Genomic DNA, 72,089 nt, shown 5'->3' on the forward strand with positions numbered 1-72,089 from the left:
CCCTCAACAGTGGGCCAACAGGTCATACATGAAACACTTATTACATTTCCAATTTTGATAAAACATATTGAGAAATTGTATTATTATAAAATCATGGCAACATAAATTAACTATTTTAATCAGCGTGATAGAAACATGAAATAATAATGTCGCACGCATACTCGTCATTACTGAGTATAGTACAACAATTTTACGAGTACTCGATTATGTTTTTTAAATGTCAGTACATAGTTTTGCTTCAACATTAGCGGTATAACAAATATACAAATGCTTTGCTTTACCCATTCGTTTAACTGCGCTTAATTATTTTAATATATTATATATAATTATACATTTTACTTTCATATATTTATATGTCATTGCTTTCTTGAATTAAAACAGCATAATTGCGGTTTTTACTACACATACATATGTATACATGCAATGCCAACATACCGGCTGCATGTCATGATGTATGTACAACATTCAAAATATCAACAACGCATGGCAAATGGTTTAAGCAAACGTGTTAGAATGGTTTCAATAGAATATCGGCATCGAGTTAAAAACCGGCCACCTTAACACTTGTGTATCAGAATAACTGGAGAAAAACGTAATTAAATTAATTATAAAAGTATATTCAAACATTCAATGAATCAAATAGTAAAGGCATTTTACAATATTTAACCCATTTATGCCTAGCGTCCTGAAAAAATGCCTTGCCCAACGGCGTAGACCCAGATGAGACGCCGCATGATGCGGCGTCTCATCAGGGTCTGCGCTGTTTGCCTGAAGGAATTTCTGCAAGAAATATTCTAAATATAGAAATAAATATGCTAGACATCCCTAATTTTGGAAATCAATTGATCTAATTTAGAAGGATGGGAGAGTCCACTAGGCATAAATGGGATAATTAACACGTATTCTCTTTACAGATGACACCTATGGGTAAACGTATTCGTCTATTAGACATTGCCGAGCGTCGTTTGCGGTCTGACGCTCTAGCGGTTACTGATATTGAACCACAGCAGCAGTTTTCGATACGTACGAAGGGAGATACATCTTATGTTGCTTGCACGAGCTATCAGAATAGATATCAGTGGAGAGCAAAACGGGAAAACGGGAGGACATGCTTGTGAACACTGGTGATTGGCAGAACTGTTATGGTATCAAGTTGAAGCAGATCAAACGTGTTGTTGGGATATAACATGACCATTTTTTAACGTAGATCGGTTAATATGTATTATTTCATGACGTTTATTATTGCAAAAGCCAGCAAAAAACAATTCTAAGAATGGATACGCATTTTGTGCAGTGGAATACCGCCTAACTAATAGAAAATGTTTTATCATGCATTATTTTTACTAGCAATTTGGATGTTAAATTGTTGTATCCGCAAATTTGAAAATTAATAATCAAATTGGAAAACAATGTGTTATTTATTTGGATCTTTCCAGTTAACGAGATCCACTATAATTTCCGGTCTTAATACACTGATACATTTGTTTTTGTTTTCATACAAGCATGGAAACGGCACAGTTGTGATGTCAAAGGAATCAAACGGATATTGATGTAATTTTAGGCGATCACAACGTAATGAAACCCATCGAAGCAATTGCTTTCGATAATCACTTTTCTTGTAAAGGATTACATCCACTTTTGTTTTTACAATTTCCTCGATACGCTACGTATTTGGAGATTTGTCTAGATTGCGCCAGGAACAAACGAAGCACTTGAAGGTATTCTTAAAGATTAACATGTACTACACAAGTCATTGTCGATATGATCCGCCAGGGATTACAGCGAATCATCGAATCTGATGCCGCGTTTGATGACAATGGCCAACATACTAAACACAGCGTCATGTTTAGATTAACATTTATCAGCGTGGTATACCCTGTGTGAAATTCGGTTTCAAGATATGGTCACAGTTTGTCTTTAATGGCTATGACAACGTTGAATCGAAAGACACTTAACACTTTAGTTCATAAGGAAAGGGTAAGGTTATCTAGGAGCAGTGGGAAAGGGCCGGTGTTCGATTACCTCTTGTCTACAACAGTGGATACAATCACATCGACGGTTCCGAAAATGACGCCATTGTCAGGCCTTGTACCTGTTGACGCTACCAGTGTGAAGTACGGTAACAGAATAGGTGGGTTTGATGTAAATCGCAATGGGACTACACACAACGACTCAATCAGTGCGGTGTCTGGTGTGGGTTTTGGCTTGCTATCGGATACAACGAACACTAGTTTTAGATTCCCGGGTGACACAACGGACCCAAATTTCAATTTAAGTTCATTTTTTGATTGTGATCCTGCAAATGAAAGTTGGTGTAGCTTTGACAACAATTCAACAATGAACTCAACAGACGTCGGTGGTTTCAATGAAGTGCAGCCACAGGCTTACTGGAACTTATGTCTTCTCCTTTTTCCTGTGTTCACCGTTTTTGGAAATATACTTGTTGTGATGAGTGTGTATAGGGAACGAAGTTTAAGACATGTGACTAATTATTTTATATGTTCACTCGCGGTCGCCGACATACTGGTAGCAGTGATTGTTATGCCTCCGGCAGTATTTGTTGAGGTAAGTTTGTTTTCAATTTAGGTGGTCTACGAATACCGTTTATAATGCGACCATTGATTTACCGATTGCGTATTGCATTTATATAATATATGCCATATCGTTCAACTGATACAATATGATATACAGACAAGACATATCAGACACGCGGACATTATGTTTTTATACAAATAACGTAAATCATATTCACCCCAGAAAATCCACGCAAGAATATCATTTGGAACACATATAATAAATCATTTGTAACGGATCATTACATTGCTTGTTTTAACTTTATATTATCTTAAATGCGCAATATTTTTCGATTTGTCATTTGTATAAATACAGTCAATGAGGAAACAGCATCTACAGGATAGTAACAATCGAACCTATAGTAAAAGATATGTAAATCCAATCATTTGTTTTTGACGTGAGACTTAATGAACATTTTGTCCACTAATTTGTATAGTTGATATATTCTAAAATGTATACTATATACATTATTTGAAGTAATATTTCTTAATACGCACTCATTAAATTAAATTGCGTTGTTCATTTGTTTCTTGTATTCTACCTTTTGTATGACAGCAGTTTGATCCATCTTTAAACCGTATTTCGCTAGAATCGTGTGTATCCATTAATCGATGTTTTCCATTAACGAAGGCAATTTGTGTGAACTACTTGTCGTTCAAGTGCAACTTGATTATGTCAAGTTTCCGTCTGTGTAACACGAAGTTTGCATATTTTTTTTATCAGTAAGACTTTAGTTGATTTTATGCATCAGGTAAATGTAAAAACACTTGAATAATTAGACGAATATGTTTGAACATTACTTCCTCACCAAACTCTAGTTTACCATATACAAAATAAAAACAGCATGTATAAAAAATGTTCCGCTTTGAATATCATGTGTATCAAATATATACTGTAAAAATTCGTTTATGACAATCATACCTTTCGAGGATTTTGTATCACAATTTAAATATAAACATACGATATATTTATAATAATTTGTGTGTATTGTTATCAAAAGGCAAAACGTTAAGTATATTAATATATAATTGAAATGATCAAAGGTAAAAAAGAGAAACTTCAGCGGTCCTAACTGAACAAAGTGTCCTATCAGAATTTGATCCCTTTTTAAAGGAACCCATTTGCATAATTTTCGTTGCACAACGAATAAACTCTTAAATTGGAATATATGCAAACAAACAAAAGACAATTATTAATTAAGGCGGGTTCACCGCCGAAGAACAGTAAATGCAAACTACTGGGGTTTATAACGGCTTGATGGGTCTCCACACTACTGGGGTTTATAACGGCTTGATGGGTCTCCACACTACTGGGGTTTATAACGGCTTGATGGGTCTCCACACTACTGGGGTTTATAACGGCTTGATGGGTCTCCACACTACTGGGGTTTATAACGGCTTGATGGGTCTCCACACTACTGGGGTTTATAACGGCTTGATGGGTCTCCACACTACTGGGGTTTATAACGGCTTGATGGGTCTCCAAACTACTGGGGTTTATAACGGCTTGATGGGTCTCCACACTTGGTCTAAGACTATTCACACATCATTTAAGTGTAAATCCGAATAAACCTCATACGACCACAATTAAAATGTTTTAGCATTTAAAAAAAAACACATTCAATTTAATAACAACTCAACTTCTCCAAATTAAACATTATTATAAATCACGTATTTATAGTAAAGAAAATTCATTGCATGCATTTTTCAGGAAATATATATTTTTATGTTTTGCTTTGAAGATTTGCGCAGTTTAATACAGTAGTTCAGTCAAATCATTCGATCGGTTCTAATTGCACGTTTTAACACGCTTTGCCTCCGAATAATGACCCGAACTCACATTAACCGGAATAACAGTAGAGCATTCTACTAACTGAGCAACTTAAAAAAAAAAGTTCATTACCGCAAAAATCATGTTATGAGCCTGATTGATGCCGATATCATACATCGAACTATCGTTCTACAGCAGCCGTTATTGTGATAATTGTGAGAAAATTACGTCAATAATCCAGCTATAAATTACCGTCCAGTTTGTGATAATTATTAACACATCGGAGTGAACATATATAACGGTGATTATTGCCGTCATTATGCCTCTATGTCCATTCTGCGGGAAAAGTTGTGCTCGTAAAACCATAATTAGATGCAAAGTAAATCTTCCCTTTCTTTCTTAACGATTTGCAGATTTTATTTTATTAGTGTAATTATTTCTACTAAACGCTAGGAGTATACACATACTGATATTTTCGATCAGTTTACATTTTATTAATTACAGAAACAAACAAAATTGACATAAAGCCGGTAATTGCGTGGATTTATGTAAACGTTGTTTCTTTATAAAAATGAAAAGTCGAATTATTTAACGGAAAATTAGTTAGATAACTTTTTGTTATAAAAACAATAAACGCGTATTCGTATTCTGAAAAACAATATTCTTATGCAGATTTTAAACTTGAACATTGCTGCGCTGCACAATGAGTGTGTGGATATTTCTACATTTACATGGAAACGTGAACGATTCTCGTTGAATTGAGTGTTATTAATATACAACTGGCGTTTGTCATTTTAGAAACTAATGTTTGTTATTTCTTCGCAATTTAGTATGTAAATCAATCGCGTTATAGTTAACATGTACTTGTCTATGCTGTCACCGTCCGCATAATGTTCATTCCTTGACACATTATAAGTATGTTTTTGAAAATGGTGCGCTTTTACATATTCTTGCTTCTGTCTGGATAAAACAAATGACCAGTTTACTTCGTGATATGTCCGTGGGCATCCGAGGCTGAGTTGTAACGCATTCCCTGTGTCAAACGGTCGATCGCTGCCACGTCTTACTTTCTACATCGTTATTAAATGAGACATCGGACAGTGATGCACTGTACTGTATGCTTAACAACATGAAACATCAGACACGTTTTGCATCAGGAAACCACTGATATCAGGTTATCCTACACAAGCCCCTTATCACGTGTCTGGTGTTTAAGATGCATACATGAGTAAAACTCGCTTAATATTACAATTATTTAGGTCTAAAACACGCATAATATTCGTTTGCAAATAAAGCTATCATATCATTTCTTCTATGTGCTTCTATGAACCTGAAAACAACAATATACTTTATGTTTTTTTCTTACAAGCCGATTTCTATCTTAGTTATCTTTTTTTTAAGTCCATGTTGTTCGAAGCACAAAGATGAAAAGTTTTTACGTATTTTTCAAAGTAGTTGTATAGTTTACAAGAAACGAAAGTAACTAAAGTTAAACGAACATTTAACTGTGAATCGGCAAAGGCAGATATAGAGAGAAAAATACGGAAAAACTTGCAAGTATGTGATACCCTTAAGAACGAAACACGAAACAACTTGAGTTAAATGACAAAAAGGATTTTCTTGATATCCCTCATCATCGACATCTGAATGTTTTCAAATGCGGTCATCCTCTCGAAATCCAATTTGGGGATGTATATCCTCTAGGAACTTCACCGATAATAGTATTAGTGAGGTGTAAAGTAAGATTTCTTAGGATTACTCTGATACTTCTTACGACCGAGTGCTCAGCTGCAATCTAAATTGAATTTTGTCGTCTCAAACATATCGAATAACAAGCGGCAAGAGGAGCCTTATCGAAGCTTAAGTATTGTATTAAAACACTTCTGAGAACAGTTAAGTCGTCTGCAATTGAACTTTAAATATAAATGTTACAACAATGTGTCCAATGACTTAGTGTTTCAAAATAATTCGAAAATGAATAAAAAGTATTGTGTCTGTGTACGACATGGATTGAATTAAATCAAGTTAAGACGTTTCTAATATACTAATATTTTTTTTCAAATAAATGTGTTTAGCTGGGAATATTTTGACAATACTAAATTGTATACACTTGTCATCTTAATACATGTCATAGTATAAATTGTCTGAACATTATAAAATTTTATTTAGTCCATTTTGTCTGGGTGTATACGGACATGCCATGTATAATTGTTTGAATTGGTCCGCATGTGCAATAGGTTATCGCGTTAAGTTTGAAGCGTATTGTCTTAAAATATATATAAACATCGATTTGATAATTATCTACATGTCACCAATCTCGCTTTTCAAAGTGTTTTTCCTTGCACACATTTTCCATATAAAATATATATAAATATGTTGATGTTTTGTCCTAAAATAGAGATTCTTACAAGTATGTTTTATATTAGTTCAAGGACCATTGTTAATTTCATTAAAATGTGCATGGTACCTTGTAAAAAATATTAATCCTAATTAAACAACGACTTTGAAATATATGTTAACCAATTTAGTTTTGCGTATCTTTCTCACTATATGACATGCAATATTGCATGTCGTACACACTCGATAATTTCTTGGATGTTGTGAACAACGCGATAATGACTAACGAAAACAAACTTAACGATAAGATCATTAAAATTCTCGTAGGCCATATATTGCCATCGATTTCTTGTAGTCGTCTATAGAAGTTTCCCAGAACATCTTTGAAGCAGTCAAAGGGCAGATTGTAATTCGAATGACATTAGAACCAACAAAAGAAATAGGCAATTATATGTTAGATGATTGTGCAATGCTTGCAAGATCAGAACATACTTGGTAGTAAAACATCAACTTACAGAAACACAACCAATTGCACGGATGCCAACTATCCTAAGTTTCAGGTCTCCATTAAAACGTATGTGTGTGAATTTGTTAAATTACTAAAGGAAATCGCCTTTACTCGTGTATTCGATACTTAAGCTTTCTTAAATTACTTTACGTTTGCACGTAACACTTAACATTTGCTGAACGTGTCTTTTATTAATTTATCGATTGTAATGCAACGATAGTGTTTAAACGGCCGTATTAAACGCGTGCTCATCAGATAATTTCATTAAACATGTAATCGGAATTATATTATTCTACTGTATAGGTCCTTCAAATTGTCGTGTCTATTTTTGATAATTCGAGATGTTTCGTGTTATGCTCGTTAAGTTTTAGATATGTTTAAGTATATTTTTTACGATTCATGTAATGATAACATATAAAATAATATCTTATTTTTAATAGCTTATGCTAATAATTAATTTTAGAAATACGTGTAAGTACTCATTTGTAACGTAACACCTAGCATCAGTGTGAATGATTCAACGTGTCCGTCTCGGGTGTACACGCTGTTGTCTCAGAAGCTTTTCTCGAGTTTCACAGGCTCACTCGGTATCAATTTCTTACAAATTACACGAGCCCTTGATCCTGATACTAAATATTAGGCGCAATATTCAATTCAAGGTTACCCATTATGCCTAACGTCTAGAAAAAGGCATTGGAAAACTGCATAGACCCAGATGAGACGCCGCATGTTGCGGCGTCTCATCAGGGTCTGTGCTGTTTGCTTAGTGGAATTTCTGTAAGAAATATTATAAATATAGAAATAGAAATAAATATACTAGACATCCCTAATTTTGGAAATAAATTGATACAATTTAGAAGGATTGGAGAGTCAAGTAGGCATAAATGGGTTAATACGGAAGGTAGCTGACTCCGGATATAAACACATTTTAAAATTGGTGAAAAGGATCTTTATGCATTATTGGTAATTTTTATCAAATAAGAGACCAAACGAGTTTGGTGTTTTTAAAACATTAAATTCAATAAATATCGCAGTTTGGAAATAATTATTTGCCAACGGACCATATGAAAGACGATCTTATTAGCAGTATTCGAACATACCGAATAACGAACGCATATATCAAATATATAATATAAATACTTTTCGTATACAGTATATCAATTTATAGCTGGTGTAATTTTATTTCATTGTCTTGATAAGTATGCATCCATGAATTACATCGAGTACTTGAATTAAGTTTTATTTCTAACAATTTGTGTAATCTGATTTGATACTTAAAATTAAAATGTGATGTCATTATCAAATTTGACTGTAAAGTGTTAACAATGTATTTCGAAATGCATCACACCTTTTTTCACAATTAATTATTGAATTCAAATATTTGGTATCTAAATGTGTCGAAATGCATCAATATTATATTCGCTAGTAATAGTATGCACACACAAGCACACATATATATATATATTTATTTACAACGCCCTTCTCCATAGCTATGGTTAAAAAGGCGAAATTTTAAAATAAATATTTTCCAGCGGACCATATGAACGGCTATCTCATTAACATTACGCGAAAATACCGAATTATTCAGTTAACAGTTTTTAAATTAAGATTTTGTGGAAGTGATTTCACTTTCATTAAGGCGTATGTGTAGATTTATTACAACAAGCGCGTCGATTAAGTTTCAAGTATTATACCATATGAAATTGAACTCTGATTTGATACTTGAACCTACATGTTGTGCCATAGTCAATGTTTACTGCGAAGTGTTTCAAATGGACTTTGGATTGCAACAACACTTGTCCTAAATAATAAAAAAATTATATTATTCCAATTTAATGTTTATCTAAATTAGCCAACTATTCATGTTCTATTATATTCGCAATTTATGCATACATATACTGTTACAGCGCCTTTTAAATAACAATGTGATTTCAATTCAAACGATACGATATATTCTAGTCATATTCATAAACGCATATCTATTCAATCAGACAGAAGAAGTTGTTTCTGTTAATACGGATGATTATAAAACTATAGTATAATTTGCTTATTAATGTTTCCCTGCAGAGTGCTTGACATATAGAATATGAGCTTTCTGCTGACAATAACGACCGAGAAAACTCGTATTCAATCTAATAGGCAAATGTGTTTCACTCTGTTAGCCGATTTGTTGTATCCATATTGAACATACTTTAAAACGTTGATTAAGCTATTGCTAGTTTACCATGTGTAATTGAAATTGAAAAAATAACGAAAAAATAACGTTAAAGAATCTACTTAACCAGTTTACTTTAATGTGTTGTGCTCACCAAAGAGATTTAAGGTATTCCAGGTTTGATTTTATTTTTGATAAATGTTTTAAAATTCACTAAAATAAATATTACTGTTTCACAAATACTGATGCATTCGACCAAAGTTGTTACATGTATTGAAGTTAACGAAAAATAAATACAAAATATATCTTTTATATAGTTTGTGATGATGTGTTCATGCACTTGCTTATTCTTATTTATGTTGGAAATATTAAAAAGGTATAACCAGTTTAGCTTACCTACTTCCATTTTGCTAATTTTAGTGGCAACCACTGATTTTAAGCTCTAAATACATATTTCTAACGGATACAGTTTCTTAACAAACGCGTACACTTGTCAAAGGTCAGACAAATTGTATAGGATTACAAGATCAAATAAACACATGTGTGGAACTTATTCAACATAACCTTCCAGCAGTAAAATATTTGGATAAAAATACTGTGGCTATCTTTTAATATATCTGCAATATATTTGCCGGATATCACTTACTAGTATGTCGATCGCTTTATTTATGTCTTTCTTGGTCGGTGCATTTCATGTCTTGTCACAACTGTGTTCAGCTCTTTGTTTATACCCTTCTTAAATCATCGCTTCGTTCCGCGGTTCCCTAATGGAATTTATATTTATTGCTGTTGCTTTATGTATAGCGTTTCTTGAATAACCGACGATATTGCATTGTTTAGTCAGCTTCGTTCACGGACAGCTCATTGTTCTGAATAAAAGATGTATCTTCCCATGTAGAATGCTTTAACACAATGATGCTGCTGTTGCAGTACTTTCCATTAGAAAACTCACTGATAATATCATTTTATGGACTGAAGAAAGATTGTCCGTGAACAACATAATCACTTTGAAAACGAGCACACCTGTTACGTTTTACCATACTTAACACTAAATACCCATAACAATTGTTGGGAATGCGTTGTTGTATAATTGTTATTTTAATAAATAATAGTTAGAAATAGTGTTATATTTTCATATATAATTCTATTAACACTAGTTTTTAGATTTTACATATTAATCGTTACTATATAAAACAAACAATCTTGTACTTACATATGTCGCTTGTGAATACATATTGGAAGAGAATATCAGTATCGAAGGGAATATGCTATCAATGTTATTCACTTAGATAATCTGTGATACCTTACTTCAAATTTGTTACCCGAACCTTGGAGGTACATATACTTTTATTGAGATTTTGTTTGTTCGTAAATTATCTTTCATAAACGATATATTTCCTGTGTGGTTGAAGTTCATGAACATGAAATACATTTTGAATTTAAATCTCAAAACACGATAACGGATGGAACACACATGGACGCATTCTGATTATGTTTTATTCAGAAATCCGCTTTTTGTATTTTACATAGCATAGCAATCGTCTTTAAATAATTACAAAGTATATGTCATTTCTCATGCAACTATTTCACGATTAATATAAAATGTAGATGACATCTATCCGTAATCCCTTAGAAGAAGTGTAATGCTACTTCGGATTTCCACCATCTCAAATTCTCTGAAACCCAGATACTTTACACGCTATTTGCAGTCTTGTTCGCAAGGACGTAGGTTACATTTTAAGTAATATAATATTTAATAAAATTTCACTTTGTTTGTACCACTGTTCTTTTTTTTAAGAGGATATATGTTTCGACGTCAATGCGTCAAATAATATTAATTGTAATTGTATTACAAAGATCGAGTACTCGCATGTTTTGTTTTCTCAACTGTTTATCTATTACCACTCACATGGTTTCCATTTGTTGATGAAATTAGTGTAAACAGAGGTCATCCGTTACATCGATTTAGTCGACTTAGATTTGCAGAAAACGTTGTTTATTTAAGAAAAACATCATGGAGCATCTTGATTTATAAATCATTTGATACAATATTTAACTCAATTGAAGGTGCACCTAAACGCGGCTGAACAAATGTGTCCATACTACTTTAAAAGTGTTATATCCACGTAACAGTTTCCAATTAAAGTAAGACTACGTATATTTTACAAACGTTTACAATCTTCAATATCATATTCATTGACAGACATTGCAAAAAGTATATAATGAATGTTTACGGTAGACGATATGTTTTAATTTTTCTTTAAGCAATTACTATTTCTTTATTATGCTATACAACCAGGATATATCATTACCTGTTTTTGCACAATATTTACGAAATTAACATAAGTAACCGATAACAAACATTTGTAGATAAATATTGTCTCTTGAAAATAGCATTTAAGAAGAAAATGTATTGTTATGAACGAAAGCATACATGTTGTTTTACTTCTATGAAAAGATTTTGTTTTACCATCATAATAACTTACATAAAAAGCTAGCATTCAATCGAGATTTGTAAAAGTACTTAACATTAGCTCAAATGCTACGATTAATGTTTCAGGAACTAGATGGAATGAGCTATCATCAAATATGAGAATCACAATATTCTATTGAAACTGTATTAAGCAAGTGATTGCTAGATGAGAACTAGAATATATTATCTACCCATATCACCGCATGTTTCGTGTCAAATGCGACACCAATAGTCGTCAAATTGATCGCGAAAGAGGGATATTTAATGGAAATGTATCAGACAGAATCCCATTCAAAATCAATGCCTTTCTAAGGCGTTTCCTGAGGATAGCTCTTAAGAAAGGAACTGTGGAATACTCGGGATGACAGAATGACGTGGTACAATCGCTTGGAAAAACGATTTTGCTCGTTTTCATATTGTGTACATTTGTCATTTGTTTATCCTCTCTAATTAAATCTGCCCGTTAGCGTGACGGGTCTTTAAGTGTCCCAGAAAGTATCAGTATCTTTTGTAGATGCTTTGAACCCGTAATAATTTGTGTGCAGCGTAATCAGTTAATATAACAGAAGAATTCAATTGACAACATAATACCCAACTACATCAGCAGTAACAATTCATTAGTATTGTTGCTCAGTGTGAATCTAAATCATTTTTGTTTTGATTGATATTTGTGCATTGTCCTTATTTGAAGCATATTTATATTCTTCATTTATTATATAATAACACCATGACCACGAGGGTGCATATTTTTCTTGAAAGGGTATAATTAATCATTAAATAGTAAAAAAACATATGTCGAAACAGTTTTTTTATAGCACAAGTTGTTTTTTTACTAATAATTGAAACGCAGCACGTAAACCACTAACCTTTAATATTCCAATTTCGATTTGTTTCACAAACGTGGAAAATAGTGCTATATTTCGTATTGTAAATTCGATCTCCATAAGAGTCGCGCATAGACACATTTATATACATGCATTTTCGAGTCGCATAGCTTGCAATTAAATGTTCATAGAAATGAAAAAACACGTGTATTAATATGAAAAAAAAACATGATTGCAAAACACCCTTAATACTATACTGTTCAGTAGAAATGTCTCCTCTCTATAGGTCAAGATAACAATTTACTTCGCACCGAATCTAACTGGAGTAACCCCACTATAACCATCACTAATACTTTATTACGGTAGTAGCAGCACTCAAGTCTTAGCTTAAGGCAAAAAGACACCCACTACACGGTCGGATCGATACTGTCTTCAACATGCAACATTAAACAGAGTAAACAGAACAAAGTTGTGCATGATATCTCCTATTTAAGGTAATGACTTAATATTCCTATTTATATGACATTTTACGTAACATAAATAAAATTTACTATCAGTCATGTACACAGGGTTATATAGTAAAGTTTAAAACGGAAGTTTAAATATATCTGTGTATTTCATTGGTAATTGTATAAGTCCGCAAACTCGCTCCTAAAATCCTAATTATTTTAAAGTTATTTTGAATATTTAATAATAATCACTAGTTTGATCTTAATTCGCCTTAAATAAAGAATTAAGCTTTTAATTAACAGTTCGATGGTGTACATTACTGTAATTATATCCGCTATGTAACACGCAGTTGCTTAAACAAATAACAAATAAATAAAAACTGGTTCGAAACTTTTTATCATATAAATCGGGTTTTATTCTTTAAACATTGTTTGTAAGAAATTCCACAGGGACGTTTAAATCTGTATTTACCGGAAAGCTTAATTAACTACTGTACTGAATGTTCCTTACTGCAAATGAAGTGATATGCAATAATGCATGTCGCGTAAATGAAATTGTTCCTTGGCTCCTGAATAATGCGATTTTTAAAAATATGTAAATACAAAACTATAGTAAATAACACTACTTTTAATTTAATACGTGTTTATGAATACAATGTTATTACCGGTATCTGCCATGTTTGTTGGTATAACAACTGAAAAATAGTTATAACTTTAAACTGTCATTTGATGCAATGTGGTCACATCCACAAACTGAACTATACACACTTGAGTTATTACAATGTGATTTCACGGAAAAAGATATAACCATATTATCCTATTCACAAACGTAAGTTTTGTTCGAGGCTAACGTTATATGCTACTGTAGATTGTATTAATGTAATGATAAAAACTGAAAATATGACATTTGCTAATGCAGCCGTTCCATAATATATTCCACTAATTATAATCTGCGTTCCACCAGACCACACATCCCGACAGAAACGACACCCGTTAGACTTCGCCGACTACCAGTTAATGGCTGTCGGCAAAGGCTACTGGATTACTGAGGGTCTGGCTCAAAACCCCTAGAGACATCCATCAACGCATCTAGATGTTTCAAAAGTACATCAAACGGTCAAAGGTTGCAATTTAGTCCTTTTTAAAAATAAGAGATGTGCTCTTATTAAAAGAAATCATTGGGTTATCTCGGAATATATATCCGAAATATGTTCCGCATATCAAGTATGTCGATCGCTTTATTGCTGTCTTCCGTGTGCGGTGTATTTATGACCTGTCACAAATGCGTTCACTTCTTGTGTATACCAATCTTAAATCTTTGCTTCATTCAGTATTTTTCTTATACAATTAATATTTATTGCTCTTCTTTTATTATATATAATATCTTGTTTTTCATCGCCGACATGGCTTGGTATCAGACAGCTTTATTTGATTTATTGCTACTGATTTCTTTAAGTTTTGTATAGATGATAGGTACCGATGCAAATTAATTTAATGGGTTTAAAACTTATCATTGTATTATTTTATTTAGATACGAATGGTCATCTTTTAAGAATTCATCGTAATAAAAAAGCACAAGTGATACAAAATTTCGCTAAGTCTTTGAGTGTTTTCATCGACACTGCTTAGTTTAACTAGGGAGGTAAAACATTATTATTTCAACGCATGTTTTATATAGTTTTTCCTAAATTACCTTTTATTAACGAAACTGTGTGTTATTGAAGATGGTAAACACAGTATTAATGTCCAATAATAATCTTCAAACACGATTATGAATTTAGTAAATATGGACACAGAGTGATCATTCTTTATTGAATAATCCGAGAACTGTATTTACCAGAACCTCCTTAAGGGAATTTCACATCACATTTTATTTTTCAATTCAAGTAAACAATGATGTCATCTATAACTATTAAATGTATTTGATTAAGGGTAATTTCATATGTTTGTTCAATAAAATTATTTCAATCTGATAATGGTTAGTGATGGTTTAGTTAATACAATCGAATTTTAATTGGGGTCTTTTTTTAAACGGTTCCCCTTACGGAGTGTTTGTGTTTAGGCGCCAATGTATTTATACATATAAATATGTATTGTATTACGGAGGTCGATTATTCGAGCAATGTGTGTATTCAACTTTATATCTGTTACCTTTTAGATGTTCGCCTAACTGATGATATTAATGTTAACATGATTTGTGTAGGTAATCCCCTACCTTATTCAACTTCGCTAAGCATTCAATAACGTTTATTATACGCAAGTAAATGATTACAATATTGTTTTATAAATGATCTACCTATATTAAAGGCAGATCAATAATCTGCTTAAACAGAAATGGGATGGTGACTGTAACTTTTACTTTTAATATATATGTTTACGTTCCAAATGACCAAGTCATAATTTAAAAAAATACATATTTAACAAGGAGGGTATTAAACGTATATATTGTTTTATCTCCGAGGAAAGATTTGCTTAAGCAACATAAATACATTTTGTGCCAACATTCATTGGAATAGTTATTTACGATTTTATTAGCTCGAATATCGAGGGTCATATATCAGGGACATGATGTTATATGACAGTCGTCGAATCCAGAAAAGTTAAAATATGTATAGAATATGCATTAGCAAGTAAATCGCTAGATGAGACACGGGTATATTACATATACCAATCGCTGCAAAAGGCGTCGACTTGATCGCGAACAAATAATATTCAATGGAAATCTATCAGACAGAATCCCATTCAAAATCAACTGTGACATAATCGGGACGATAATATGCTATCATACAATCGCATACAAATATTGTTTTCTCGTTTTCCTGCCATGTGTATTGTGCACTTTAATTGAATGGTACCGTAGTTAAGATTACCTTGCAGTATAATTATTTGATCAGTATTGCTGCGAATTCGCACAAATTGGTTTGCAACGCATTCATTTAAAAATCAAAGTACTGACAGTACTGGTGTGACGATGCTTTTGAAAAGGATGGATATAAAAGCATCAATTTAAGCTTATCTACATCACCACAAGTGTGTATGTGGGTACAACAAAGTTGGGTAAGAAAAAAAATGTGTACGAAAATTGTGGGTACAAAAATTATGTCAAACAAAAATTGGGTACGAACAAAAATTTGGGTACGAAAAAACATTTGGGGGTACGGGAAAGTAGTACCCGTGGGGAACTTGACCCATTCAACGAATCTGGGAGGCAGATTACATTCTTGATCAAATATAACAAGAAATATATTTAAAAAAATATTTGACGTGTATTTTCTGTACCACTTATCCTAAAAAACGTTCTGTTACAGTAAAAGATTTGTGGGTTATAACATTACGTTTCAGCAGATATATTCAAAACTTGACATGCTCTTTAATTACACCATGCTCTTTAATTTCACAAGTATATCATACCAAACTTTATATTTCGTTGTTTCCTTTCCTAAGTTAATGATAATTGTGTACGGATGGGATTTCACATGCCCATGTGTATGAACATATAATCTTTTCTCTTTTGATTATTGTTTTTTCTCTAATTCAATAAGCTTAGGCATGTTTGTTCGTTAAGTACGACAATACTTTTATGATGATTCCCGAAAGTAGGTATGAGCACATAGTCGTAAGAGCACTTGAATACGTGAGTTCGCCCATGAACACATGGTATGGTTAACTAAATCTCCGCGATATGACCTAATATGTGTTTAAAACAGCAAACAATATCCAACAAACGAATGAATTATCAAACATAGTATGTGCACTGATGTGGCTCTGTAATTTCTGTTTGAAAAGTTTATTAAATATGCAAAATATCGTACGGCTATTATGCTGTTTATATACCATATTCGCTATTTCGTTTACAAATGGCAGGTTCGAAATAATTCTTAATACAAAATCACGACAAATGCCAAATACAATACAGAAAATGCAAAGTGAATGCATTGATCTATAAACATATCATGGATTGAATATAACTGATTAAAAATTAATGTTTTCAAACAATTATTAAATGTTTTTCCCAGAATATGCTGTCGTTTTTATAGCTGAGCTTCCTTTACCTTTATCAATGATAATCAGCGAGGTATGCCGATTAGAACAATCGAGCTATCTCAATCAGACTGGCTCGGTCTTTTACATGGGTCGCCATTGTGAAGAATGTTTTTCATGGTATGATAACTTAGACGAGCTGCTTCGCAGCATCGTCAAAAACTGTACGACTTAATCAATGTTCACATGCGATATATCTATATGTCTTGAAAGCTTTAGTTTATTTAAGATGTTTATGCTCTCATATCACGTACTTTGAAAAATAGACATTTGTATAAACATCAAACGTGTAAGTCGTCTCATAGAAAGAAACTAGTAATAAATATCGTGCTGGATATTGTTCTCTCAATATGCCCATATTTATATATTTATCATGGTCGGTGTTTTATTTTATGTACCAGATTGAGACATTTGTCTCTAGGATACATTTTTTTCGCAAATAAAGAAAAAGTAACAAACGCTGTCGTTGCTTATATAATACAGGCCTTTAAGAGTGCATTTCAAACAATTAGAGACTTGGATATTGTATGATGTGTGCAAAGACTATCTTTCAGAAGTGAATAAGGAAGTATTAACTAGCTTTCAAATGTGCCTACAATAATATTCAATTATAGAACTAACAAGCAAATGATTCTAAATTATACTAAGTGTAGACAATATGTAGGGGAGTTTGCATCACGATTTTATTGCTTTGAATTTTATTCGATGAACGCACAAGTAATGTTAGAACAACCGCAGAACAATGTTCTTCTTTGTATTGCAAAAATGAGACTTGAACATTGTGTCATGTGTGCAAAAACTGCCCAACAGAAATGAGTAAAGCAGTGTCAACAAGCTTCCTAGTGTGGCTATAATTATATTAAATAGTATGACGGTAATTGTTTGATATCCTTGAATTAAATCAATCACTTAACACTTTTCGGTCACCTGGAGAGCACTTTAAGAACTCTGTAATAAACTGAGCACTAATTAAAACTAGTAAGAGATTCATCAATATTTTCCGAGAGAGTTTAATTTCATCTTTCTTTGTGAATCAATATGATCCACGAAGGTTCTAAGTGCTTCTCTCACAGCTACATTGTCTTTCGTTTTTCTTCGAGAATGTAAAAGATAAATATAAAGCAATGATCAAAAGACGCAAATAATCATTTCTAATAATCCGTATTTTTCCAATAGGGTTAATCCCAGTGCTTTGCTATGAAATGACAGTTGTACACTTCTGGTATAAAATACGCATGAACGCAGGGCACAAATGAATGTCTTTCTGACATATTTAATTGATGAAAAACAACACATATCCCCATGGAAATATTGACCGAGTGTATGTTGTCTTCCAGTACTCTTATTAGTTATTCTTGGAAGTCCATCCATGAAACAAATGCTTGCAAACTATGGTATTCGCATAGGAATTCTTTACTAACACAGCTTTGCTTACACCGAGACTAAGAGTTCCACAAAAGAAATGTTCGCAAAATATCATTGCAATATTACAACCAACTATATAAGAATCAGACAATATCTGCGTCATGCATATCATGTTCCAATATTCAGAACATGATATATATTGTATTATTTCTGTGACATGAAATGCTATGAAATAGTTTACAGCATGTAGATCTGCGTAATACTAGTTGTGTGCAACGTTTCATGCTTTTTTATATTCCTCTTTTTGAAAGATTGTTCGCTGTGTTAAATTAAACGCGAATGTTGCAGATTTGTATGTGTTCATGCATAACAAATAACTACCCATTGATCCAGGATTCCCACATGTTAAAACCGAAAAGATATATTCTAACAAGAACGCGTTTTGTTATTCAATATAACACTTGTCGCATTCTCCACAAACAACGACAGTATGTAATCGATTAGGATTGTACAACACCAAATATTTGCCTTAAGATGTCACCCGTCGGATAACAGACGTGTTGGTAAATTGACAATTAATTGCTAGGCAACACGACGTTGTCCGTTGATGATCGGAAGTCCTCGTTAATTATTACAAATGATGCCAATCGCTGTTTGAAACGAATATGCAGGGTAAGCAATTACATGGCCGAGATATCAGAATGTTTGCCTACGTTGTTATCACACGTGAACACTATAACAAAATTATATTGTGCACCTGTAGGTAACCATACACTTGACCAGACCATTTTGCATGATTTATACATGTATAAGTATAATGTAGTTAAACTGTTTGTTCTCTGTTCAGTTGTGCCCCCAGTTGCATAGGGGGGGGGGGGCATGTAGTTTGCCCTTGGCCGTCCGTTCATCCATCTGTAACGGATGAATGTGTCGCGCGTAACTCGCAAAGTAATATGTACTTATTGATTAAACTTGAAAAACATATTTACTAGCACGGTTACTTGCCCATATTTGAGAGTGGACTGTGCGGACATGCGTGCTTTACGTACAGGTACCTGCAATTAAATAGAATGAACATGTTGTTCAAAGAGTAATTATAAATGTTGATATCAGGTGATAAATAATATTTATTTCACCAAACAACACATCATGTCATTTTGCGACCTATAAAATAGTGGTTGCTGCTTCTGATCGGATCGAGTGTTTCTCATCTGTGCAGAAGTTCTTTAAGGAAAGGCACAATAAGAAGGGTTATTCTAGGAATTATATCATTCTCCATGTTAAATGCTAGGTAAATCCTTCGTGACTTTTGTTATATTAAAAAAACTATTCCAAAAATCAGCGTTTTTTTTGCGATTTGAACTATATGTTAAGTATAATTATTTGATTGTGTAAACCACCACTGCTGATAGGCATTACATCATCTACGTTTAAGAAAACATAAACCACGTATGACCAAATCATGAAACTACCTTAAATATGAAATATAACGTCAAACATGTCCCTTACGGTGAATCATTTTGCCGTTGCTTGTTAATGCGTATTCAATGTACCTGACAATATAAATGCGCCGATAACATGCATGTGAGGTTGCTTCATTCCAGGGTGTTACTTCTAAAGCAATACAACATAAGTGATATTCATGTTGAGGGCAATACAAATTAGTTTCAAGTGGAATGTGTTATTGTCGTCTAGAGAAGAATTGTTTCCCTGAATAAAATAGTGTGTTTTGTTATCGTTTGTTATTTTTTATGTTACAAATGTGAATTGTTTCCATTAAATAGTAATGCAATTTCATGATTATTTTTTTTATCATACATGTACAACATCAACTCGTTTTGGGATGTCTTATGATTTTAGTGCACATTACTTAACTCGATTTAGCCATATAATTACTATAAATTACTATTAATATAATTGCTGTATTGAAATACGACTTACAGCAGTGACAAACCTATCGGAATATTACAATTTCACTTATGAGCTTAAGAATTGTATCACAGTGGTTTCAAGTTCACATTATTAAAAATTAGCTGCACAGATTGAAAATACATTTCATGTTATTCAATATTATAATGTATTCAAATAATGTGATGACTTAAACAAGTCCTTTCACTGTTAGTGTTGAATGCCCACGAATTACTTGTTTAACCCAAACCCATATTGACCCACAAAATATAAATATCTGACAGGTTTTTGTTATTTTTTTTTTAAACTGAGCATTAACAAAGAAAAACAGTTATGAAAACCTGTGTACTTTATGTCAATGTTCTTAAACGTATTTTGAAACTTTTTAAAGATTTCCTGCAATACTTAAAGAGTAATGCTCTTACGGAAAGTTTATAAGTTATATGTTCACACCTTTAACCCCAAGAACGATAGGTTCCGCAAAAGATATTGTTGTAAGGGTAATAGACATGTTATCCTTAATTGAGCGTTATTGTCTTTGTACTCTGCACTACATCGAAAAGCCCTCTATAACAGCACACTTTTATTTATATGACATACATGCTCCCACAGTTATACTCAGCACAAGAAGCGGGTTAAACTAAAGGACGGAAGGAAGAACGATGTGATGACTGTATACCTCCTAATTGGGCATAGAAAAAGACGCGTTATCTCGAAACTACTTTGATCTCCTTTTAAAATGTTCTTTCACTCAGTATGTCACAAGCACCATACGGTCTCAAATGACATTACCGGTTCATCAACACAGTTTTATGTTGACATACTCTTTCAGTACATTTTGCTCGTTTTAATCTAACACCATCAGCGTTTTGTCGTCTTGAATTTAATTAAGGATTTCTTTACTCTGTTCGCCGTGACAAAACTACGAACATTGACAACTTTTCATCCGCAAACGTGAGGATGCAAACTGGTATGCATTTTACATAACTTTGCATAATTTTGAGAATTTTCTCTGATATAGGAACATTTGTATGCAGATCATTTATTGAATTAATGAAAACTGCGAGACTTAAGTTACAAGGATTGGTATGATATTGCTACTGATTGTTTTAAGACCTAACACGTCCACCGATAGAGAACACATACATTTAGCAAACGTTTGTATTGTGTTAATTATTAAAGAAATAGGAAACCCTAATAAGGGCCCTATGCCGAAAAAGTGACCAGCAAGGCAGCCCCAATTTTATTTGAAAGGTATCTGAAGGCTGCGGTCCTCACACACTTAAGGGTTTACTTGTTAGTTACTATTATGTCATATTATGCCATTTGGCCCGACTTTGACTTTCTCTTTCTTTTATTTTTCCGAATATTATCATTGTGATCATCATTGTGAATAGTGATTTTAACAGCACTGTTAAATAGTGAAATAATGTATAACACTCTAAGTAAGTTATAATCCTGAAAAAGTGTACATTTCGAAATATATTTCATATGAAATGCCTGACTTAAGAAATGTTTTTAAATTGTAATTGATAACAAATGATTGTTTTAATCGATATCTACGACTAATACATCGCGTTTTGCATATAAGCCGAGTAAAACCCGGGTTGTGACGCCTTACGTTAGTGTTTTGCACACGTGGTCCATATTAAGTACGCGCTGTCAATTAAATAAAATAGTAACCATTTAATCTTGACTGCATCTATCGTTTCTTACAGACAGTAACAGGTCAGAGATAAAGAATGGCACATTTTATCTAAAGAACCACGTACTTGTTTATATTTTAATATAAGATTAAGAAACCGTTGATACAACTGTCATTGTTTGCGTAATGATCTCTCACAATTGATTCATTTATTTTGTTAGTGTTATGTAAGAGTTAATGGCTTCATATTATTTTTTGTGTGATGTTTTGTTTTCTCATGGGAATACAAAACCCACATGCGTATAAAAAGCACACCATTAACTAATATCCAACGTATGACGACCGTGATAGTGACCAGTTGCCGTCTGTTCACATCATTTAATGGTCGGCTCGGTCTATAGTTAAATTCTGAAAAACCAAATCTGACCGTAAACAATCGTATTATATAGCCCAAGTTAAAATGTTATGTATGGAATGAATAATAAACGTGAATAGTTATGCAAATAAACGTCAGAACTTGCTTGCCATTTATAGAGAAAACAAACAAAATTTAAGAGGAATTAAAACGCAATATCAACTAATAATATTTGTAGTTCAACAGTTTGACTTGTCTTTCTGTAAGTTATCTGTTTGCGTTTCCTCAAACCGTGAATATTATAATTTTGATATGCGGGACCACAAGGCAAATGCAAAACGTTTAAAATATGTGCACGGGATCGGATGCATACAATGTCACACAAGTGTGCATTTGTTAAAATTGAATTGATTTCGTTTTTATTCTAAGATTGAAATGAATAATACACTGACGACAAAGTAGCATCATGAATTATATAAAGTATAAGAAGGCATTATGACATAGCAGCAAATTTTGCACGCACCTATGATGCAATTTGGTTGTATAAGTGTTAAATAAAATACCTTTAACAAGGCATTCAATCTCTATCCAAAAATACGATTATAAGACAAATCTGTTTTCTTCAGAAAGATCGTATATATATATATATTGTATTCAGACCAGAAAAATGTGCTTTACTGCTTTCATCCTTTCGATACTAAAATATGACAACAATCACGGTAAGCAGTGTCTAAACCTGGTGTTGTTTTTAATTGCGATTTAGATATTTTGTATTTATGAAATCAAATATTTGCACTACGCTTACTTGTGTTTCTTGAAGTCCTAGTCATCATTGCTATATCATTTATCACGAGCAATAATTTGCATTCTCAAGTTGTACATTGAACGCAATAACATTTAATAAGCAACACGTAGAAGTAACCTAGTCTGATTATTTGTATATATCACTTTCCTATTGATACATTCAGATTGCCTCAGTTTGTAAGATTATGTAATTTTTAAACGGTATAAAACGGTGAAATGTGTAACAACTCTTTATAATAACATGATTATTTGCATTATATGCGCGATATTCATTATTGTGAACCTTTTAACACGGCATTTTAATTGTATGTTCCTTGAGTTTCTTCATTAAGTATTTGATACGTTTGTAACTCCACGGATGGCTTTTCTCTTTTCCCAGTACGAACTAATCATGAAGCCGTTTGACATTCTTTATCAAATTGCCTATGGCATTCATATTTAGTCTGAACGTCTTGTTATCGTTAGTATTCTCATTTATCGGTTCATTTTGGTTAAAATTACACGTGTAATTAATTAGCAAACGAACTCAGAGATCGCACATTTGATTCAGATGTTCACGTTGTGCAATAGATGAATTTGTACTTGCAGCGCATCCTACTTCTTAAACGATATCCGCAATGTTCATACAATCGGTATGCCGCTGGAATATAAATTTGTTTAGAGACATTCAATACATTTTTCGAGAATGTGATAAGGATATTCGATTATTGTGTTTATTTGCCGCTGAAAATTGCCGCTCATGTCGACCCACATGAATCTAATTTGGCTTCAATGCTACATTCAATTTGTGAATCGTATTCCCACTATAATGAATGAGCTGTCCAAACTATTCAAAAACATCATTAGAATCGTCTTCCAATACACGTTGTGATAGATTTGACGATTGAAGAAAATTGGGCCCAAGGCGCACATTTCTATGGTTTCGTCGCCCATGAATCAGCCGAAGACAACACTGGCATTTTGAGAAAGACGTCTTTAGAATCTTGATGTTCTATTGTCGCAAATGGCATGCGCAAGCCAAATACAAACGTGCTAGAACGCTGCCGACAGCATTAAATTCGAGTTTATAAAAAAAAGACAATTATACGTGTTTAATTATGTTTGAAGGTTTACTTAAAATGATCAATGTTCATAAGATATCATGGTTCAACGCAATTAAATTTATTTGTATTCACGTACATTTTGTATGTTCTTTTATTATTCATTAACATTGAGTAATTCCTTTTTAAAACCTGAGAATGTGGCTATTAATCAACTTGTTCGTAGAACCTGCAATTGCGTATAAGTTGAAAATCAAGAGGGCGCTGCATGCACATGATAAACCGTCTTCATTATCAGCGCATCTGTTCTTTGGAAATATTAACAAGCAGCTTTGTATTGTGATTGTATCTTAAAAACATATCATTGCGTATTCGCCCAAGGCGTAACATACTGCGTTGAATCGACATTAAAAATAATCTTGTATGCGCCACAGCGGGCTAAGGCTTTCAAGGCAGTTAAGTTGGGTTTGTGTAATTTTTTATTCAAACTCTTATATAAAATGGTATATTTGTTTATATATATAATATATAAAACGGCATGATACTAAATATGTATATCGTCTATACAAAACTGAATTTGAGAGATTTTTAAAGTAAATTAATACTTTGTGTGCAATTTTGTGTTTTAATTTTGTTTTCCAGACAAAACATGTGTATTGCGGCGTTTTACTGAAGTTGTAAGAATAAAGTCATTTAATTTAAATAGAAAGTGTTCGTTGTGTTCACTCTACAATATTTAAAGTAAATTTGAGTTCCAAATGTATCGAATATAACGATGTGATTTTGATATTTAAAATTCAAAATAGAAAAGCATGATGTTACTGGAGTTGATTATAAAAGACGTGGACGTGACATTGTGTGTATTGCATTGTGTGATTGAATGCAATGACCATGGCTAATATATCAATATTGCATGCGTATAAAATCCAGGTAATGCAATTCAAGATAAACATTTCTGATCAGACATACTATCAGGATATTGGTTTAGAGCTGAGCGAAATAAAATAAAAGACGTCCATCTTAATCTGACAACATGGTTTTTACTTTCAATTATGTAATTGTGTTATGGAATTGTCTATTATGTCTGGAATAGCTATGTGTGCCCTAGCCGTATGGTAATGGTATCATGACATTACTATAAATAAATGACCGTATGTTATGGCAGGTTATTCTGACCGTATGTTATGGCAGGTTATTCTGACCGTATGTTATGGCAGGTTATTCTGACCGTATGTTATGGCAGGTTATTCTGACCGTATGTTATGGCAGGTTATTCTGACCGTATGTTATGGCAGGTTATTCTGACCGTATGTTATGGCAGGTTATTCTGACCGTATGTTATGGCAGGTTATTCTGACCGTATGTTATGGCAGGTTATTCTGACCGTATGTTATGGCAGGTTATTCTGACCGTATGTTATGGCAGGTTATTCTGACCGTATGTTATGGCAGGTTATTCCGACCGTATGTTATGGCAGGTTATTCTCCTGATAGTGCTACTGACTATATATTCAAATGTTAACATACTGTCTTAATTAAAAAGGATTTAAATGATGACATCGGCACTTATCGGGGTAAACGTTTTAATAATTATGATCTTGATAATTTCTATTTATGAGTATATATCTGGCTTTACAAACAAACTTTCATGTTAACAAAGGCTTAATAAAATCGTAACGATGAATTTATTTACGTCCTATGTAAAGTGAGACACAGTCTCAAAAATACAAATCTTTCCCTTTATCATATTGTTCTTTTCTATCTTTATTTAGGTGCTAATATATGCGGTATAGTTGCTTTTTGCATTAATATTCTTCAAATCTAACAGTAAATGCAGTATTATTGATAGTAAGGCATTAGATTGAAATGACGAACATTTGTCGAGAGACTTTTTTAGTGTATATAAAACAATCCGTGTGTTTGCTATATTTTTGTTGCCCTCATAAATTCGGCAACCGAATTGTTGATGTCAGTCTGAGATTTACCCAGTGTTTGATGTCAGTCTGAGATTTACCCAGTGTTTGATGTCAGTCTGAGATTTACCCAGTGTTTGATGTCATTCTGAGATTTCCCCAGTGTTTGATGTCAGTCTGAGATTTACCCAGTGTTTGATGTCAGTCTGAGATTTACCCAGTGTTTGATGTCAGTCTGAGATTTACCCAGTGTTTGATGTCAGTCTGAGATTTACCCAGTGTTTGAGTTATGAATATGATAGAAGACTCATGTGCGTTTTTTTATTTGCTTGTTTAATATTCTCGAAGATAAATCCATGTTTTTAAATCAATATACGATATGCATGACTTGCATCAACGTACGAATATAAACAATAATTTTGACACACATATTCTCGATATAAACGTCAAAACATGTATGATGTGTTTCGTAAACACTTAATTTAAAGCGAAAGTGTTTGCGCTTGGGCGCCGAAAGTAAAACTGACGAAGGATAGTATTTCTATATGAACACCGTTTACTGACTTCCGGTAGACTGGTTTCTGAATTAGGGTTGATTTTAATTAACCCAAAGAAAATGAGGGCGAGTTGTAGCAAATAAACCGAAAGTATCCAAAATGTATGTCAAGAAAGTAATGAAATGAAATTATAGTGTAATACTAATTTTCTTCAGACGCTTCTAGCAGTTGTAATTATCATAACTACTCCAAACCGTTTATTTTACAATTGATACTTTCCTTAAAAAATTAATTGCATATATGTGTCATTTATTGGTAATTATAATCAGATGTAAACGAAATTGTGACTATGACCGTCAATTTAGCGCATATGTACTTTTGGGCAAAAATTGGAAAGCATTATATTCCGACGAATCATTGGTTAAAACTGTTCTTCAAGGCAAATATCCGCGTGAGGTTAATTAAAGTAAACGCTGCGAGGGATCTCTGAAATGGCCTCTTTTAATAAGTGTCGGTAGTGTGGAAGAACTTTTTGTAACTAGTTTAAGAGCATTCAATTTGTGAAATTTCTAAGACATGCAATTTACATGCGAAATAGCTCGTTTAAACGTTCCTTTAAGAATACGTATATGGAAACCTAGATGACATGAGCTGTGCTCTGTGTAAAGGGGGTTTAATACATGTGCGTAAAGCGTCATTCCAGATTAGCATGTGCAGTCCGCACAGGCTAATAAGGGTGACCCCTCCGCCTAAACTGAGTTTTAGCTAAGAAGAAACATTCTTCAAACCCCCTTTATATACCATAATATGCTAGACATGTGTAAATTAGTATAGTGTGTTAATTGTTTTAACACTTAGCCTCATTTAACGTATTAGACACAACAAAATGCATTCTCAACTAAACGTCAATTTAGCATCCAGCAGCGGAACATAATTTGTTTAACGTTCAAGATTTCGTTAAGCCGCAGGTTGAAACAAAATGCAAAGTCCAATAAAAATTCGTTCCCGTTTGTTAAATGACTTTTGCTTTGTTGTGGTAAATATTGAGGCACATCTTACTGTTTAAAGAATACAGAAATATAGTTTAGTGAAATAGTGGCCATCTACATGTAATAACTATTACAACGTAATATTATGCAATGCGTTTCGGCGTATTGACAAATAAATTAACATTACATTGACAATTTGGTCACACATTTCCGATTGATAAAAGGCAGTCTGCTTCGGCAACAGTCGAAATATGTGATCAGCTTATCATGGTTATTAGTAATCTGTTAATATCTAAACTGACTGATGTTCACGTATAACTCTTTCATTTTGTCCGCATTCTCGGCGTCTCTTGACTGACTTCTAATGTGATAGGAACGAGGAAGTGTTATCTCATCAGTATTGGTACAAGTCTTATTCGAGACCTGATTCAGCCAATAATCCGGCCTCTCCATTAGCGTGGGTCACTTTATGTTGATATATAAGTTAGCATCGTCTCTTGTTATTCATGCGGACATAAATGAAAAAAAAAATTGGAATTCCAATACAACGACATTGGTTGCCCTATCATGACTTGTGTGTCATTTGATACACAAGAGCCGCAGTAGGGTTGTTTAATAAATAATTGTAAACGTTTGTCCATTTATGATAAGACATACTATCAAGGTAAAGGTAATTGGTATTTTCTATCAAGCATAGAACATCAATTCGCTGAACACAACTTCTAAAGGTCAGCTTTTCGATTTGTCTTATCGTGGGACCGACAATGGGTTTGTTAAATTCAACTTATAGTTGGTGTGCACAGCAATTTATCAATTTGACTTCCTAGTATGAAATACAACTTTGTTTCAGCCATGGTATTTAAGCGGAACGTCGGGCCCCCTTTTCATGTTTTGGCTCGCAAACCACTTGGTGTGCGTATTTAGTTTTTGAATCCGGAACAGTGTATCGACAAAAAATATTGTATAGTAATTGTAAGTAAACTGGAATGTGTTTGAGTTGTCGAGGGTTTATTTTGCAATAAATAAATAAAAAGTCGCAATAAACTTCCGTTTATTCATCATAAAGCGCTAAAATTCGGTCATCTCATCAAATTTATAATCGAAGACCTAAAACAGATCTATGCTGTTTTAGCAATTCACCGCTTTTGTGTTTCACTTTACATTTGTTTTAATTTCTAGACATGTATTCCGGAATTTAACATTCATATATGCATTTCATCTTTCACGAAAATATGCATGTTGTTACGAATGCGAAACAAGGTCAACGTGAACTGTAAATATTGTCTAAACCATGTCTAATTAGCGTGCTCATTTGTTTAAGAATTATTATGTTAAAGTGCCCCTGATAAAATGAACAACTTGTTTGACTTGATTCAGAAATATTAACACTCGTCTTACTTTAATGTAACCTATGCTATGCTTAATATAAACTCAATATAAATAGCCTATTTTGCAAAATATAAAGTGGACGTTTTGCAGGGTTTTTGTTCAATGTAGAAGTTAAACAGTACATCACTCACAGACAATTGTATAACAAAAAATCAGGTAAAATCTACCAGAGGATCATACAATCAATCAACCTTAACGTATCATTGCTTTGAATAGACTTATTATTTAAAACAAAACACAAACCACATTAACCGACTGATTCTTTTATGAAAATCTTCTTTTTTTTTCCGAAACCCACCATTGACTTTTAATCTGATTGGCACGAGAACGTGTTGTTTAATTAGTGTCGGTACCGATCTGACTCGAGACATTTTATACCCGATACATCGTCGTGTAATGCAATAATCCGGTCGCTTTATTGGTCCGGTTCAATCTATTTTGTCAGAAAATTCATCCTTGTCTTTCATAATTTGTGCTGTCTGGAAACACTTGGATTGACATTTAAATGCTAGTGTGTTTTCTATCATAACGGGTGTGTCTCAGTTAACTACTTACCGCATTGGAACTGTTTTAAAGGGGCCTTTTCACAGATTTTGGCATTTTTTTAACTTATTCATTAAATGCTATATATTGATAAATGTAAACATTGGATCATAAAAGCTCCAGTAAAAAATCAAGAAAAAAATTAAAAACGGGAAGAGAACATTGCCCGGAGCAGGTTTCGAACCAGTGACCCCTGGAGTCCTGCCAGAGTCCTGAAGTAAAAACGCTTTGCCTACTGAGCTATTCCGCCGAGTACACATTCGTGACGTATTTTATACCTTATATAAGCAATCTTCGTAGTTTCACAAAATTTAACGACAAAAACAGAACTCTCCAAATTATTCAATCGTTTCGCGTTGCAACGCTTTATAATTTTTAGGTTTTAAAATCGTCAAAAGATGCATATAATGGCTATATTAGAGCATGGTTAATGTTCAGTATTACTGTTTCCTCACAAATATCATAACTAAAACGAAAACTTACGGATCTGAAACAACTTTTTTCAATTTTGTCAATTTACCAAAGCGTGAAAAGATCCCTTTAATATCGCTTGGTCAATATAATTTTTCTGAGAAAGTTTTCCGTAAAGTTAGGTCAAGCTAATTAAGTGACAAACAATATGAAATGCAAAAACAAACACATCGTCTAAAAAGCTGATTGTTTACTTAATATAAAAGAGTGTACTGTGAAACCATTTATTTTCGTCGGCACAAAAGTTCGCCCTTTTCATAAAAATGACTATTTCGTCCGCTCTTATATTCGCCCATTTCTGGTTTTGAAAAAAACACACAAAAACGTCCGATTTGTTTGTAATACATGTAATACGCGGTTGCGAAAAAATTGTGTTGGGGAAAGAGAGGTGACACTTGGTAGTCACTTGCAGGAGGTGGGCCTTGTTTGGCATATGCCAATTAACAAGTCTGTTATTTTAGGTGATAGTAACTGTCCCTTATTATTTTATGTCATTGACACGTTCTTTGTTATGATTAGCGGATAAGTGGGACTAAATAATCGTTAACGAGGGTTTTAAACAACGAAGCCAATTGCCAATTAGTCTTTTTCCATTACTATCACGGTCAAACTGATAACAATCTTACCTTTTAGACAATCCCGGTGCACTCGATAAAAAATAATGAAGAAGAAGAAGAACCTTTATCGGCGCCAATTAGAGAAGGTGCGAAAATTATGGGTTATAATTAGCGTAAGCAAATCATTTAGGTCATATTTCAATAAAGTTTCAAGCGTTTTGCATCGTAAATATTTGATCATTTTAAGTACAGTAATTTGTCTGCAGTTAAAACCAAACAACCAAACACAGATCAAAATGTTCTTTATTAATTTGTAACAAAGCGCAGAATATATTTCAGTCAGGTGTTGATCACACATCGTCATATTTTAATTGCGTTTAATAGTATTGTCTTTAATCCGGATTCGCCGCGTGTAGGCTGTTTAATCTGCAACACCCCTGAAAAACACAATACACACAATGGGTAATAAAGTTGTAAACAATTAGCGCTAATCAACATTATTATACCTAAACGAAGTCGACGCATTCGATACAGCCTTATTGCATTCGCGTTTTACAGGAAATGTCAGTTGTCAGTACACTGTATAATGAACACCCCTTTGTGTCAAAACCGGATTTAACTTGAGTGTGAATAGTCGACTGTTTCATGTTCTTTGTATCAATACCATCTGTGTATCTGTATTATAAGTATACCAGTCAACAAACAAGGTGCGCGCTTCCGCATATGGGTATACGGACGTTCAAAAAATTGACCTACGGTTAGCGTTCACGCCGTCGAACGCATTAAGCAATATAACTCTTTTTTTTTCACTATTTCTTTATTTGCAAAAAATACTAGTGGCTTATAACTTACCTTGCAATCTTTTTTTCTCGCATTTTGCGAGTGTGCGAGTGTTAATTTCGAGCCCTGTGTATATGCGTGGATTTCGCTGGATTTAAATGCCTCTTGCCTACGGTAATTCAGTCTTATTTGTTTCAAATATGGGACATGATTGTTCGTTAGGATCTTGAATTCGTCCATCGGTCGAAGGACGAAAAAGGCGAAAATTAATGTCGGACGAATAATAATGGTTTCACAGTATTTCATTAACTATAAAATGTGCTTTCAAAAGTATTTCCTGGTAACTTTGATCAGAGGGGACAACTGACAAAACTATTAATATGGAACGTATTTTTCTTACCATATCTAGTATATTACTTATAAAAACGAGCACCATACAGTTTTGTTCAGTGTCACCTGTGTCATATCTTTTTGAATTAGCCTATACGAGGTCATAAAACTGCAGCAAAAATTAATACATGTTAACGAGTATAATACTTTGCATATATTAACCGGGCGATGATATCCCTTTCAAAATGTATCGAGATGGAATGTTAAATGTTTTAGAAGTAAATATACATAAAAATAATAACTAAATGTACATAGAAATAATTACAAATTGCATGTGAATCAATTTTAATATGGTCATAAAGTAACATGGTTATTTTCAAACTGTGCATGATTTCTTGAAATGATAATATTTAAGTGCAATAAATACGTTCAGGGCGGAAAGCCAAAAATCGTTGGAAATAGCCATGAATTGTCTTGATATACGTTCTTTGTGGTAACCTAAGAGTAAACAAATCAGATGAAAACATAAATTTCGGGATTCATTTCTTGATGCTTTCTAGCACAAACGAAGCGAATGTCTCTCTATAAATGAGACCTTTTCATGTAGCATCAGATTCCTCGATTTTCATCCAAGCTTGACGTGATGTCGATCCATTGGGTTGATGTGAAAAGATAATAAACAACTTTATTTGTAAATTTCTTAATGTATTGTGAAATGTGTAGATCGTGTTAAAACTATTATCATTAAGATCTAAGCTCCGAAAGTGGACTTAAAATGAATGCGGTACTTCGGCATATAACACCAACTGCATTTAAAAAACGCACGATAATCCCATTCATACAGAAATTAATGAAGGGAACTTGCATGTGAGCATGTTTGTCTCTGTTTAAAGGTCCACGTGTATTTTCCATTGTTCTATTTTGCTAAAATAAATACAGCGATGTATGTGTGTGTTAGTTTGAATACATATGTTTCCATCAATACTATCCGGTATGCTTCAAATTTTAGTTGTATATGATTGAATTTCACTTAAGGTTCTGTTTCGATGGGTCATTCACTAATGTGGAATTTCAATTAAGTACTATTCATAAAAAATATTATTATTAGCATTATATAGATTAAACATAACCAGAATTAGCACAAGCCGACTGTTGAAAACGTTCGAAAAAATATATGTATTACTTATTATGATACAAACATGCACGTAATATTCATAACCTAATGAAATACTTTAGTGTGATTAGATCAACAGTTTCATGCATATATTCTGGAAAAAGTAAAATAAACAATGGATGTGTACATATATTGCACCTCCAGCATTAAACTAATTTACATTCTTCAAATACGGTCCATTGAAATCTTTAACCCATTTATGCCTAGCGTCTAGAAAAAAGGCCTTGGCAAACATCGTAGACCCAGATGAGACACCGCATGATGCGGCGTCTCATCGGGGTATGCGCTGTTTGCTTAAAGGAATTTCTGTAAGAAATATTTATACTAGATAACCCTAATTTTGGAAATAAATTGATCTAATTTACAAGGATGGGAGGGTCCACTAGGCATAAATGGGTTAAAAAACGAGCCTCAACCGAATATCAATTAGCATCGGATTCGCAACAAATTATTGAAGCGACTACCATTGAACGGAAAGAATACGCGTATTACTAGAACATGTACATGTAATATCAATGAATGTATAGAAAGCAATATGCATTTATAAAAAAATAAGGAATGTTGTTTTGCGCATACATGTATTCAGTAACCATTAAATAAAACACAACGTGTGCACAACATAAATATAAACATTCTTGCTTATATGAAATAAAAACAGTAACAGATCATGTCTTTGTTATGTAAAGCAATACATAAATATGTGTAGTATTCTCAACCCAGAACATTAAATCCTTAAATCTAAATGTCTTTCTGTAAACCGATGCCGGGATCCTAGACAAGCAAAAATGGAATTGTGAAAAAAGCAGAAATGTCGTTGAATGTGCCAAAGCAATTAGGATATTCCATGTTCAAGATCCATCATTGGATCATTGCCACACATTCAATACAAGTCTTTGTAATTAAGAGATGTGATTGTTACAAACAACAAAGTATTGAAGAATCTTTAATTTGTGTTCTGAATAATTGATGTCGTTTAATGTAAGTGTTTCCTAAGTGCAATGCGATAAAATCGGCATACCCACGGTAAAATATTTGTTATCTTGTGTCTTTTGCAGAATTGCTGCAAGCAAAATATTTCTTATTACCATAGGTATTCACGGCTGTGCAAATATTAAATACAAATAAATCACAATTTCGCTGACAATGTTAAAACTGGAAGCATATATATCAAAATGGTAAGTCAGTCTATGATTCAAATAATGTGCTCGGTATATTGTCATTCCGCACTACAAAGATTGTCGTATAGTATTGAACATATTTCTGAATTCAGATCTGCCAATGCGCATTTCCAGGCCAATTGTGATTCCAATATCGAATGTCGGCGTCATAAGCGCAATCGGTATCATCAATATGGCCCATGTTAAGAAATCACAAATTACGGTTGAACACGGTGCTAAAGCCTCCATGCGTTAAAGCACTGTAGTAAGATTAGTTTTCACTTGGCCATAAATGCATTCGTTATTGACCAGAAATTTCGGTTATTTCTCTATAAAAGCGAAAGCGTCTTCTTCAGGCGTAGTTTCATTCTTTTAAATAAGCATTTTCGTAAGTAGTTTGAAACATTCTATATGTATACTAGACCGAAAAATACGTTCATAAATTATAACTATATACAACGCAAATTTAATGTTAATTCTGCAAAAAAAGTCATGTCTGCTTCTTCAAAAAACACTTCCTGGGAAAATTCGCATCTCCTAATTTTATTTTATTTTGAAATGGTCTGGCATAAAACCCGGTATCAAAAACAATACCAATCCCTTGCAGTAACGGCTCTTAATAGCCCCAATGCCATGTGTTCGTTATTAGTTTTCAATAACCATATGCGCAGTGATGGGAATGATTTCCCGACTGCATAAATCTCCGATAATAGAGTATGGGTCAGGAACAAATTGATTGATTGGTATACTTGAAGAAGATGTGGTAATTAAATAAGTTTGATGAATGAATCATGTGGCCATTTTCGACTTTCGCCTGTTTAATCCGGTTTTGGATATTCTTAGACTTTCAAAGAAACGTCAAAATACATTTAGAAAATGCAGCAATAAGTTTCATATTGTCTCTGACGTGTTCGGGTAAAACATTATTTGTTTAACCCATTTCTTTCTATATTTAGAATTTTTCTTACAGAAATTCTTTTAAGCAAACAGCGTCGACCCTGATGAGACGCCGCATCATGTGGCGTCTCATCTGGGTCTTCGCTGTTTGCCAATGCCTTTCTTCTAGACGATAGGCATAAATGGGTTAAATGCATATGAACAAATGATATGTGTGTTCACTATAACAAATGATATCTTTGTGAACCATGTAACTGTTCTCCGACAAATTCAAAACACTGTTTACATTAATTTTTTTGCAAATAATATTTTTATAATTTATTGTTATGCAACGCTTGCATACGTGCTTTTTGCACTATGACTCAGATGACTGTGTTATCAATAGAACTTATATAACACAGTTCGTACGTTTTCAAACAGTGTTTGTATTATTTGTACGATCGATTTAACTAAGATTGATTCAATAACAACTGTGTGCCGTGCTTTAAAGCGTGGCAGTCAATAAATTCGTGGTAACAGCCTTGTTGTCTTGTACTGTTTCACAAACAAACTCCGAAAAATTCATATTTAGAGAATTACATCGATTTATCGATCACAAATTTTATACATGACATATAGGTACATATCGTCCAATATGGCTCCATTTAATATTTATATGCGTATCATTATCGAATTTACGATCAAATGAGATCAGAAACTTCCAAAATAATGTATTGTTTATTAGTATAAAATTTGCAATATGTTTTGTTTATATACCTTAAGCATCATTATCTTTAATTTTCTGTTTCCGTTACCCCACATTTTGAAAAATGTGCGTTTAAAATGTGTGGACTCTCACATGAACTCAGTTGTTTGGCATTAATTAAAGGTTAAGCCTTGGCAACCAGCTTACGATATTTATCGTTTAAATTTCAACGTCCATCATTCTTTAATAATGCTACGTATCTAGGTTTAATCTGTGCACATCAGCGGTGGCAATTAAACGTTCAAACATCCTACTATGGCAAGAAAAAAAAAGATCCTTAATAAGGCAATCTTGATTTTTATAGCTTCTGATTCAACGCAGTTGATTCCGTCATTCAGCTTCTGTCACGGTCATAATTAGACAATCAGAAATTGGGATTTGAATATAATCGTGCCTGATACTGCATCCAAATGGCTTTCCTACAGGAAGTAAACATAATAAACGCCAGCAACAGATCTTAAATACAGTCGTAGTTTTATATATAATGTCATTCTAATTCAATTCAAAGGCTGGTGTGTCCTCGAATTTTAATGGCAGCAGAAAAATTATGACCGTATGGACTCTGAACTGTATTTGAAACGTGTGTATGGCTTTACAAATAAATTTAATTATTTTTTACCAGATTTGGGTTATAATCAGTGTTTTTATCACATTTAAGTCTGGGCATATATATATTTAAGATCGATGTTTGAGTGAGTAAACTGCTTTGACGGGGTTTTTCGTATAGTGTTTTCAGTGATTTGAAAATATGATATTTGAGTTCACTTTATTTCAAGTTCGATCATTCGATAGGCAATCAGGGTCGAAATCAAAAGTCCACATTATAATGTATTATTTTTAGTACATATAAATGTATACATGTTTATATATGTGACGTGTTTTTCAGTTGTAAATAATAATGATTGATGTAAATTGAGTTTAAATATTTTCAACAATTTGTCACTGTAACGATGGAGCATGAGACACTGATAGTAGCATTTATTTCTGAAATTTAAAGTATGCATGCACACTCTCATAAGTGCTCTCAAATGTGTATGATGCATATGCCACTTCATCTTATCGCATGTGTCGTTTTAGCCGGGATGCAATGGTGCGTGTGCGAGAAACATTATGCAAGACTAAATAAAGTTGTTTGTTTTACTCTGGATGATATACTCTTTATGTTTGGTAAAATGATGTGTTAAACAAAAACACCTATACTATTCACAATTGAAATAATTATTTTAATGGTTGCATATAAAAGAAGTTTTGATAAACAAAACAAAATTTGATTTGTATTCCCTCACAATCAATCGGGGGGGAGGGCGCAATTGAGCTTACCCTGCCTGACAAAAACGAAGATATTTAATATTTTTATTTAATACAAATGAAAATCTGTACTTTGTAACGACTGTCGTATTGCTTCGGGCATTTTATATGGTTTTCGAAGCATTTCCCTTATATAAGCCGATTCATTATTCATTGACGGTCAATTATTATGATGTTACTTCTGGTTGCAGGTGACGAAGAATTGGAGTCTAAGTGACGAGTTGTGTGACGCCTGGGTCGCTTTTGATGTCATGGCATGCACCGCCTCTATCCTCAACCTCACCGCTATAAGTGTAGACAGGTATAGAAGTATAATTTATCAAATATAATTTTGAATTTCGTACATATGTTAAACATACGATACGATCGTTTTAACAAGTTTTTTTTGCATATCAGAAAAAATCATCTTCTATTGAATACAAAATTAATTAGATTCATCATTTCAAAAATAAATATATGTATGTATACATACAATTAATGCAAAATAAAGCGCATATGATGCTTTCTCGACGACAGTTTAACGCGCATACCACAAGAAGGCTTGTAAATTGCGTTCTCTGCATATCTTAGTAGCGCGATATACTTTTCTCTCCCGTTAATGGGGAACATGTTATCACCTCTAATTGTTAATATTATAATATCTTTATATTCTCCCAAATCATACTTTAGTAAGTAAATTTATTGCATAGGCTGTTTAAACGACTTGAAAATGGCTTATGATGCCTTCAAATCTTTATACACTAGTGTAAACAGCCATATCTATCAAAAACATATTTGTGTAATACTTGCATACAAACATAGAGGTCACGGACGATTATTCGATTCCAATTTAAAATATATCGATATCCAGTCCATACATTAAGGATTGTCAATAAACACATGTTATTAAACACGATTGCATTAAAACTCAGATCAACTCGATCAAGCCCGACCAAGCGGTAGGGTACTGGTCTGGTTCGGTCGGCATGAGTGGTCGGGGGCGGTCGGGTAGGTCGGCATTGGTCGGGCTTCCTTTTGACATGTCAAAAAATATCGAGTAGCTGTCGAGTAGGAAATGGATCGAGAAGCGCTCGGGAAGTGGTCGTGTATTAGTCGAGTAGAAGATCGAGTTGATCGTGAGGCAATCGTGTGGCTATCGGATTGATATCTTTTACACGATCTATACCCGATCCGCTCGACCTCTCCCCGAGTTATTTTAGATCGCAACACGATCCACTCGACTTCTATTCGATTTGATGTACAGGTTTACTAGACTGCTACCCGACGGCTACTCGACCGTACACGATCACTTCCCGATTGCTATTCGACCATACACGAGCTCTGTACCCGATCCGCTCGATCTCTACCCGAGTTATTTAAGATCGCTTTGTACAACTGTAGTACGAACATCACGATCTGGTCGTGTGAAGATTTTGTGGCGATCGAGCTGAGGTCCACTTGGTCGAGCTGAGATCGTAAAGGGCTCAGGTATAGGTCGAGATGATCGAGCGGAAATCGGAAAGATGGTCGAGTGGACGTCGTGAATGAGTCGTGTGGGGATCGTGTGTTATCGACAAGAGGTCGAGAAGAAGTCGTGTATACCCTTTTTAGTCGAGCTTGGTCGGGTTTGGTCGGGAAATTTCGTTGATCGTGATGATCGAGTTGATTGGATCGGCAGTGGGAACCCACCTTAATGTGGATATGTTTCTTGCCAATTAAAATATTTTCGATTTCCGGTGTGAAGCTAGATATTATAGTATTGGCATGGGTTAACGAGAGAACGCTTGATGTTTGTTGTATAATGCTGTTATATGCACCTTTAAATGATTGTACGAACGACCTGTAGTAAAACAACATGTTTGTGTTTAAGAAAGCACTAACACAGAAAACAGTTATAAGTTATTAATATCGATAACTTAATTGTCTAGATTAATCTCTAAAAAGAGGCGTCTCCAATTGCATTATTACATCTAACCTAACTAACTGATCCTGTATGAGCTATCTTCGACACAGCATTAGTTCTATGTTGTGCATTTCTAAAATAAACACAAATGTGTGCTTATTTCTATGTTACGCGCCGTAAAGAAATAGCAAGCATATAAACTATAATAATACATTATATACTCATTTGATACTTGTTATGCAACGAACAATTTGCTAAAATCAAAATGACTTTGTATATTTCTAAAATATCCTAAATGTGATTGTACCGAGCGTAGAATTTTTACAAAAGGCAATTAATATGTCGCAAGGTAATGATCAAAACCAAAGACAGTTGAGGTTTATTAAATTGTGCATTTTCCTGTAAAGATAGGTTCCTTAACGTATTTAGAAAAATGCTGGATGTTTTTTCAGCGTTCAATGATATTCCAATTAATATGGCCATTACTGGTCAACATGTAAAATAGCTATCATAGTGTCACAATTTTTACCATAAACATAAACTTAACTTAATCGTCAACATCCACATATTTCACATCTTAACTTAATCGTCAACATCCACATATTTCACATTTTAACTTAATCGTCAACATCCACATATTTCACATCCACATATTTCACATCCACATATTTCATATCCACATATTTCACATCCACATATTTCACATCCACATATTTCACATCCGAACTGCGAGGGAGCATGAATTGTTATGCCCATTAGTCTTCGTTAGATACAGGAAAACAATTGTGTGCATGAGAAATCCATCTAGAATATATCATCAGACGGAAATACCTAGCGTACAATTATTGTCGCGTTATCGATTTTCCAAACGCATTTGTTTAGTGATTTTAGCTTTATTATGTCAGGTATATAATCGTTTTGGGACCTTATCTAGCTATTAATAACTTTTCCCTTCCGCCTCTCATACAGACGAGCCGGATTAAAGGATCAGACGCGCTTCTTTTCATACCCCGCCAAAGGCGGAGGGATACATAATTAGTGTAGTCCGTCCGTCCATCTTTCAGTCATTTGGTTTGTCCGTCAGTCCGTTCGTCTGAAACAAAACTGGTTAGGGCTATATCTCAGAAACTTTATAAGATATCAACATCAAATTCATGTGTGTTTGTGTGTTTATATATATTGATATAAATGAGGAAAGGTGCCATGCTAAATAATCATGACATTTCAGTTTCCTTAATAATAGTTAATGTCCTTTGTTGTTTTAACATGATGTAACTGTCCAGGGCTATATCTCAGATACGATACAATACTTCAACATACATCTTCGTGGGTGTGTAGAATACATTTTGAAACAGAGCCATGTACCATATCACTACACTTCCTTAAATAAGAGTTTGTCCTTTCTTGTTTTTGATGGATGTAACTTGTCAGGGTTATATATCAGATACGCCACAAGATTTAAACTTAAAACTTCAATTAAGATAATTGTTATGAATAACAAAAATTACCCTACACTTATTTATTTTTTAAGTTTATACCGTATATCGAGGGATTTGCACCCAATCCTAAACACATTTGTTCTGGCGGGGGATATCAATTCAACAAATGTGCTTGTTTATTTTATTTCCACGAGATTCGATACAATTTGCTCGATTTTGTGTAAACTATTTCTAGCATACATCAACGTTCTTGTAATCTAACGGATTCACATCTTGTATAATTAAAACGGCTTAAAATATTTATTCCCCAATCACAATTCATAATTTATATTTTAAAAAAAGTAATCTTAAAGGTCGTGTATTACAACTTTTTTTTATTTATTTTAATTTAATATAATTATTTGTAAAATTATTTTTATACTAATATGTGATTCTTATATGCCGACAGTTCGTTTTGTTATAACAAAAACATGATTCGGGTAAAATATGACGAAGCAGCCTGAACAGACGACACTAAATAACGTCCCCATTTAATACCATAACACTTTGTCAATCAGGTGACACGTGTTTGAAGCTCTAGGTGGCGATACATATTCGACAAGTCTTGAAGAAAATACTGGTAACGATATTTATCAAAGTATTCATAAAAACGGATCAATTAAAGAAAAGAAAACGTTTCTCTTAAGCGAAACATAAAAAGCTATAGACGATATGAGGGAAATTGTATTGAACTTTTGTTTTCATTGCTTATCGACTTTGATATTGTTTTGAAACTAAGCTAAATAAGTAATGGAATATATTATGATAGCTTATCCATGTGACATCCTGTTGAACTTGTAAGAAATACAAGAAAAACTAGTTTTCAATAAAGTTAGTGACACGTTACGTAGTTATGCTTTGTAAAAAAATATAGATTGTGAAAATATTGACTGAGCATTAGCAGGAATTAATCACGAACCATTGGAGGATGTTAAGCACGGCAATATATGGTGACATAGAGGATATTTGTTCACGTCAGTGTAATATCGTTTGTTATTTCACGAGTGATCATAGAAAATATATTTTCACGAACGAGTGAAACTATTACATTATTATTATTATTGTATTTTTCTATGATCACGAGTGAAATAACAAAGATATTACACTGACATGAACAAATTTTCTGTTTCTTGTATGCCCCCTTTTCAAGAAAATAATTAACAGCTGTTTCTCTTTCGCTGAAAAGTGACCCTTTCTCCCGTTGAAAAAGCATAAAATAAAATAAAAATTTATTGGATTCGGTGAAAGGTCGATTTTAGTTAACTCGTGATCATAGAAAAAAAAATATTTTATGTAATATACAAATTGTTATTTTCACCGATCAAACAATCACACATTTTCGGAACTCATTTTTCATATATATATATAAAATTATTTATGGTAATCTTAAAATAAAAAACGAGTTCCGAAAATGTGTTATTTTCATCGGTGAAAATAACAATTTGTTTATTTTCAGTGCTGTTGTTTCACTGCAGAAATGTCATATTTTATCATTAGGTATAAAAGAAACATTCGTTCTGGGAAAATGTGGCTATTGTTAGTATTTAAACACATAACACATACGGGGACGTTCTGCCCGGCCTTGATAATCGCAGTTGGATTTGCAATATGGGATTGTGTGCGTAGATATCTTTTTAGTTCACAGGCTTTTATATGTTAAGTCTGTAGCGTATACAAAGATATACGCATTATTGATGATACAAATGATGTCATGAAATACTACACACAACCACCATTGGCAAATTCCATTCTGAGCTAATATTCAGATGGATAGAAGATTTGTTGTCATACCCTTGCAAGTCCGAATATAAAGGTTACTTTACTTTCAAAGGCGTCATTGTCATAAAATATTACACGTGTGGCTATATATTAATTTTGTCATTTTTGTTATGACACAAGTCAAACTCAATACAATATTTGATTGCATGCAGTTTGAAAATATTTTCAAAAATATATTCTAAATATAAACCGTGTAATCACTTATCAGATACTTATATTCGCTATTAAATGGATCTGATATTATTAGCCGTTGGGAAAAATAATTATTTATATATTAAAATGTATGAATGCTTGTCAATGTAGCCTATAGCCATAAAAAAATATTGTTATTCTGTACCTTTTTTTATTTTTGCGTTCAAACATCGAAACTCATTTCCAGTTCTGATTTCTTTAAATAATAATATGAACAATATGTTGATTTAAAGTGTACTAATGAAAACTGCTGTATAAGTCGATGGACGTACGTAAACAATATCAATTAATAATAATTTTGGCGTAAAAATAACGCCAAAAAACCAACGCCAACTCCAGGAATAAACGAGACACACTTTTGGTGTTATACATAAGATGTGTGTTATAAAGTCATCATTTCTTGATCGATACCAAAATCTTTATTTTTGTCATAAATTTAAAGTCAGAGTATGAACATTTGATGCCTTTTTAACGAATCAAACGTTTAAATAAGTTGTGGATTACCGAAAAATGACTTCATGAATGCGATGTTTCGACTGTTAAACTCTTCTGTTTAAATTTCAGATTTATAGCAGTGACGCAACCCATCAAGTATGCCAAACACAAGAATTCTAAGCGAGTTCACTTTATGTTAGCTCTGACCTGGATCGTTTCTATAGCAATAGCAGCACCCATAGCCCTAGGAGTGAATTACTCTGACGCCCGCGAAGCCGGGGTGTGTAGCTTTTTTAATTCCGATTTCCTCATCTATTCATCGATGGGTTCCTTCTATATCCCCTCGCTCATCATGATATTTTTGTATTGGCGTATATACAGAGTGCTCCGCCTTCGAGCACAAAGATCTTTAGCCAACAAAAAAGCTAGATCGATAGACACGCAGACATTGACGAACGTTATCGAGAACCAAGCGTTACGGGAACCGAACGACAAAACCGGACTTGCGAAAATGGATAATGGAAAAGTATCTACTTACAACACAACGGTGAATAATTGTACGAACACACATCATATTCTCCAGACTCCAGAGACTAATTTAGACGATGCGTCCACGTCCAATCAAACTGATTCGCACGAAAAAGAAGACGAAGACAGTGATTCCAAAAGCCCTGTGCATTTGCCAGCAAAGGGCGAACTTATTGTTAATCCTGTTGCACAGGATATTGATAGACGCGAGCAATTACAAACGCTTGATACTAGCATCGATGCAATAAACGCTAATGTTACTAAAGACGAGGTGGAAACAATGTTTAACTCCAAAGACAGTAAAATGGGAAACAATGATGGTGAAGAGACAAGTAGTGGGGGAAAGACCAGTATAGACGGTAAAGGAAGACGGAAAAAGGATAAAAAGAATATGACAAAGTTTAACTTCCATATGCGCACAAGTAGAAAACGTAAAGAGAAATCATCATCTAGAAGAGAACGTAAAGCTACAAAAACTTTAGCTATCGTTTTAGGTAAGTTGACTTTATCATGTTGAAAAGCTGTGGAGGTCAAATGTACACAGAAACGTGTATTCGATTCAAAAATGGTTGTTTTTATAGCAACCTCATCGCTAGCATTTCAGTCAATATATGCTTTAAATTGCATTTTGTTTTAGTTTAATATTGCCGTTAGTTTTTACATGACCAAATCTAATACTGCACGATATTAATGAGATCATTTTCGCGAATATAATATTGGGGCATTTGATTGTCTGCACTATGGTCAACTGAATTAGAGATGTATATAGAGCTGATCGTATTGTCTACCTTCGCTGTATGTAATTATTAAAGGGGCCTTTTCACAGATTTCGGATTTTTTCAAGTTTGTCATTAAATGCTTTAATTGATAAATGTAAACATTGGATCTAAAATTCTCCAGTAAAAAATCAAGAATGAAATTTAAAAAAAGAAAAAATGGTAACCCTCAGCAGGGCTCGAACCACTGACCCATGGATTCCTGGAGTAAAAAGTAGCCCATTTAGACCTCTCGGCCATCCTTCCAGATACCAAGCTGGACGCATTTAATACTTCATATAACCAATCCTCGTAGTTTCACAAAATATAGCGACAACAACAGAACTCTCCAATTATTAATTTGTTTCGCGTTGCAACGCTTTATAATTTTCAGGTTTTTAAATCGTCAAAAGATGCATATAATGGCTATTTTAGAGCATGGTAAATGTTCAGTAATACTGTTTCCTCACACATGGCATAGCTAAAATGAAAATTTAAGAATCTGAAACAACTTTTTTCAATTTTGTCAATTTACCCAAACGTGAAAAGTCCCCTTTAACACAACTTATACAAAACACATTGACAAATTCACAGCACACTAAAATTATGTGAGATTGGGCGCCGTAATGACGAATATCTATTCCGTTAAAAGAAAAATAATAGACACATCGGTGTTTATGACCGTAACTACCGATACATTAGAAGTTAAACCAGTATTTAACAGCTACATCGCATATGTATTCAATAAAATACTAAAGTTAATGAATATCCTGTGGCGATTCGAAGTTCTAGGTAATAATTTCGTTATATCACCCTCAACCGTTATTAGCATCAAGTTATTTTAAGATCGTTTCATCGTAAAGTAAGGTTTCATCATCGACCTTGAATAAGTATACATGTTTGTAGAACAGGTAACCATTTCAATTCGTGTTTATTAAACACTGGGTCTATTAACATTTTTTTTATAAACTACTTTAATAGGACATGTCGGAAATGATACAGATTCTTCCACAAATTATATATATTGGTACAATATGGCATCTATGTCGTATCGTGTTATGGGCCAGTCCATCACGAAATAAAATCATATATTTGCACAATAATTTCTTCAATATTGTGGCCATAAGAGTTACACTACTTAATCGGTTTGCTTCCGACTATTAACACTGAGCTGTTTTCTACACAAACATATGAGCCGCGCTCTGTGAAAAGGGGGTGTAATGCATGTGCGTAAAGGGTCATCCCAGATCCCGAGCAGTCCGCACAGGCAAATCAGGGACGACACTTTTCGCCTTAACTGGATTTTTGTGATGAACAGACTTTCTTTTAAAGAAAAATATCATAAATCGGAATGCGTCGTCCCTGATAAGCCTGTGCGGAATAATGTGGTCGCATAAGATTCTATTTGGAAAGATCAATCAATTTTCCTTTATGTTACGCGGCAGATTCTGAACAAGCCAATTGCGTTTTATTTTGAAGGATAGGGCCATCAGTACGATAGAATTAAATTCAAATGATAAAGCTACACTCGTGCTTGTTTTTATTGCAAAATATTTTACTTGTGGTTAATCTAATGAGATTAAATAACATGTAATTGGACTATAACACGTTAACTCCAATCGTTGACACCAATTAAAGGTGCCATCTCAGCCGTTAAAACAAATCAGCAAGATCAAAGTAAAGCAATAGACCTGCCATCACGTAGACGGGTCAGCAAACATCTCAAATTTTTTTAGAACGGCATACATGTATTCCACATTGATGGAACAAGTCATAAATAATGCAGACGGGCTATACGATTAGCTGATTTAATAATGAGAATCGCATTATTTTATAAGATAAAGGTCACCTAATACATACTTAATACATCGCTGTGATAACCTGCTCGGTTAAATACCAACACGAATCCACACTGATCATATTATAATAGAAGACACGTGCTAGTGTTGTAAAAATATGTTCGTGTAGTTATAAACAATTACACAGATTATGTCGATGTTGTACGAGTTAGACTTCATTCCTTGAGATTGCATTTTAATGCCGATCAGTTAAAACATATCTAACCGCTTACACATTATTGTGCATACATGATTATAATCATATTTCAACCTTTCCGAATATAATAGAATAACGCAAAACATGTCTTTACTGAGTATGCATGCAGTTTCGTTTAAGAAAACTGGGCTTATTGCATTTGCTTTACCCATTTATGCCTAGCGTCTAGAAAAAAGGCATTGGCAAACAGCGTAGACCCAGATGAGACGCCGCATGATTAATTAATATACTAGACTTCCCTAATTTTGGAAATAAATTGATCTAATTTAGAAGGATGGGAAAGTCCACTAGACAAACATGGGTTAAAGAGTCGTCCCAGCCAGTTCTGTCCGAACAAGCTTTTGAAGCAAAATTGTTCGCGTGTATGGAATTATTTGTTTAGCCTTGTCTTTAAGAATATACACTTTAGGCGAAAAGTGTCGTCCCTGATTAGGCTTAACTGCACAGGCTTATCTGAGATGACACATTGTGCAAATACATTAGGCTCAGTTTTCCCGTAATAAGACTCTGATCACATTCATATGTGTCTTGTTCTGTGAAAGCTGGTCATAGTGCATCTGCGTAAAGTGTCGTCCCAGATTAGCCTGTGCAGTCCGCACAGCCTAATTAGGGACGACACTTTCCGCATAAACTTGATTTTTGGTAAGGAGGGACTTCCTTAAAACTTAAAATTCCATTAAAGCGGAAAGTGTCGTCCCTGATTAGCCTGTGCGGACTGCACAGGCTAATCTATGACGACACTTTACACACATGAATTAAGCCCAGTTTTCTCAGAACAAGACACAATTATTGTCGACTTAATTGTCTGCTGTGTATGTACATATGCTGCCCATTCTTTCTAATGCTTTACATTAATAATGCACATGTATAAAATCAAATATTCCATTGTAAAACCAGACGGGCATTCAGTGTTCTAACCCTTTAACTTGTTGTAGAATATCTGTGTTACAAATAATTTGATAAAACAAAGTAATCAAACTATTTAATTTAGCTTTATGGAGGTATGTAATTTTCCCAAAATATTTATAACATCTACTTACCTAGCCTTAATTGTGACGACCGTTGTACCCAATAAATAAATCGCATAGCCTTCACGAACGCCGAGAATAAGGGTCATAAATGTTCGTTCGCAAAGAATACATTTGTCCTAATTAGTATCTACTAACGTCTAATATGTCTGCTTATATGGCTTCACACCCTGAAATTGACACCAAGAAAGCCTTATTGTCGAGATTGGACTGTAATAGGAGATTTAAGTCGATATTGAAAATAATACGAGTGAACGATACAATTACGACATAATCACAGGACGTCGGGTGTTGACATTCCAAATATATTTCAAGGGATCGACAAAGTTAACGAAAGTACCGAGTTTTTATGTAAAATCTTATCTGAATAGCGTCATTTGTGTAGTATGTCAATTACAAGTGTATTATCGTGTATCAAATGCTAGCAAAACAGTGCTTCTATGTTTGTTGCTGACACGTACACAATGGTATAAAACGCATTAAAATTGACACATATCTAGACAAAATAAATAACAGACATAAATGTCCTTAATGTTGTTTCATCATAGATTCCACTATATTCACTAGTTTAAATAAGACTATATTTTAAACATGTAAGATCTTGTGCTATGCAAGCTTACTCATTTGCAATCTTTGACGGAAGTCGTAAACTTGATTATGATTTGATAAGCTTTAACGCCTAATACCGATTCACGCCGACCAGATAGCACACGTTGTTTGCATGAGTTTGATTAGCTTACACCAATCCGGCTATACAAAATACCATGTTTTACGTCGTTTCAAACATATCGTTTGCATAAAATACACCCAACCAGAATACCAGAACATTGAACGTTACACCTTTGCATTCTTTTTGCAAGAACACCCATTAGTACGGATTACAATTAGCATCGAACATCTTTAATTATGTACCAGCGTTAAAAGATCTGAAACTGTATCTCTGCATTAAAGGTAACATTAATTTGAATTTCCTGTGGAACGTTGTTTTTATTGACGCAACATACGAATTAGTAAAAATTCAGTATAAAAAATGTTTACTTTGACAGAATAAAGCAACCTGACTTCAAAGAAAATTAGTATATTTGTTATTTTGTGCTTCCAATGAGTCTACGTGCGTGTTACTTCTCACATTGTATGACAGGTAATTAAAACTAGTATAATGTAAAATGTAGCTTATTGTTAAAATATGTGAAAGTTACCCTAGCCGGGTTTCTTTTATTTATTAATTTCGTTGTAAAAGTGTGCTGAATTTTTTTTTAAGAATGAACCATGTTTCATATGGTTGCTCTCTTACTCGTAAACCATTTTACAACTGACCACAAGTAAGCTGTTTTAACGCACAGTGTATTCCAATTACTTTTGCATTGAATAAGCATGCTACTGCGTGCATTGATAGTTTCTGTCCAACTATGATGTAATAGTTATGGCAAATGTTGTCAGCTAGGCCCGTATTCAACAACTAATGCTCAGACTAAAGAATAAAGGATATAATTTGACCCAATATACAAACTTAAATGATGCTTAGGTCATTATAAAGCTGCTCTACATATAGAATGTTGTAATGAAATGTGTAAAAGCGCCATGCTGAATCTTATAATTAAGAAGTTTAAACAATACGGTTGTAAGGCGATTGTTAACTATTACATTTACGTCTAACAATATGTAACATTCACCACGTATTTTGACGCATTTGTAGTGCCTAAGAAAGTTACATTTAATTAAATACATTTCTTACTAATCCACGTTTAAAAGGCTACATTTTAATCATCGAAATTTCGTAGACGTCAAGTGATCTCCGTTACATCATGTGCTCATTAACATGCTTCATTTGCGCTATCAATTAAAAATTCAGCAATTTGTTATGTACACATTTTAAGTCACTGCCCTATTACGCCACTTTAAATGATTCCAACACATTGAATTCCTTTAATTGTATCGGAATAAAAAGAAGTATTGTCTATAGGACTTAAGATTTTGGTAAAAAAATGTAACATTAAAGGTGCCTTTTCACAGATATTGGCATGTATTGAAGTTTGTCATTAAATGCTTTATATAAATAAATGTAAACATTGGATATAAAAAGCTCAGGTTAAAACTCAAGAATAAAATTTACAAAAAAGGAAAAAGTAACCCTCAACAGGGCTCGAATCACTGACCCCTAGAGTCTTGGAGTAAAAGTCTACCGCTTAGTCTACTCGGCCATCCGTGCTTCTGCAATGAAGGATGCATTTTAAACTTGATATAAGCAATCCTCGTTGATTCACCTAAAAATATAACGACAACAACAGAAACCTCTAAATTATTCAATCGTGTCGCGTTGCAACGCTTTATAATTTTCATATTTTCAAATCGTCAAAAGATGCATAGTTATGATGGCTATTTAAGAGCATGGTAAATGTTCAGCATTACTGTTTCCTTGCAAATATCACAACTAAAACGAAAATTTGCGAATCTGAACAAACTTCTTTTAATTTTGTCAACATACCAAAACGTGAAAAGGCCCCTTTAAATTAAATGCACCGTTAACTACTATTTTGTTTTTATTGCATTGTCATTTATGTGTGCCAAAAACGGTCTCATGAGCGCGTGTTCTTCATTCTCTCGGTGGTTACTACATATGTATTTGAAAATAATGTGCAAGAAAAGAATTGACAATAAGTATTGCTAAAATGTCCGAACATGAATTATTTTACACACGAACATATGTAACCATATAAATGGCATTCCTCGATGCAAACCTGTGTACATAAATGTCGCATACATGTAAAATGGTTAAGCATTGTAATCCATTTTGTGAATTTGTCGGTTGCCAAGGATATAATTTGGACATTTGTTTCAATTTTTACCGTTCCATATTACTATTTATCACAAACAACGGTCTCTTAATATTTCAGGTGTTTTCTTACTTTGCTGGTGGCCTTTCTTCACTGTGAACATCATGCGTGCCATTTGTCTCCGCTATCAACTCCTCAACTATCCTACGTGCGACATTGACCCCTACCTTATGAGCTTCTTTGTGTGGCTTGGATATATCAACAGCTTCCTAAATCCCGTCATCTACACCATCTTTAACCCGGAGTTCAGAAAAGCATTTAAGCGGATCCTGACGGACTGCGTTCGTACAAGATACTAAGGAATCCGGAGAGATAATAAAACGGTTTTGTGACTGTGTTTATTCCATAAAAAAATGATAATCATTACCACGTGTTTATAAACTCATCACAAACATTTTGCACGTTGCGCGGTGTATCACAAAATTAATCTCCTAAAGACATGTCCTAAAGACGTTTGCAATGTGTAATCATAAAACTACGTGTATAAGTTGTCAAAATATGGTTATTTGCATTCGTACGGTGTTGGCCTGGGCACAATGACTATATTATATATAATCACGCTGTGTAGATAGTTAGATAACATGAAGACACGTAAATGCCAACTGTATTTAATTGTACTTGTTTGGATGCTACGTCGATCATATCTGCTAAACATGTACTTTGTTCACGAATTGTGGTTAATAAAAGAGCATATCTGCAATACAACATTAACCGTTTCGCAGCATGTATCAATCTGCAATACAACAGTAACCGTTTGCCAGCATTAATCATACCACCACATTGATATCTGCTTGTTATCCTGTTGCCTGATACCTCTTTTGATATCACGGTCAACAGGAAGTTCATATATCAGTCATGTGTGGAGGCTACTAAGACTTAATTAATATGTTTTGTTTTATTGTAAAACTTAATCAGATTTATCAAAACAAACAATGTGATACTAAGAGGTATAACATTTAATTCACAAACAGAAACAAAAACAGAAAAAACGTATTTTCCAAATATTAATAATGAATAAGTACATGCTGATGACGTCATGTAACAAACGGACTACTGTTTTTTGACACGCCTTCATATGCAAACATCAAAGGTCAAAGGTTATGTCAAAAGTTCAGCACTTAATATAAACAGACCAAACAAACAAAACAAACAATAAAAAAACAGACAAAATGTAAAAAATAAACAAACTTCAGAATAAAACCCAATGTAGTATGCATTAAATAATGAAATAATTTTAAATCATAAATGATTATTAAGGTTACATTTGTCGTCTTCTACAGTTTGCTAATTTGGCCACAGGAATGAATCGTGTTTGATAAGGCTAGTTAAAGCTAATTTCTTTTGAAAATAAGAATAAACATAAAACACATATTTAATACAATAAATAAACATTACCATGTCAAACTTTGTGGATGGAGGTAAGATGACATTGTTTGGGACGGTTTAATGGAGGAAGTTGTTATGGCGATCTTAGGAAGACTTTGCCAATCAGTTTGGAGTAAATCTGAGTGTTTAATGAACCATTTGATGAAAGCACGAATGCAAATGTCAATTTAAAAAAAAGTCATTTAGAATCCCTTACTGAAACAAAATCAAAAACTGAGAACAGTGAAAACATATCAGACGCCATAGAAATAAAAAATCTAAGATGTAAAAAATTAATTGAAGTCGAACAAAAACACCATCCGAAAAACACTGGCATATGTAAGTCGATTTCAAAAATATCTTGCCAAGAAGGCGAAACGAAGGCAATCCACAATTTATCAGTCGACCATCTAGATGAATATCTTGCTGCATATATCTGCTCTCCATTCGCAAGAATGATGGTGATGACTACGAGCCTGTCACATTGCGCAGCATCGTGGGAAGCTTTGAGCGGAAACTTCAAAGAGCATATTACTAATACTCTATCTTCCGGAGCAGTGGTCCAGAATTTTCCCTTACAGGTGACTGCCTGAAAGCAAAGCAGAACAATTTAAAGATAACGACAAGGAAAGGTAATCACTGTTTAATCACGGCAGAAACTTGGTGATTTTTTTTCCCCAAAATGTTGAAAACTATGGCAATCGAGGCCGGTTTTGAAAAAAAAAACAATATAAGTAATCATTCTGCTAGAAAACACCTTGTTAAAAAACTAAGGGATTCCCATATCGCACACACCGAAATCATTCAAATAACAGGACACAAAAACGTACAGTCGGTAATCAATTACAGTGAAATTTCCGAACAAACACAAAAAAGATGTTCAAACCTTTTGGCAACATGTTTTACTGCAACTCCATCTGTTTCATGCACTTTTGTGAACACTTCCGAAATGAACATTTTCTCTCCCCACCCACCCGGCAGTTTCACAAGCACAGTTTCCTGGCCAAAATCAAATAAATGGCATGTTTTTTGGAGCTGTACTTAACGTGCAGAACCTCAATATCTACGCACAACTACCAAAGTAAACCAAACGCGCAGTGTATATTCCAATTTCTAATAAAAAACATACTTCAATTCTTTACACGTGTTGACACACTGCGAAGACGTTAACGATTTCACTTGCCTTGGCATGTTGCAACGGTTATCAAGTTTTGCCTTTAAAATGTACGTATGCTTTCATTTTGTGTAAGTATTGCTGCTTAAAGTTTTGTTGCAGAATTTAAGAAGAAAGAGAAAGAAACAGCGTTATTAAATTACATTAAATGGCGCTACTTTTCGTGTTGAGGAACAATGCTATTTTTAGAAAGATTCATACGCGATAAACGAATGCGGCGGCTCCAGGGCGTAGTGATTATTTTTCATTATTTCTTGAAAAAAGGGATGAGTGGAGTCAGTGGTATGATAAACAAAAAAACAGGTTACTGCCTGATCATTTTGTAATATATCAGGCTCGGCACTAATAAAATAACGGCTCGGCAAGCCTCGCCGTTATTTTATTCTAAGCCTCGCCTGATATATTACAAAACGATCAGGAAGTAACCTGTTATTCTCTATGTATCAATCTGCAATAAAACATGAACCGTTTCGCAGCATGTATCAATCTGCAATACAACATGAACCGTTTCGCAGCATGTATCAATCTGCAATACAACATGAACCGTTTCGCAGCATATATCAATCTGCAATACAACATTAACCATTTCGCAGCATGAATCAAGCTGCAATACAACATTAACCGTTCCGCAGCATGTATTAAGCTGCAATACAACATTAACCGTTTCGCAGCATGTATCAATCTGCAATACAACATTAACCATTTCGCAGCATGTATCAAGCTGCAATACAACATTAACCATTTCGCAGCATGTATCAAGCTGCAATACAACATTAACCTTTTCGCAGCATGTATCAAGCTGCAATACAACATGAACCGTTTCGCAGCATGTATCAAGCTGCAATACAAGATTACCGTTTCGCAGCATGTATCAAGCTGCAATACAACATTAACCGTTTCGCAGCCTGTATCAATCTGCAATACAAGATTACCGTTTCGCAGCATGTATCAATCTGCAATACAACACTAACCGTTTCGCAGCCTGTATCAATCTGCAGTACAAGGTTACCATTTCGCAGCATGTATCAAGCTGCAATACAACATTAACCGTTTCGCAGCATGTATCAATCTGCAATACAACATTAACCGTTTCGCAGCATGTATCAAGCTGCAATACAACGTTAACCGTTTCGCAGCATGTATCAAGCTGCAATACAAGATTACCGTTTCGCTGCGTGTATCAAGCTGCAATACAAGATTGCCGTTTCGCTGCGTGTATCAAGTTACCTAGATTTATTTGGTTTAAACATATTTATTTCGGAATGCATATACATCAAATAAATACACAGTAATATGTGGATTGACCTGGAAGCTAAACATAGCTTATTGTAGGTCGTTCCACGAGCATGAATAAGCGATGCATTAGGCGAGAAGGACTTCACTACATAAATGTTAATGAAGAGTGGTTGTGGTGGAAAGTACATGTGTATAATTAAATTGAAGTAAGGTTTAGTGTGTGAAAAGTAGATGAGTATGGATACATAGATAAATTGGATGTGTAAGTGATAGTAGTAATAAAATTAAATAAATCGTACAAACACGTCACTGTTTATTTAAATGTTTCTGGTACTAAGTGATAGTAGGGAAGAGTTGGAGAAATGGAAGCGGTGATATAGTGGTAGAACGAGGTTGGAGAAAAAGTTTGAAGGAGCTGGGAGCACGTTATAATAATGTGGGAATTGGTACTGAAGGCGTCTTATCAAAACGTTTAGATATATCAATAAAGGTATGTACTGCTGCAAAAATAGTGCAGTTGTCTTCCAAAGAAAGAAAAGGATTTCCAAAAAGCAATACCTTGGTTGAGGGTAGGCAGAAGTGCGATACACAGTTCAAGAGGCGCACTCGAATGGTGGAGTACAATGGGCAGTGTAAAAAATAGTGGCTAGCTGTTTCTTCTTCGCCACAAGAGCAAAGAGGGGATTGTATAATGTTTTTACTAAACAGGTCATGTGAAAGCACACTGCAGTTTGTGCGTAGTCGCGTATGCATTATCTGGGATATACGTTTGCCATAGTAATAATATTTTGGAACTTTGACCGCTGATGATGGAAGACCTCTTTTAAATGTGTGGATGGATGATGCGTTCGAGGTTTCGGTTGAAAGGCTATTGAAAGCACGAGTTGTGGATGGGATAAATGAGTTGTAGTAGAGCGCAGTTCTAGCTCTAGGGACATAAAGTGATTGATTATTCCTTAAATTATAGCGGTCGTTGGTATTCATTGGTGGACATAAGTCAGACAGATAGGATGGGGTTAGGTTATTAGTCATTTTGTAAAAAAGAGTGAGTTTATGTTTGGCTCTGCGATTACTTAAAGTTTCCCATCCGACTTAATCCAAAAGCAATTGGATAGAGATTAATTTCGTGGCACCTGTGACTATTCGTGCAGCCTCATGTTGGATGTTTTCTAACAGTTCTTGGCCTTGTAATGTACAGTTGTCGAAAACGACATCGCCGTATTCGAGTAAAGGACGAATAAATGATGGTTTCCAATGAGGAACGATCTAAATTAAATTTTAACTTTTTCATTACGTGTATTCTTGTGTAGGCTTTATTAACTATGTACTCAATATGGGCGCCCCATTTAAGATCTTTCGTAAAGTAGAGTCATAGATGTTTATGTTTTGATACTTCGCTAATGGCGACGTTATCCATATATACAGGGGGATGTTGAGTTGTGTTTGTCTTGCGACTTATGATCATCGATTCCGTTTTCTTAGGATTAAAACTGACAAGCCACGTTTTAGCCCATTTATTTATTCTTTCGATGTCGGAGTTAAGTATAGCTGCAGCGTTGACTGGATTGTCGACTACCACATAAAGGCTAGTGTCGTCGGCAAATAACCTGATGTTTGCATGAATATCTTTTACAATATCATTAATGAAAATTAAAAACAAAAGAGGACCTAAAATTGAGCCTTGGGGTACTCCAGCGTTGATATGAGACCAATTGAAACTTGCGTTTGGGAGAACAACTTTTTGTTTGCGGTAAGTAAGGTAAGATTCGAACCAGGATAAGAGACAGCAACTTATGCCTATATTGGTAAGCTTAAACAACAAACCCTTATGCCAACACGGTCGAATGCTTTGCTAATGTCGCAGAATATAGCTCTGACCTCTTTTCCAGAATCGATAGCCTCGCTAAAGAAGTTATAGAGAAACGTAAGCTGGTTTATTGTTGAGTCACCAGGGACAAATCCAGATTGTAAGGGGGAGAGGATCTGATGAGTGTGTAGGAAGTTAAATGTATATTTAAATACAATTCTTTCAAATACTTTTCCAAGTGCGCTAAGTAAAGAGATAGGACGATGGTTGGCTGGGTTAGATGAGTCTCCCGATTTGAATATTGGGGTGACGAAAGCTTCTTTCCATGGTTCTGTGAATACAGAGGTGCGTAAGGAAGTATTGAAAATATCACATAAAGGAAGAGATAGTTCAGTTGAAAGTTCTCTCAGGATGCGGTTATTTACTGAATTTGGACCAGAAGCTTTATTTGATGGTAAGCCTCGTAGCACTGATTCAATCTCAGTTGGAGTGACCACAAGGGAGGTCAGAGTTTCGTTGTTATGATATATGAATTGCCTTAGGTTAGGTGCTTCTGAGTCGTCCAGGATAGTTTGTTCTGTGAAGAAGTTGTTAAGGACAGTAGCTTTCATGGTGTCGTCTTCAATAATTGAATCTTGATGGATAAGTGAGGGTATGGATGATGTCGAGTAAGGTCGAATGAAGCTTTTCAAACATGACCACCAGGATCTAGAATTTGATGTTGATTGAAGCTTTTCAGCCAATTTGTCTTGATGATTTAGTTTTGCGCGTCTAATTTCGGCCACAACTTTGTTTCGCAGAGTCCTGAATTTGAACCAGTCGCGTTCAAGTGTTGTGTGTTTGGCTTTGCGAAACAACCGTCGACGACAACGAATGAGATGTTTTATGTGAGTGGTTATCCAGGCTGGTTCGATTGAGCGAATTGTTATTAGTCTGTTTGGAATACAGTTTTTCGCCGTGGATATTATGTACTCGGATATGTTTTTAGAATAAATATTAAGGTCGTTATGCTTTATAGCGTCCCAGTCGGTGTTAGCCATAACTTCGCGAAGCGCTTCGTAGTTGCCCTGATCGAAAATCCATATATGGCGCTTAAATGTGCGTTTATGTGCCTTTTTGAAGTTAAGAAGACCATAGATGGGGCAGTGATATCTAATATTTTGTTAAAGACAGGGTCTTCCACCCCCGATGAGTGAATAAGGTTAGGCTCAGAGGTGAGTATTAAGTCAGTTGTTGAAGAGGAACGCTCAGTGTAATGTGTAGGGTAATTAATGGTTTGGTAGAGGCCGCATTGGTTGCACAACTGTTTGAGTTTGTTGTTAGGGTCCTGGAAGTTGATATTAAAGTCACCGGTTATAATAATGATGGTGATTCCCGTGTCAACAGCAAGATGTATAGAATTTTCAATGGCAGCATGTATATGTGCAGGTGTATTTGGGGGTCTGTAAAATACGCCGAACAGGGTATGTTAAGAAAATGTAACAAGTTCAATCCAGATTGATTCAGTACCATTGATTTCGAGGTCTGTGCGTCTTTTGTAAGATAGATTATTTTTAATGTAGACTAAGACACCACCGTGGCTGTCTCCAGGCCGATCTTTTCTTTCAGGGGGGTTAAAATCTGGAAAATACAGATCTTGTGTAAGGGACGTTTCAGTGAGCAATGTTTCTGAGAACGATAGAATGTCGAAATCCTTAAATTCGGTATATTAAATGTCTAATTTCTTGAAGATACTTTGGACGTTGTAGTGCATAAAGGATAAGTGGTTACTTATATCAACTGATTGAGAAGAAGAGGTGAATGATGTTGAGGCAGATTCTAGGTTCTGTCTCGAAATAGGACCGGGATTTGGGTGGATGTCACCACATAGTTAGATAAAGAGGAACATGTAGGCGACATAACACACGAATGACGAAATCATAAGTTTTAGTAACACGCATGTCAGCTCGATATTAGATCTGTGAATTTCCAAGATTACGATATTTGAATTGGTATACGGTGTTTATGGTCTGGCAACCGTGAAGGTTTGTAGATGATGTAGGATAGAATACTTCTCCACTTGAAAGAGGACCATGGTGCATAGGAAAGAGATTACAAGACGCCATTGGTATTTGAATCGTATGTTTCTCGTGTAGACGCAACACTTGCTAGTCATCATTTAATTCCTGTGCTGAAAAATGCATTGACGCTAGGCACGAGAAACAGTACCGGAACCATCGGTAGTTTCGATACGAATTCCAAATTAAACAAGACTCCATGAGGTGCTCCAAGAAGTATAGTGAAGAGGGTTAGGAACAGAAGACAGGAAGAAGAAGTAAAGAAGCAAAGAGGCATGCCTCGCATGTCTCGATTGAAGTAAGAATGAGTGGCTATTAGGAATGGGGTTGTGTTTAAAGTTTGTGGTAAAGCGTTCAAATACAATGCAGTTGCCAAAAGGCCAATTCAGTCAAGTTGGATTGAAATACCGGTGAATCAATTTAGTAGTGTGCCTATGTATGCGTGTATGCGTGCGTGTGTATGTGTGAGCGTGCGTGGCGGAATGTGTATGTTGGTGTTGGTCCATGTAGATGTGTAAGAGGTGTGCATGTGCGCGTGGACCTAGACGGGCGTGAGAGACGACGTTATGGTTTGACCTGGCTTAAAAGACTCAAATTTTAATCAGAAATGGGAAATGACCTAAAAGGAAAACACAATATACACAATTAAGATAACACACAAATCCAACCATGGTTAAGTAAAGAGGTATGTCCAAGAAAGTTATCCCGGCCTTGGGTAATGGTCATTTCGTACAATACATTTTACGTACAAGATTCCATGCAGCTACTAACAGCCTTTGAAGACTAAAACAGGACAACATGGACGATAAGGTCTGGAATATTATGCATACGAGCAGCACACAAAAATGTTGTATCATAAATAAGAATAAGCCTCAAATATTAACCCATTTATGTCTAGTCGACTCTCACATTCTTCTAAATTGGATCAATTTATTTCCAAAATTAGGGATGTCCATTATATTTATATATTTAGAGTATTTCTTACAGAATTCCTTTACGCAAACAGCGTAGACCCAGATGAGACGCCGCATGATGCGGCGTCTCATCTGGGTCTACGCTGTTTGCCGAGACATTTTTTCTAGACGCTATGCATAAATGGGTTAAAGTAAGTAACAATGCAACATAGAAGATTAAATCGTACCACCTTCCCTGTAAATTAACATAAGAAAGAGTGAAGACAGTGGGAACGGATTTTTGATCACTTTTTTATCTGGCTTTATTGTATAATTATTAAAGTATTAAATAAAATACACTGATACACATGCGCCAATTAGTTGTATGCCCTATGCGGAAGTCTGGTCCGGAGTCCGGTCAGCGTGTTCTCATAAGCGGACAGGGTAAATCAGACATATTTGCTGTTCGCATAAGACCTACATCCCAGTTAACCCATTTATGCCTAGTGGAATTTTCCATCCTTCTAAATTGGATCAATTTATTTCCAAAATTAAGGATGTCTAGTATATTTATTTCTATATTAAGGATATTTCTTACAGAAATTCCTTTAAGCAAACAGCACAGATTCTGATGAGACGCCGAATCATGGGTCTACGCTGTTTGTCAAGGCCTTTTTTCTAGGCGCTAGGCATAAATGGGTTTATGTGGGACAGCCGAGCATACAGCGGTCGGTTTGTCGACCACCAACTAAACTCAAATGAGCCGAGATAGCGAGCGAAACAGCAAATGCACACACAATACATCAAGCCGGTAAACGTGTATAAATAGTATGTTAAGTTCATGGAGTTAACTCTTCAACTCAAACATCAGTTGTAAGTATATTGTTCATTGATTAATCACATAATTTCAACTAACACTGAAACAAAGTAGTATTTTGTAATATTTGCAAAGTATTATGATGACTATACACTTATAAAGTTTGAATTAATTATGCTTCAAAAAAGCTTAAATAAAATGCATTGCACGTGTAAGACATATGTCACGTCATCCAGTAATATGAAAGAACATTTCAGTATTATCGTATAACGTACGACACTGCGATAATATATTATGTGTTTATTTAAAAAAATTATTTTAAAACTGCTGATGCTGGATTGTGAGCGTTGAATGACAAATTATCACCCTTATAAGACAACTACGTTTCCATAAACAGATAATAGTTCTGAATAAAATATTTACTAGTATATCCCATTGCACGATGTTTTCACATGAATATGTCGCTGCCTTAATAATTCCCTTTAGACGAACTTAATACATCGTTTTTAGGACTTAAAAAGCAAGTTTGTAAACAAAATGATATTTTAAAACCAAACACGCCTAGGCCGTTTTAACATACGAACAAATAAAAAATCATAACGCTTTTGCCTCTAGTTTATATGTTTGTTTTCGTATTTTATGTTATTCTTTGAATAATTGATAGAAGCACACTCTTATCTTATTATTTATTTAAACACTATCATCATTTTTATTTTGCAATGTTAATCCATTTATGCCTAGCGTCTAGCAAAAAGGCCTTGGCAAACAGCGTAGGCCCAGATGACCAGATGAGACGCCGCATGATGTGGTGTCTCATCAGGGTCTGCGCTGTTTGCTTAAAGGAATTTATGTAAGAAATATTCTAAATATAGAAATAAATATACTAGACAACCCTAATTTTGGAAATAAATTTATCCAATTTAGAAGGATGGGAGAGTCCACTATGCATAAATGGGTTAAACGAATATCATCAAACGAAATATATATGACGGTATGTACTCCAATGTTCTGAGATTGTGTTATCAAAATAGGTTAACCAAACACTGGAGGACCACACACGTTGCTGAATATTACTTAATATTGTGTTTCATAATTATCTTGTATTAACGGAATATAAGTTATTTGAGATGTTTAACACGAGTTAAATTTGGAATATAAATCTCTAAAAACAATAACGGATAAATCAAACATGGACATTCTGATTATATTTCAATGAAAAGCAGGTAAATGTATTTAACAGAAGCTGAATTCATTATACAATAATTACAGCACAAAATTAATCTCCCAACTTAATCATGATAGTATACCACCATAACGACATCTACATCCATATTATACGAGTAATATTTTGGGTTGATATTAGACCATTTCCATAACCAAGTCGTTTCAATCCAGGCTCTTAAGTTCTTAACATATTATCTGCATAAGTTTGTGTTATATTCGAAGTTAAAGAACATACAATCAAATGTCGTATTGTTTGTATAACCGGTTCTCGTTACGAGATGATACGTGTTTCGGCGTCATTTGGTCAAATTATAGTTAGTTATTCAGAGATCGAGTACTCGAGTGTTTTTTTCTCAATTGTATATCTGTTACCACTCGCGTGGCAATAATTGCTTGATGAAATTAGTGTACACATAATACGTGTAGGGAATCCAGTATATAAGCCGATTTAGATCAGGTATCAATAATGCAATGTGGTTTATTAAGCATTAAATCTATGCAGCTCCTAACTGTAAAAAGAGTTGTTACACATTATTCAGCTCAATTTGAGGTGAACCTGGTAATCAGCTGGAAAATTAATGTTGATAATATTATTTTGCAATCATTGACTATGATCATTATGTTAACCCATTTATGCCAAGTGGACTCTCCCATCCTTCTAAAATAGATTAATTTATTTCCTAAATAAGGGATGTCTTGTATATTTATTTCTATATTTAGAATATTTCTTACCGAAATTCCTTCAAGCAAACAGCGCTGACCCTAATGAGACGCCGCATCATGCAGCGTCTCATGTGGGTATACGCTGTTTGCCAAGGCCTTTTTGCTAGACGCTACGCATAAATGGGTTAATCATCAACATACATGTTATCAATATTGAATGTTTAAGGATTACGGCAATTATAAATTTTCTTTCAACGATTACTCTTCCTTTACCATGCTATCAAACCAGATCAAATCAATATATGTCTGTGCATACAAGAAAACACAACAACAATATTTGAAAGCTGTATACTACCTCTGTAAAGGAAGATACAAAATGAAACTGAATTATTACAAACACAGCCTGATATATTGTCTTACTTCGGTGCACAAATGTTAATTTGATATTATAATTTCGTAATAAGCAAACATTCAATCGCGATCGGAACATTTATTTAAGATACCATTATCTCGAATGCCATGGGTCAGGTTTCAGGCACTTAATGTTATGGGACTTTCACCAAATCTGGAGAGTCAAGACATTGAATAGAAACTACATTAAGAAGGCGATTGCAAGATGAGACCCTGACTACATTATCTACCCATAAAGCCGCATGTTTCTTGTCTGATTCGACAGCTATGGTCGTAAACATGATCGCAAAAGAATGATGTTTTATAGAAATATTTTTTTACTAAATACCATTCAAAATCAATGCCTTTTCAAGATTTTTCTTGAGAATAGCTCTGAAGAAAGGATCTGTAAAATACTCGGAATTACATTATTACTCAATAAAATCGCGCTGAAACCGAGTTTGCTCGTTTTTTATAGTGTACATTTTCAATCTGTTTATGCACTTTAATTAAATGTGTCTGTAAGCGTGCCGTTGCTGTTATTTCCTCTGAAAGTAGCTTTTTCGTATTACACTTGCTTTAAACTTGTACGCATTGGTGTCCAGAGTAATCATTAAAGAAACAGAATACTTATTTGAGCATATACTATCAAAATCCATTAGCATGAATATGTATCGCATTATTCTTCATTATCAGTATATAATAGGCATGGTCAATTTTGTTTGAATTGATGTGTTCTGTCAATTGTTTATTCTTATTAAAAATATACTGATTCTACAGATCAAACAAATTTATCAATATACACTTTTATAAATTTATTTTTTCATATCAACCAAGGCATTCTTTTTGTATTTTTTTTGTAGTAAAACATGAACTGAAAGAAATTATACAATTACTGGAACCCAAACTGTCATCAGTTTCAGATGAATCTTTAAATGAACGTTGTTTGAAGTATCTTATGTATAAAAAGAAATCATCCCTACTCACGTTATTTTATTTTTATTTTTTTTTGCAAATTGCAAATCTTGAAGAAAATACGCAATAGTTTAAAGGGTAAACTACTTCAGTTGTAATATAATTTATTCTTATATATTTTATATATTTGTTTATATCTGCTTAAAGTTAAGCTTTCAATGTAATTATTATGCTTACTTTTCTTAATTGTCTTGTGTACCATAGAGGATTCTGTGATAAAAAAAAACTTCCTGCATTCACATTCGGCAAATGTTACCAATTGCAAGCAAGGGCGCATAAGAAGTTTCCGGTTTCCTTCATATAAACATTTAACCAAAAGGTTGAATTGTGTTTTTATAAATGAGGCCTTATCTTCCGTTTCGTTTGCATGTTACTTGTAATATAGAAGCATACACAAACCGTATCAAATTAGCGAGGAACACTGTCTAGCTTATTCTAGGAGAATACATGTTCTTTCATATGTAACGAGAAAGTTCATACTTGTATCTACAACTGCTTGATGGAGTTGCAAAATTTAAAAGCTTCTAGTATTTTCGTTTACAAGAAATGACCACACATCTGGATTGCAAAGTGCATATACATGTACTCTTAATAATGGTTTGTTTGAAAAGCCACTACTATTGACCGATGTAATGTTTTTTTTTATTTTTCAAATTTAGTTTTTTTGAATACTTGATGCAGATGGTGAAAATAAAACAATTAAACAAATAAAATAAAACAATTGGTATTTGCAAAGAAAAGCAATGCGTTATGTTGACGAAAGGCTCACAAATGCTAACAAATAGGACACAAATACTATGCAGTAATGATTGAGTGCATAATACTATTTTGTTGTAACTGTTCAGTGACTTGTATTAGCGTACATGTATGTTTTCTTTCTTTCTTAGCAACCAATCAAACATATAGTAATACATTAACAAGCATCAAAGGGCGTCGGGAATTTCAGTGTAAAAGGCACTCATTGAAGTTACATGGAACGATTTTTTTCTACTGTAAATATTAATATATTGGCCGATTATTCTAAACAAAATAGAAAAAGATACTGGTAAAACCATTATCTATAATTTTGTGTTATAGCCCCCAAATAACCATTATTTATGATGTTGTGTTATAGCCCCCAAATAACCATTATCTATGATTTTGTGTTGTATCCCCCAAATATTTCATAGTTCATTTTATTTACATTGGTTTCCTTTTTTTACTGCCATTCGTGTGCAGTTTTCATTAATGGAACAGAACTGTGTAGGTTTCAAAAAACCTGCTTCATCTTGTAAGCATAATTTCATATTTTTCTCAACTTCAATGGGAGATGATTCTAAACTTATTCTTACGTTGCTCATTTACGATAGAGTGGAGTACTCATTGATATGAAAACACTGTAAAAGTTTGAAAAAAATGAATGAAAACTGTAAATTGCATAAAGAAGCTGCATTTCACAATACTTTGAAATTCAGTAAAAGATAATAAAATATTTATTGCTACGATATTCATCATTTTCAATAGGGTTCGAGTAATACTGATATAAAAACACTTAACAAGTTTGGAAAAATTCAGACGAAAGTTGTGAAATCTTTTAAACAAGTGGAAATTGTTTGTTTTGTCAAATTTAATAGAAAAAAATTCTAGACTTATTGTCCCGATGTTTCTCATATTAAATGAGGTAAAAATGCTCATTGATATGATATAAATTTGGAAAGAATCTGATGAAAAATGTTGACATAATCACCTAACCAAGCAGTTTTTCACTTTTATTTTTAAATTCAAAGAGACATAATTCTGAACTTATGGTCCGATGTTGCTCATACAGAGTTTGGGTTGGGTCCTCATTGATAAAAAAAATTGTGCAAGTTCGGGATCTATCGGATGAAAATTTTGGACTTCGAAGAACGATTTCAGAACTTCTCAAATTTTAAGGAACATAACTATGGACGTAATGGTCGGATAATGCTAAAGGTCCCATACCACCTGGATAGTAATACGTGTCGCGCTTCGCGCTCTATATGTGGTTCTTAAAAAAAACTCCGAGGAGTGCTTGACTCTAGGGAAACGGGTTGCTGGGACACAGCTCCTCCTGGATAAGCGGCTTCTTCCTTTATCGCAACTCATTGTTACAATCAATAATACGTGTCGCGCTTCGCGCTCTATATGTGGTAGGGATAGTACTTAGGGCCTTTGATAGACAACCATACAAATACTTGGATGTATTGTTTGCATTTATTTGTTAATAAAAAAACACGTGTATTTTTAATAAGATATTTAAGTGATGTAAGAAATTTTAATTAACGTTGTCACCACGCGGCATCCATTAATTTTAATAAAAAATGTCCAATTGTAGTTAAATGGATTTTCAAATGTCTACATAAAATAAAGCTTTATTATATTTATTAACCTGACTGAAAAAAATTGTCAGGCGCCGAACTGTTCCGTTCATGCCGGGACCCAGGATTGAACCGGGGGCCGTTCGATGATTTTTGTGTAAACAACTTCAGTCTAACGCTCTCCCAACTGAGCTCTTTCGGTTGGCATCATTTCTGTACTACTATTTGGTAAAGTTGTGAATAGCGATCGTTATTATTTGTCTATTAATAAACAAATACATTGTACGTTTTCGTACCACTACGCCTTCTAATAAACTTGCTTGCGCGATAGGTCGTCAAATATCGTACTACATTGATTCTCCACTAAATAAGTAAATTAGAAAAACCACAAAATAAATATATTTTGATTATGTTTTGTTTTTATACAAAAACAGAAAGATTCGCGTATTTGCCCAGTCCTGTGATCTTTCCCCTGTGATCAGTTGTGGATCAGTTATTAATTAAAACAATTAGGTTTGCATTATTGGCAATAAATGTTGTAATAAATGTAATAGGCACAAATGCAGTACTTATTTACACTAATTTACACAAAAAATCACCACTATGCAAGATATTCTTTAAACAAAAATGTATACATCAATCCGTAAAATAACTGCTTCTCCCATAAGCGAAAAAAAAATGCATTACATGCTAGTCGCCGCTCTCCAGAGCGACGCCAATAACATGTTTTGTGAGATGAACTAGTATTGCTTAAATCATTGCTTGCTTACAAAACATACCACACCATTGACAATCTGATTACCTCGACGTTACTTCTTGATCACAGGTGGTTAGCGTGTGGCTATGATATTTGTTCGTACAAATATCAATTTGAATGAAACAAAAATCAAATTATTACGGACAATCAACTTCTCTCTCTGAAAAATGAAAACATCATATATATATGTATAACAAGGTATTCAACTAAACATTTCCCCAAAGCAGGGTGCATCCCTTTGAACAGCCATTACTTAATCAATTATGCAGCGATTGCCATGAACTTGGTCTTATTCAACGCAGAAATGAATATTTCCTTTCTGGAAATGTATATATCTTGTAATATGCTTACAAATGCCTGATCAAATTTTAAGAAATAGCACGATGCACAACTGTCGTGACCTACTCGTAATTGACCAGTCCCGATCAAAGACTGAAATATTCACGAAGTTCACGGACCTTGGTACTATAATTCAATAAAACGTATGAAAAACTATTATTACCGTTCTTGCCATTACATTATGCATCAAATCTCACTGTCCAGTACCGTTTGAAAACTGTGTTAACATACATTTCAACTGGCCAACATTTTAAACACAAGAGTGATATCATTGGTTCAACGCGCGAAGTTGTGTCTTTACTACTGAAGATTGATTTCATACTTGAATTGGGTCTGATTGACGACGAGTAGGTCACAGAGTTGTATTTCGTGTTATTTATTAAAATTGACCCAGCATTTAGAATCATATTACAAGACATGTACATTTCCAGAAAGGAAATTCATTTCAGCGTTAAATAAGACCAAGTTTATGAAAATAGCTGCATAATTGATGAATTTTTTATGGCTGTTTAAAGCGATGAAACCTGTTTCGGGTCATCTTGAGTTGAATTCTTTGTTATATATATTTTTGATAGTAATTTTGTTTTCAGAGAAATAGATATTTCGTTATCATTTGATCATTTTTTCATTCAAAGGGTGTTTTTACTAATTAATATCATGGCCACACGCTAAGCACATGTGTCTTGATTGAATGAATAACGTATTGATCGGATATATAATCTTACAGTGGTTAATTTCTTGGAAATGCTTTATGTTTAGTGGTTGATTAAACCTTAAATGTCAGTATGTATTATGTATCAATACCAAAATTTAAATTAAACCGTATTTATTATCACAAAGATGTGATGCAAAAGTCTGAACATATTTATAAATAAACTATTTGCAGCAATACCGTTAAAACATAGATCATAAATTACGGATCAAAACGAAAACGAAAGATGTTCACAAATGTATATACAATTTCAACTATATAATTATCAGCGTCATTAAAGTCTGACATAGTAATGTGTTCACGTAATATAGAATTATAATTCGCCAAATAAATATGTGTTTTAAATCAAAGATGAAGAATTAGTATAAAAAAGGATATACGTAATATATATTCTGGACTACCTATTAATAATTACGTTTTATTGATGTGATAATACAAAGTAAAAAGATAGCTTATGATTATGTTCTGTAGTTTATTCCAAAGAATGCATTGTATGCGTTCTATCATTCCATACATCATGACAGAAAGGAAAACCGTTCGAATTTGACGACCGAGAGTTTATGGAAGTCTTCCAATGCTACTTGACTACTGATGCTCTAGCTCAAAAACACGAGAGACATCAATCATCGCATCCAAACGTTTCACTAGGAAACCAAACTGTGTGCGGCTGCAATTAAGTCCATTTACTACAAATAATGGCGGTACAATAATTGGAAGAAATGGTTTGGTTATTTGGAATATATATTTCGATTAAAATATAGTATGTCATGTATTTCGATGGTATGTGAGTGTTTTCATCAATTGCTTAGTTTAACTTTGGAGGTAAAACATCACCGTGGGTGCTTGTAGATGTTTAAAACAAAATTAATTTATTATATTTATCTCCAAACACAATTTAAGAATAAAGCGTATATTAAAACTTGATGATCGTTATTAATAAAAAAAAAACGAGAACTGTTTTTATCACAACCTTACATTAATTATAAGGACATTACACATCACATTAAAAAAATAATTTAATAAAACGATGATGATATCTGCAATCCGTGTATGTATTTAACTGAGGCTTAGTTGATATATTTGCGCAATTAAATCAAATTTATTTGATATAATGTTAATCCCATATTCGTTACCATTTTTTTATTTCTTGCGACGGCTAATGTAATGTTTTAAGTATTATAATCAAATATCAGTTATGGCTTTGTTTATACAAACGGTTCTCCGTTAACATTTTTTCTAAAAATATGTTCGTTCAACTTGGGAGGTAAACCTTGATGATTATCCTGTATGTTTAATATTGTGATTTCTCAATTACCTTTAATTAACGACAACGTCGGTAATTGTATGTTTAAACACACAATTACTGTCCAATGTTAATCTTCAAACAAGTTAAAGTATTAAGCAAATATGGAACCATGGTGATAATTCTTTATTCAGAAACCCGAGTAGTATAATTAACAGAACCTTTCATTACCCATTAGACAATTAAACCGCCAATTTTATATTTCAATTGAAGTAAACGATGGTGACATATACAACTCTTTTACAATAAGAAATTTATCAATAAACGGATTTAAATACTGTGTTTACCACTAAGCATCTACCTATAGTTGAAGTGGTTGAGGCGGATCTATAATCTTCTGGAAATAAATGGAATTGTTACTGTTTGACTCTGCGCTTAATCCATTCATGCCTAGCGTCCTGAAAAAAAGGACATTGGAAACAGCGTAAACCAAGATGCGGCGTCTTATCTGGGTCTACGCTGTTTGCATAGAGAAATTTCTGTAAGAATTGTTCTAAATATAGAAATTAATATACTAGACATCCCTAATTTTGGAAATAAATTGATCCAACTTAGAAGGATGGGAGAGTCCACTAGGCATATATGGATTAAAGTTCAAATTACGATAAGCATACTTGCACTTTATTATATTTTACAAGAACGTGATTAAATTTGATGATCGTCTTATGTCAATGTACATGTTTATTAAAGCAACATGATACCGTATTTGCTAACTTCATTGGAACAGTTAATTGCGATACTGTTTGCTCGAATGTCACGGGTCAGGAATCAGGGACTAGAATATATGACAGTCGTAAAATGTATAGGTGAAACAATATGTATATGATATGCATTAAGCAGTCAAACGCTAGATTAGGAATTGCATATATAATCTCAACATATTTCCGCAACATTCCTTAAAAAAAATCCAGAGGTCGTCTAATTGATCGCGTTGTTTTTTATGTTACTTTATGGAAATCGATCAGACAGAATCCCATTCAGAAGCATAGCCTTTTTGAGGCATTTCTTGAGCATTAATCGTAAGAAAGGAACTGTGGAAAATGAGCGGCGACAATACCGCACGAAAAAATCGCATTACAAAGATGGTTTATCTGTTTCATATGTCATTTGCTGTGTATAATTAAATCGGTCCGTGCGCGTTCTATAGTAAAGGTTACCTCTAAAAGTAGCTTTATATGATCATACATGCTTCGAATTCACACTTATTGGAATGCGGCGAAGTAATGTAATAACACATTGGACAGTTTAAGTTAATTCCTGTTCACAGGAGATATATCACATTATTTTGTAAGCTTTCGTTAATATTTTATGCTTTTATATAAGTTTTTCGCCAAAACATACATTTATATAAACTTAAAATGTTTATGTCGTCTCACACGAAGAAACTTCAAGTAAATATCGTGCTTAATATCACACATTTTTTTCTCACCATATTCCTATTCTTATGTATTTATCATGGTCTGTCTTCTATCTTCTCTTTAAATATTGACACATGAATTCGAAAAATGCAATTGTTGCGTACATCAAGAACACGTATCCACCAATATCGTTGCTATAATAAATCAAGCAAATTCTTAATTCTACTAATTGTAGACAAAATATAAGGAATTTGGCTTCACGATTTTATTGAATGAATTTTAATCGATGAACGAACAAGTAATATTAAAACAACGATAGAACAATGTGCTCCTTTGCATGACAAAAATGAGACTTGAAAATGGTATCATGTGCGCAACAACTACATACATGGAGATGAGAAAGGCAGTGTCAACAAGCTTTCTAGTCTGGCTATAAATATTTTAAATAATATTACAACTGGTCTTACATTGTTCAAGATTTCAGAATTGAAGAGAATAAATCGGTCATCGATTGGGCCTTTGACTAAAATTAATCATTTAAACCCATTTTGTCACCTGGAGAGTATTCAAAGAACTCTGCCATAAATAAAGCACTAATTAAAACATGGTGTAAGCGATTCATCAATATTTCCCGAGAGGGTTTCATTTCATCTTTCTTTGTGAATCAATATGATCCACGATGGTTCTAAGTGCTTCTTCTACAGTTAAATTATCTGTCCTTTTTCTTCAAGAATGTAAAAGATAAATATATCGCCATGATCAAAAGACGTTAAACATCATTTCTAATAATCCGTATTTGAAACAGGGTTAAGCTAAGTGCTTTGCAATAAAATGATGGTTGTAAACTTCTAGTATAAAACAATCATGAATGCAGCAGCAGGGACGAATGAATATGTTTCTGACATATGTACTCGCATGAAAAACAACACATATCCGCATGGAAATAGTGACCGAGTGTATGTAGTCTTCCAGTTCTCTTATTCAGTCCATCCATGAAACGTATTCTTGAAAAATATGATGTTTGAATAGAAACAGTGTGCGTAAACAATGTTGATTTAAAATTAAAAACGCAACTGAACATTTCCAATATCTTATGTGTTGGACACTGGTCAAGCTCTCCATAGGCATCATCAGTGTGTAATCGATTCGGATTATACAACAACACGTATTTGCCTTAAGATGTCAACCATGTGGTAACAGATATGTCGTTATTGACAATTCATTGCTAGGAAACACGACTTTGCCCGCTGTTGATTGCGGACTTCGTCCATGATTGCAAACGATGACCGTCGTTGTTTGAAAAGAAAACTCGGAGATAGCAATTACATGTCAGAGATGTAAGTATATTGGTCGACGATCTTGTCAAACGTGAATAAAAACAGTTTTTAATTTACCACATAGGTAACCACGCACCTGACAAATCCATTAAGCATAATATATCTATAAATAAGCATAATGTATTCAGATGTATGTTTTTATATTCATTTTAAGCGCTCGCATTTGGCCATCCTTCTTCCGTCTGTCAAGAAGCAATGTGATGTGTGTAACTTTCCAAGTACCAGTATTATTTGCAGAGTAATAAAACGTGTAAAACATAAATCACAACTTCCCCGTTACGGTTTTTAAGATGCAAAAAAACAAAACATTTATTTGCCTTAATGTGGCACTTAACTAAAAAGTTTATATAATTATGATACACGGATAACATATTAACCGCAGCAGGCGAACTTGTGAACATGCATATATTTGTAAAACTTTCATTCGTGGAGTTTTCAGACAAAAGTTGAATGTGTAGATATAAGCGCCCTGCGACTAAATGGCTTCATATTAGTTCAATATGTGTGTTGTTCACACAGTATTGTGCAGTATTCATAAAATAAAATGTTATGTGATATTTCAATTATTCAGATTGCACACACATTTTATAGCATTTCATTTCGTGATCCTATTATTCCGTTTTTTGGTTCTGTTAATTGGTCCTATTATGTTCGTTAGTTTATGGATAGTGTGCTCTATCAAACATGTCCAATTTAATTACATATCGTAAATGTATGGCCAAAGAATAATAATAGTTATTCTAGGAATAATATCACTCTTCATTCAAGTTCCATATATACCATTATTTACTTTGTTAATTCAGAAAAAAAATCCAGAAAAATGCGTAGTAATATATAATAATTGTATTGAAAAATGCGTAGTAATATATAATAATTGTATTGATTGTACGGACACATTAATTTACTACTTTAAGTCAATATACAGTATCTTATTACCCAACTCTGACACTATCATAAATATGAAATATAATGCAAAACCTGACCGTTAATGTGCATCGTTTCCTCCGTTGCTTGTTGATCAGTATTGAATGTCCTTGACAATACGCATGCGTCGATGCCATATGTGTGTACTGTTTCTTTAGTCCAGAGTGTTGATTCTGTCAAAATGAAGTGTAAATGTTTTTTTATTGTGTTGTATTCTGTGTGAAGTGAACATTTGTAGTGTCGTATTGACAAAATTTGTCTCTGAAACAAACAAAGTGTTGTGTTCGTTCATTACGTTTGTACTATACAAACCTGCATTGTTTATATGAAATGGTAATGTAATTTCATGACTTGTCTTTCTTGCAAAAGAATGTATAAAACCATATCGTTTTGCGATTGTTGTTTACGGACCTAAACTGGTCATAGAGATACAGAATGGCATATGTATGTAAGGTACCATATACTTTTCTAGATACT

The 72,089-nt window shown here is 33.8% G+C and overlaps 1 protein-coding gene across 1 annotated transcript; it reads left to right on the forward strand.

Moving 5' to 3' along the window:
* Positions 1-978: 978 nt before the first annotated feature.
* LOC127882119 (dopamine D2-like receptor) lies at positions 979-50,670 on the forward strand. The gene is made up of 4 exons (XM_052430576.1): positions 979-2,565; positions 37,189-37,298; positions 42,893-43,785; positions 50,024-50,670. Exons 1-4 carry the CDS (start codon positions 1,921-1,923, stop codon positions 50,260-50,262), a joined length of 1,887 nt encoding a protein of 628 aa, XP_052286536.1. The 5' UTR covers positions 979-1,920; the 3' UTR covers positions 50,263-50,670.
* Positions 50,671-72,089: the final 21,419 nt, after the last annotated feature.

Source organism: Dreissena polymorpha, chromosome 5 (assembly GCF_020536995.1).
Source record: "Dreissena polymorpha isolate Duluth1 chromosome 5, UMN_Dpol_1.0, whole genome shotgun sequence".
In the NCBI taxonomy this organism is placed as follows: Eukaryota; Metazoa; Mollusca; class Bivalvia; order Myida; family Dreissenidae; genus Dreissena; species Dreissena polymorpha.

Bases quoted from the DNA above. Each gene is read 5' to 3' on its own strand.
- LOC127882119 (XM_052430576.1), top strand. From the start codon at position 1,921: ATGGCTATGACAACGTTGAATCGAAAGACACTTAACACTTTAGTTCAT. The intron at 2,566-37,188 runs GTAAGTTTGTTT...TTCTGGTTGCAG, and splicing joins CTCCGGCAGTATTTGTTGAG to GTGACGAAGAATTGGAGTCT. The intron at 37,299-42,892 runs GTATAGAAGTAT...TTTAAATTTCAG, and splicing joins ACCGCTATAAGTGTAGACAG to ATTTATAGCAGTGACGCAAC.